At 35.2% G+C, this 72,089-nt stretch overlaps 6 protein-coding genes across 8 annotated transcripts; 3 read left to right on the top strand and 3 right to left on the bottom strand.

Annotated features, from left to right (window-relative positions):
* The first annotated feature begins 847 nt into the window (after positions 1-847).
* LOC140005650 (uncharacterized) lies at positions 848-1,207 on the top strand. The gene has a single exon (XM_072046675.1). It carries the CDS (start codon positions 848-850, stop codon positions 1,205-1,207), a length of 360 nt encoding a protein of 119 aa, XP_071902776.1.
* A 4,475-nt stretch (positions 1,208-5,682) lies between these two features.
* Positions 5,683-15,875, top strand: LOC140034961 (la-related protein 1A-like). The gene is made up of 15 exons (XM_072073896.1): positions 5,683-5,890; positions 5,985-6,281; positions 7,196-7,706; positions 7,859-8,027; positions 8,522-8,612; positions 8,729-8,800; positions 8,944-9,488; positions 10,476-10,545; positions 11,078-11,182; positions 11,260-11,600; positions 11,806-11,949; positions 12,059-12,122; positions 14,571-14,716; positions 14,898-15,002; positions 15,335-15,875. Exons 2-15 carry the CDS (start codon positions 6,021-6,023, stop codon positions 15,483-15,485), a joined length of 2,775 nt encoding a protein of 924 aa, XP_071929997.1. The 5' UTR covers positions 5,683-5,890; positions 5,985-6,020; the 3' UTR covers positions 15,486-15,875.
* Positions 15,876-21,413: 5,538 nt separating this feature from the next.
* On the bottom strand, positions 21,414-23,138 carry LOC113740720 (uncharacterized). Its single transcript, XM_072046677.1, has one exon. It carries the CDS (start codon positions 23,136-23,138, stop codon positions 21,414-21,416), a length of 1,725 nt encoding a protein of 574 aa, XP_071902778.1.
* Positions 23,139-25,168: 2,030 nt separating this feature from the next.
* Positions 25,169-26,905, bottom strand: LOC113740730 (uncharacterized). Its single transcript, XM_072046678.1, has one exon. The coding sequence runs from the start codon at positions 26,903-26,905 to the stop codon at positions 25,169-25,171; it is 1,737 nt and encodes a 578-aa protein (XP_071902779.1).
* A 19,064-nt stretch (positions 26,906-45,969) lies between these two features.
* Positions 45,970-50,360, bottom strand: LOC140034962 (UBP1-associated protein 2B-like). 2 transcript variants are annotated; one of them, XM_072073902.1, is made up of 2 exons: positions 48,675-50,360; positions 45,970-46,159 (listed from the first exon to the last, which is right to left on the bottom strand). In XM_072073902.1, exon 1 carries the CDS (start codon positions 50,193-50,195, stop codon positions 48,687-48,689), a length of 1,509 nt encoding a protein of 502 aa, XP_071930003.1. In that variant the 5' UTR covers positions 50,196-50,360; the 3' UTR covers positions 45,970-46,159; positions 48,675-48,686. The 2 variants fall into 2 exon arrangements, with proteins under 2 accessions (XP_071930003.1, XP_071929999.1); XM_072073898.1 differs by lacking the exon at positions 45,970-46,159 and adding an exon at positions 46,348-46,702 and having other exon boundaries at positions 48,675-50,359.
* A 10,080-nt stretch (positions 50,361-60,440) lies between these two features.
* Positions 60,441-69,391, top strand: LOC140034963 (ABSCISIC ACID-INSENSITIVE 5-like protein 2). 2 transcript variants are annotated; one of them, XM_072073905.1, is made up of 4 exons: positions 60,441-60,823; positions 61,272-61,949; positions 62,056-62,127; positions 69,028-69,391. In XM_072073905.1, the coding sequence occupies exons 2-4, from the start codon at positions 61,314-61,316 to the stop codon at positions 69,100-69,102; spliced, it is 783 nt and encodes a 260-aa protein (XP_071930006.1). In that variant the 5' UTR covers positions 60,441-60,823; positions 61,272-61,313; the 3' UTR covers positions 69,103-69,391. The 2 variants fall into 2 exon arrangements, 1 of the variants encoding a protein (XP_071930006.1); XR_011838849.1 differs by having other exon boundaries at positions 60,443-60,823; positions 61,277-62,127.
* Positions 69,392-72,089: the final 2,698 nt, after the last annotated feature.

A 72,089-nucleotide genomic window follows, 5' to 3' on the forward strand; every position in this document is an offset into this window, starting at 1 on the left:
ATGTTTTTTGGTTTAACTTCTTATAATTGTTTTGTTATTTAAATGTCAAGGGCCCGATATTCGAATTAACTTAATAATCTACTGCCAAATTAACCGATTAAATCTGTAATTATTTGATTGGTTAATACTAGTGGTGACTAGCGTGATTGGTCCCATGTTAGGAAAACGTATAATCTAATTTAAACAAATCTCCGTAGCGTGTTTATTGATTAAAGTTGGGCTTTTCTAATTCTTAATGCAATTGAGGAATTAAAACCTACATTCGCACCTAGGGTTATTTCTTAGTTAGGCAAATAATTAACGGTTGTACCTTGGCTATCAATAAAGTAAAGAAAAGTTGGTTGTTTATCGCGTGTATAGCAACTATAACCAATCTATTAACGAGTAATTGAATTATCTTTACATCGATGTTCAATTGAATGGACCGTGTCTAAAAAGTTGCACCTTTGCCTAGAATCGTATCTATTGTTGATTAATTCCTGTTTATTTTCGTGAGTTGCTTTTATTTAGTTAATTAGTTATTTTTATATTTTTGTACCCCATCTCTGAATTCTAAAAGAAATAAATTATCCTTAGTCCCTGTAGATTCGATACTCACCCACATATAAAATTTATATTTTTCTTGAGCAGGTAATTATTATTACACAGGCTCGACGCATATCAAATCCCTTGTGATAAGTTCAGTCTAATTTATTCCGGTAAGCCCCTTGAGGATGATCATGAAACCTTAGCCTCTCTCGATATCCAGGGTGAATCAGCTCTTCATATGGTGCTTTGGCCAAGAGATGTATTGCCAATCTCTGTGAAAATGTAAAATGGAGAGTTGTTGAAGAGGGAAGTCAAGTCGATGTACACTGTTCGCGATGTTAAAGCAATCGTGGAGAGCGTCGTTGGCTTCCCTGTGAATGAGCAGAGCCTAATGTGTGATGGACAACAACTTGATGATTCAAAGGTCCTATCTTCTTATCATATTGCTGCACAATCCATCTTAAAGATGGTAGTGCAGAATATTCAGATACTTGTTAAGGATGGTTTCAAAACAATTACTCTTGATGTGTGTCAAGATGTTATGATCAGAATTGTGAAGGACAAGATTTTTCACAAAACAGGATTGCCAGCTAATCCCCTGTTTTTGGAATCCCTGTTTTTGGAAAATGTGGGAAAACCTCTGGATAATTTTCAGAGTTTGCCTAGATATAACATTTAGAGAGTGACCACACTTCATCTAAGGAGGTTTGGGATGGTTTACTTGTATTAACCAGAAAAGAATGTGATGTTGTGCAAGAAAGATTGAGACATCCTTTGTCAAGATTTTGCTTTCTGATGCTAATGGATATAATCTTGGTGATTTGTCAAGTGGAGTTTGTTGCTTTCACTACTGTCTTGTCTTGGTGATGGACTCATTTAAGGTCATCAAAACAGTTTTGCTGTGAATAATTCAAAGCTAAAATATCCAATTTTGTCAAAAAATGCGAAAGCAATGTTTGAGTCTGGAGGGGAGAGTAATGCTTTGTTTCAGGAGCTTTTGCCTAGAGCTGGTCATAGGATTCAATTAGACTACTAAGTATGACACTAGCTAATCATAGAATTCGGAGGGATTAGTGACTTTCAAATTATCTGAAGCAGAAGATGATAATTGGCCATGGAAGGATATTTTATGGTTGATACACGAAATTTTTATGAAACCTAATCATAAGGGTGTATATTAACCAAACAACTCGACTCAGCTCGTGAATAACTCGGTCAAAGATTCGACTTCAATTTAGTGTTGATTGAGTTCAAGTAGGGTTCTGCCTACTTGATAAGAAATTTAAGCGAGTACAAATAGGAAAACCACCAAGACTCAAGTATTCGTCGAGACTTATCTTGTACAATATGATTTTTTATTATTTATTGTGAAATTACATTTATGAGTAAGATACATAGTTATGAAATTTACCAAAAAAAAAAAAAAAAAAACCGAGCCAATTCCTAAAACTTCATATTGTCAGATTTAGTCGCAAGAGAAAAGAAAATTACAAACAAGCACTATTTTAATTGTAACACGAAATCCAATTTAACACACAAAAGAGGATAAACGAATTGTACTACAATAGTGAGTAAAGAAAAAAAAAATAGTTACAGTCAAGCATAAATCTGGAGCGTGTGCAAAAAATAAAGCCCTCAGTCTTAAAGTTAAATCAGTGTTCTAATGTTCTTGATAAATCAGTGCTGGGCAACGGAGATGTTCCTTCGCTTGCAGATGTTCATAGCAAAACGCAAGAGACCATCTTGCCTATAGCCCCAGAATTCTACCACATCACCTTTCTGGAGATGATTGGCATCAACAAGCTTCATCCACCCGCCGTTGAGAGCCAACTTGTTCACGCTCGGCCACATCTTCAAATTCATGTCGAAACAGCGTTGTGAGCAATCCACCACCGTGACCTTAAGAGCCTCTTTCTGATTCAGCAGCATGACTTCTGGTTCAGTCAATACTTGCATGATTTCCTCGCCAATTTTAATGAGAAATCTGCTTTGATTTGAAGCAACATCGGACGCTTCCAATCTTTTCTCGAGTATCCAACGTGCTCCATGAGGAAGTTCTCGCTCGCGTCGAGGAGGCATTGATGCGCGGCTGCTTGAAGCAGTTTCTGTTCCTTGTTCTTGATTCACTAGATGATCGTCATCAGCCAAGCCATCCTCGACCATAACAACGACGTCGATAACCTTTCCGAACAGCTTAATTGTCTTTTCCATCTTCTTTTCCATGTTTTGAATTCGCTTGACGGTGGTCAGGAAGGATGGGAATCTGATAAACGAATGGGAAAAACAGGAGGAGGACTAATGGTAATGAGAAGAACGAAGTAACGTTGATGGGCTGTTTCTATATATCATGTTGCAGACCCTAGGGAAGGTCGGGTCTCCTAATCCGATACAGAATCAACTTTCCCGGATGATAACCTTCTCAAAAGCGTTCTTCTTGTGGCAATAGGAAACACAGTTCGAGAGACATTCTCCTTCTTCTTGTGGGATTCGGATGCTTGTTTCCTTGAAGAGGTGAACTTTCGAAATTTGCAGCACTACACTAATTGTTAAACAAGTAGGCAGTTGTATTTCATAGCAACAATATTACAACACGAAAGTCAATTTAAAGTAATTAGAAAAAAAAAAAAAAGAATAACGAATTGTACTGCAAAGCAAAGTAGAAACATTTTTAATTACACTCGAGCACAAATAATATATCAATATCAATTGAAATCAAATCTTTTTACCAAAAAAAAAAAAAACCAAGTTTTTCGAATACAATCTTACACTAATACACAATTAAAAATATCTCAAAAAACATCTCATCCATACAATATATCAAATATTTCAAAAAAAATTTTATAGTAAATATTTTTTATATACGTTATTACAGTAAAATTTTTAAAAAACACCCCCAAAAAACAGCTAATTCAAACGGAGCAAAAAGAAAAACACTACAAAACTTTTTTTAATACTTTTTAAAAAAATTTTAACACTAAATTAAGTCATCCTTGGCGAAGTTTTGACAAATTTTCGGATGAGGTATTAGTCATTTGCCCAGCCTTCCTATGTCGTGGATGATTGATACCAAAAGAAAATTTAAAGTCTTGCGTCAAGAAGCTAAATGCATAGAAATCTCTTGTGTTGCTGTAAAATCTAACGATAATTAAATTATTGTTTGGAGCTTATTAACATAATTCAATCTTTCCATCCCCTTTCCTTTTGCCAACTTATTTACGAGATGCTTTTCTTGATTTGTCTCTGCCTTTTCTCCTTGTCAAAGAGAATAAAATTTGATAACTACTAACTAGAAAAAAAAAAAAAAAAGTGGACAAATTGTTTTATAATAGTGCATTAATTCGTGTGACTGCTTTGCCCATTTCATCTTAGTGCGAAGAATTAGACTTTATTCATAATATATATATATATATATATATATATATATATATATCTCCTTTGATAAGTCGGAGATTTTAAATTCAGAACCCCCAATTTATAATCCCTCCTCACTTTTACTGTCCAACCCAACCTTTCCTCTTGTTCATTCATTACATTTGTTTCACAATTACACTACACTCCTGCAGGGTACTCATTCCATATTTCTTCTTGTTTAATTTTTTGCATGTTAATAGTTTCCTCAAAAGAAAAGATTACGATCATAGTGGAGGACATTTATGCAACCTCTCATGTGGTGATGTAAATGGATTGAATTACAAGTCAAGCAGTTAAAAGATGCAAGGAATTAATGGAAAAAATTAAAAGACGGGGCGGGTGTATGCTCCCCCGCCCCAACCCCCGTCCAATTGTTATTCCTAGAAAAGAAGGAAAAAAGGATGGAGGAAAAAAAAATTAAAAAATGAAATGTGGAATTACCCAATTATCTGTCAAGCAATGCTACCACACTCGATTGTCGAGATTGTGTCATTTATTTTCCATCAAATTAGGTGATTTCTATCCATTTTTCAAAGAAATCCAAAGGATAGCGAAATTATGTAGGTGTTTTTAAATAATGAGGAGATTTCACGGGTAACAGGCAAGTCACAAGAGGTCAGTGTATTTTATCTTCTTTTTTTTAATTTTACATTACAAACCAAAAGAATTCTAGTCTAGTATTAGCTGTAATCAACCCACAAGAAGAAAGACACATGTTCTATACCAAAATGGTCCTATCCTAAATCACAACAGTACGCAAAACCATGTTGAGTTTGACATTCAACCCCCCCCGACACTTTGGCACTTCAAGATGCGACTACAGTGCCACCGCTCCTTAGTACAGTAAAACTCCGAGTCGCCACACACACTCACACGCTTCCCACACTGAGTCACACACACTCTCACGGTCTCACCTCCCGCCCCATTCTCACAGTCACACACTCACACGCTAGCCACACTGACCGTGCCCCCTCTCGCCCCATTCTCACTCTCACCTATGGGTGCAATTCAATCGAATAGTTTGATTCGAGCTCACGAGCAATTTGATAAACTATTTCATTTGAGATTGATAGGTCGTGGTTGAACTACTCAATTGAGTATTTTGAAGCAAGTTCGAGTATGTATATTATATATTCGAAAAGTTATGGTGTTTTATGAAATACTTGATATAATGTTTAATTAATATATTATAACTATTTAAATTACTCTTTTAGGTTGATTGTTTATAATATTTTTTATCCTAATTATTTGTCAAACTCAAATAATCAAACTTGATGTCGAGCTCGACAACTTCTCGAATTTTCCGTCCTTCTTGTATTACGTTGAGTCGAGCTCAAGATTCGTTCAATCTCCTGCTCGAACTTAAAGTCTAAATAGCACCACTAGACATCAATGGACAAGGGGCACGGACAGTTGTAGGTGCAATCGTCCCCAGCGGTTTTGGTCATTTTCAACAGCACGTCACTTTGGTTGCACACGGAATAACTTTGTTTGCATAACGTGTAACTTTAGTACAAAATTTTACGGGTCTCACATACGGTATTAAAATCGATACACAATTTGTGATCTGGACTGCATAAAATTTTTTGATCAAATCATAGCCATTAACTGTTCAGATGACCGTCCCTGCCCCTTGTCCGACATCAATAGTGGAGTTCGACTCGACTCAATGTCACTCCTGTCGCACCCGCTGCCCTACTCACCCAGCAGTGATCAGTGAGCGAGTCAATTAGTCAAAATCTTCCTTTGTCCGTACCCTCCCCCAACCAACCCTAGTACAATTGCTCTCTCTTTCGTAAAACCCTGCCTTCCTTCCTTCCTTCCTTTTCTCTCTGTCTCCTCCCCCAAAAGCACCACTGCCACCCCCACCACCAGCACCACCGCCGCCAGCAGCTTGTTCTCTCTAATGGCAAGACGCACTTCAACGGCATCGTAAAACTTGTCCTTTCCTGTAATAGCATTCAAATTCTTCAGTTTCTCGAGTACAAATAATTTCGTGGAAAAAAGTTTGGTTAACTGAGTTATATCTATATATTTTTTTCTAGAGTTTATTTGTTTGTTGCTTTTTATTTTGGGGGAAAATGGCGATGGCTGAGAATGAGGGAACTGGAGGAGATGATCAAAAGGAGGTGGCCAGTGGGCCCCCCAAGTCTCCCTGGAAAACTACGGCGCCCGTTGATTCTTCCTCATCTCCGGTGACTTCCGATTCCTGGCCGGCGCTTTCCGATGCTCAGCAGCGCACTCCCAAGAGTATCTCCATTGATTCCCGCTCTCCCAAGTCTCCTCCTCCGCTGCAACAGTCAGCTCCGGCTGGAGCTGAGCCTTCCTCACCTGCTCCTCCGGTTAGTTAGAATTACTGGCTGTTCTTCTTTCTTTTATTGAATAAGTTGATTGTTTTTTTTCCTTGTTAATAGTTGCGAAAATGTAGCTTTTGTGCAGTTGGTGTAGGCTTTTGATTGGTTTTAATTGGTCGCTTCAAATGAGTTTTATATGTTTTTAAGCTGCTAAAAAGTGGTTATATTATATTTAGCGGCTTTATTGTTTACAAATCTCAACTTTTGTGTATGAACTTTTTTCCGGATTTGGCAAACAAATATTTGCCAAAATGCCACATGTATAATGAAGGAATACTGCTCCATGTATAATGAAGGAATACTGCTCCAAATGTGGAAAGGGTAATGTGCTTCGACTATCATACGACCTGAATTAAGACTTGCGAACACAGACAATGACAGTTATGTAGATATTATGCTTCAGTTTTCAAACTTCTGCACCTTATAGAAGATTGATGACTTAAGATTCAGGGAAGAATACTAAAGCTGAAGAATCCAGCTGGACAGCTGAAAATTTTGAAATTTTGTTGGGTCAAGGACAAGAATATGTACTTAAAAGCTGATTTTGATCTGTTTATGAATTTATTAGGAAGATGAGTGTGATATGTTGCAGGCTTGTTTTTGACTGTTTTATACATTTTGAAGTTCTCTTGATTTAGTTCCTTCTCAGTGGATGAAGAAATGCAAAACATAACCATCACATAGTACTAGGTGCTTTGCCTGTCAACTGCCTATGAATTCATTCAGCATCAGCTATCAGTGAAAGGATGGAGGCTTTATAGAGAAGCTATAGGAGATTTTCATGTTCTTTGATTTCAAGTGCGATGTGGTGCAAATTTACATAAAGATCCTTGTGCTTGTAGATAGTTGTATTTATTCAGCTTAAGTGACAGTGTTATCTATATATTGCTGTGGTTTTACAGGGATCAGCTGAGCAGCAAAAATCAAATGGCCGTGGAAATCCTAAGGCTTCACATAAATCCTCTGGAGTTCGCCCACAAAAAATGGGCCCCAAGCACTACCCAAATGGTGCACCCCATTTTGCTGTACCTTTACCTTATCATCAACCAGGAATGCCTCCAGTTTTTCATACTATGGTACCTATGCCACACATACCTGTTCATGGATATGTTTATCAGCCTGCCCCTGGACCTTTTCCCAGTGCAGACACTCATGTCCCAATGCAAGCTTTTACTCCAGTAGATGGTAGCTATAGACCTTCACCACGACCTGGTACTAAAGCATATGATGCCAAATCATTAAAAAGAAGACCTGAGCTACAGGACCAGAATTTCCAGTCCACTCCTAGGCAAAATCAGCAACCAGTTGCTTCTAAAGAAAATGTTCAATCCCAACAACCTATGGGACCAAGGCCTTTCATGAGGCCTCCATTTTTTCCACCTCCAGGCTTCATTGATGGGCCAGGCTTCCCGGGTAACTGTTTTGCAGCATTTTTATTACCTTGAAGAATGAGTATTCTGCCTATGGTTTCCATCAGATTTTCTCATCCTTGGTATTGGTTTGAATTTTAGGCCCTCCTTATGGGGTATTTTTTAATCAATCTGATATTATAATCCCTGATACAGGTCCTGCAGGACCCATATACTATATCCGCCCTGCTCCTCCTGGCTCTGCAAGAATGCCTTATCCACCTTTCTTTCCTCTGCATCCATTGAGCCCTGGGCCTCCTATGGTACCTTCCGCAACTGTATCACTAAGAGGCAGTATTGTAAAGCAGATTGAATATTACTTCAGGTAAATAGCATGGGATTTAACTGCTGCTGATTTTTATTTCTTTTTGAATCATGTTTGGCTCTGAATATATGTATCAACTATCTTTAAATCTACATGTTAAGCACCCTTTCCTAACTTTATAATATAATTATTTTAGAATCATGTTTGGCTCTGAATAAATGTATCAACTATCTTAATCTACATGTTAAGTATCCTTTTCTAACTTTATAGTAGAAGTCCTGTCACTGAGACTCTTCCCCCCCCCCCCCCCCCCCCGGGAAAGTGTGAATGGGCATCTGTGGATCTTCAGGGTTTTCAAAGCCTACAATTTTTCTTGGCCTCTGATTAAGTCAAAATTAGTTCTTTCTTGTTTTAGGTAAAATATGTAAGCAGTGAAATTCAAGCCTAGCCTTGGGAATTTTGATGAATAAGTTTAGGTATATTATTATCTGAAAGTTGGACTGCCTCCATTGAGGAATCTAATCTTTAATCCAACTCATTTTTCCTTCTTGTAGTGATGAGAATTTACAGAATGATCACTACTTGCTTTCCTTGATGGATGACCATGGCTGGGTTCCAATATCCATCATTGCTGACTTCAAAAGGGTATGTTTGATGGATTTATTGCATAGTTTGATGATGGTTCTTAAGGCATATATTGGTATGGTGATGATAGGACTGTTAAAACTTTGTTATTTTGAATGTTACATCTTATGTTTCAGGTTAAGAAAATGAGTACAGACATATCATTTATCTTGGATGCACTGCAGGCTTCAACTACTATAGAAATTCAGGTTGGATGTGTTTTATGTATCAACCATTTTGATTCTCTTTCTAGGTAAAATTTAGACAAAATTTCTCCTATATCTTGTATCTAACTCTCCACTTCTTTGCCCTAATAACCTGTGATGTGATGCTATCTGTGTTATTTTGATAGGGTGACAAGGTAAGAAGACGCGATGAATGGTCGAAGTGGATTAATCATAAATTGTCCCCTCTAGTTTGGTCTTCCCCTAAAACTTTGGAGAATAATGATAGTTCTCTAAGTGCTACTAATGAGATGAATCACGATAAGGACAGCTTTGACAAGGCAAATCGGATATCTATAAGAAATGAGAGGGTAGTGGATTACACATCTTCAAGAAGCAGTACTCAAGATGTGATGGTTACTGATGATGCGGAGAAGAATTATCGAGCAATTCAAATAGGAAATGTTGTTTCTGTGCCAGAATTGGTCTCTCCATCAAAAAGACAGTCCACCCGTTTTTGTCCTAATAAAGCCATGCCAGAATGTTCACAAGGACCTTCAGCAAAATCTGATGTCAATGAAGGCAATGCAAATAGATGTGCGAAGTTGCCTTCAGATGCCACTAAACAGAAAGTAGAGGACTTGTCAAATGATTTTTCAAGCACATTTATGCTTGATGAAGAGTTAGAACTTGAGCACAAGACAGACAGTAAGCATACATCTGCCACAGGAAGGTATTACATCTATTTAGATTTACTGAATGAGCTGTAGGTTTATATGCCTTTTTGATCTTGCTAATGTCCAAGGCAATTGTTCTTGGCTGACGGAATTTTGTGGATGACCATGTGTTGTGGAATGGTAGCTCTAACATTCATGTATATTCTTGATTGAACAGAGTTCATTTGCATGCATCTTCAGTGCAAGTTGGATTTACTTTATGTGATTTGATTAAGTCCTTTTGAATAAAAAAGAAACATGCAGAACTGGGAAATTCTAACACACTGAGAATTCTTATTTTATTTGGGATGGCCTAGTAGAGTTGAAAGAAAATGAGAACTGAATCAATTTTGTTTTCAATTGAGTTAGTACAGTGATTCTTCCAGGAGAGCTAGACTAAGTTTTATGATATTTCTTATCCAATCAACTCTTGGCAGTGTTATCTTTTGTCAAGGTTTAGTTAATCTCCTTTTTTTGGGTAATTGCAAGCCTATTCTTGTTTGTGTCATCCTTTCCTATTCTATCAATGTCCTGGCTGATTGATGATAATATCTAAATGGTGGTGTATGAGGTATGTAGCCAGATTTTATGTACCTAATCTGCTTGGTTTTGAATAGAAAGGACACAACAAACATGCCTGAAATAGACGATTGAAAGTTTAATAGATGTCTATGTCAGCACCTGTTGTTTTTAGTGTAATGGTTGACTAATCTGTTTCAGGCTTGAACATCGTACTGACATTAACATTATAAGATGGCCCTCATAACAAAGTTTGTCTAGTCACTGGAACTTGCATAACTCAAAGTAGTGTCATAACTTACTTTACGTGATACTGTTTTGTGTCATTTAAATTAACTACCCTTGCTGATTTTTCTTCCCACTATTTAGGAGTATAAATCTGCCAGTTTGCATGTATTTCTTAAATGCTTCTGAGAATTAAATATCGGAAATTCATGTGCTTTTTGGCTTTTATTTTTCTATTGTTGATGGAGTTGTGCCAACAGGGTTGATGATGAAGATGAAGAGATGGTTGTTAATGATCAGGCTGTTGACAGACTTGTAATTGTTACCCAGGTAAAGATATCAATCATTCCATCCCGTATCTTTGGGGGATTTGAGTTTCTTTGTTCTCAGATTTTTGCAGAAATGGGATTACTAAAGGGAAAATCGAGCTTGTCTTTTCCCTAATCTTGAGGGAATATAAATTTGCTGGAGGACGTGGTAGTTTTTGTCCATTTCTCTCTCTCTCTCTATTTTGTTCTAATTTTTATACAGTTTCTTGTGAAGGTTACCAGTCCTTTCATAGTACAAGTAGACTTAGTCTTAATGTTACACTGATCTCTCAGACTATCTGTACTTGGTCAGAGTTTTGTGAAATTCATTTCAACATCAATATTTGGACTATCATGAAATAAATTTGTTTTAGAGCTCAATCGTTAAGCTTGACTCCTGTTAACACTTAAAGCATTTGACATCATTAGTTACTGTATTAATTGAGTGTCATTCTGCCTTTACTTTCACTTAAAGCAATAGATTATATTGGTTGTAAGACATACTATGTTAGTATTGGTGGTTATTTGAATTTTTCAATTGTATACGTGTGCAGAATACTCGCATGGTTGATGAATCTGGAAGTGTTGTAAAGGGACCAAATTCCATGTCATGTGAGCTTGCTTCGGCCATAAATGATGGCCTCTTATTTTATGAGCAGGTTCGTGGAGTTACCTTTTTATGATATACTTCTCATTGAAGCCATGCTGAATTATATATGACTATATGACATCTCAGGAGCTAAAAGCTAGGCACTCTAATAATGGAAATAAAATCTCAAGCCATGAAAATAGAGATGACAGTTCCAAATCTTCTGTGGCTGCTCCAAATATGTCCAAATCAAGGGCTGTCAATACCTTGGCTGGAGGCAGTAGCAGTGAAAGTCCAGGTAGTTCCAGTTCTCGAAGGAAGCAGAATAAAGGATTTCCTAAGCAGCATTCAAATTTCATGCAGCGGCTGTTTCCCAGCACCTTTAGGAATCATGGAACTGGAAGGAACTCTTTTGGAACTATATCTGAAAGTCCTCCAAGCATGTCAGTTGGATTCTTTTTTGGTTCTACACCTCCTGATAGTCATGGGTGAGTGGTTAAAGTTTTAAATTGTTCCTTTGCATTCTGGAGCTAGTTTTATAGGTAGTGACTGCTCTTTATGGTATAAGAATTCAATTATGCATCACTTTGGCTATGGAGAGTAATTTTGTGCGCTGTTAGAATCAGATAACTCTACATTTGGGTTTTGCATAATATCTAACTGAAATTTTTTCTGAAACTGCATGAATTTCAGGATAAGGCCTTCAAAGCTGAATGCATCTCCTCGTGGCAATAGTTCTGTCGGTAGTCCACCTGTAGGTTCAGTGCCAAAGTCTTTTCCAGCTTTCCAGCATCCAAGTCATAAACTCCTGGAGGAAAACGGATTCAAGCAACAGTTGTAAGGACTTTACCCATAGGATGGGTAGTTTCTAATGTGCCAGCTAGCAATTCTGCATTCATACAGGATTCTTGGCTCACCTAAAATTATGGGTTTGTCTTTTTTGCAGGTACAAGAAGTATCACAAGCGATGCCTTGGTGAACGAAAGAAACTGGGAATTGGTTGCAGTGAGGTGTGTAATGCCTATTAACATATTCATCTTTTTTTTTCCTTTGATGTTTGAAATGCTGAAATTTTGGTTCTGGAAATTTTTTTTGGCAATCCCTTGGATTGTGGTGTTTTCTTCAGCTAGAATTGTTTAGGAATTCCCAACCATGTCAAAGACTTTTCTTCATCTCTATTTTATTCACTTTTGTTCCACATAATCTATTTTCGCATTCTGTTGTTTGTCATTTCTAACTTTCTACACTTTCTTTATCCTTCCTCCAAACATAAAACTGCCTTCCTTTAATGATACTGAAGTTTGCAAGGAAAAAATGGCTTTCGTTATGGTTCATTACTAGATTTCTGTATATTTGTGTGAGGTATCCAGGTCATGTGTAATCAAAAATATCACGTGCTCATGTAGGAGTATTTTGCTCTCTCTCTCTCTCTCTCTCTCTCTGCATAGGCCTTTGCTATGGCATGTTCTTGCATATGCTTAGGCCTCCATTTTGTTATGTTCGTGTGTTATGAATCTTATGTGATTGGATGCTCCTTCGAAGTTGAAGGGAAGGATCGGTAGAAAACTAATATATCTCCCAGTCTTTATGTTCCAGGAATTGCAACAAATATACCTGATTTTGCAAATATGAAAAAGCTTTCATCCCAGAATTTTATTCTTTTTTTCACGAACATGAATTGTCCTATTTAACTAAAAAATTCACTTGTCTTGAGATGACGTGTTGGAAAGCAAGAAATGATAGGAACATATGAATGAAAATTTTGTTTGGTGTTTGAAGACTGAAACAAAGACCAACTTTTGTTCTAGAATAAGAGAACTGACTGCTATTGCAAGTATGTTGAGAAAATGAAGGGCTCTAATTCAGGCAGCTTTCTAAAAGGACTTTTTTTGTGGAGATGGTCTGTCAAAAAAATCACATCAAGGAATTGACTCTGAAAAAATTCCAAATTTCTGATAAGGTTTTCTAATAAAGTATAATAAATATGATGTATTCTTGGTGCATGATATATACAGATTTTGCTCAATCATTTTGAGATTGAGTGTTCTTCAACTCCTGAATGGCAAAATGTAGCCAAGATATAAGTATTTGGCTATAGTGTAATGTCAATCTCCTAAAAAATAAAAGACTCAAACAGATCCCAGCTCTATACTCCTAGATGTTTGACTTTCCTGCTTGTCAGGTTGCTAAGAAATAGGATAAGAAGAATGTATGAGGCTTAAAGGAGAAATTGTTAAAATTATAGATCTGGTAATTGCTGCTAAACAGTTATAGTATACTAGATTACACAAATAATGAAATTTAATATGTTATATTTTTTGAAAGATTGTTACTCCTAGCCTTTTTTTTTCCATGTCATTCAATGATTTTTAGCTCTTCCTGAGCTTTTTATTTCCATTTCAATGATATAATGCTATAAGCTTATCTTTATTGACCATTGTAGGTGGGACATTTTGAGTCCTTGGAAGAGAACATATTAACTGATGCCCTTGTTAAAATATTTATAAAGAATACATGAGTAGCAATATTATAAATGACAATGTTCAATCTAGGTGTCATAACAAAGCAGCAGACCTTTTAAGTATATACACTTGCATCAGAAGACCTTGGTGGTGAAAGGGAAATAAATACTAATTGATGTTTCAATGTGCATGTTATGTTTGTGTATCTGCACACTTGAGTAAAGCCATCCTTTCGCCAGTTTGGTAGATGTAGACTGAGGACATAATATGACACAGTATGCACTGGTTGACATGGAACTTACATCATTTGGTGGACCGATTAAATAAATAATTGGCTGTATGGCAGAAATATCTGTATATGTGTAGGTTGGTAATATGTGTCTGTGTTGCTGTGTCATAGTTATAGATATTTATATTGTCGTGAACATTCAACACATGTTTGTATGCATTTTCATCATCTTTCATGTCTACTACTGATTGGGTAGACATACATATACTTAAGCTTGATGCATATCTCATTAAATTGTTTTTTGACAGATTCTGTGCCTCTTCATTTTAAGTGGAAATGTCTGTATTATATGATTTCTTCCATGAAATCCACCATTCTTACGACTTTACCTTTTTATTGTGTGTGCCATGTTTTTCTTCGTCATGCTGCTGACTGTTTTTTCTCATTTGAGTTACACATGGATTATCTTATGAAAGCAAGATAGTTTAAGATATTGCAGATAATGGGGCACTCTTTAAATGACCTAGAGGGAGTACAATAGTGCTTCTGATAAATTATGCTATGATATTTACAAGATGTTCAGTTGCAAGAACTACTGAGATTTTGGTACATGCTCATGATGCAGTTTCTTTGATTTGACCATTTACATCAGTTCATGTTTCACCAAGTCCATCCCTTTTTATTTATGTGATGCAAGCTCATAATATATACCATTATTTCTGTGCATGCTATGATATCTGAAGGACAGCTGCTTTCTTTTTATGCAGGAAATGAATACTCTTTATAGGTTTTGGTCATACTTTTTAAGAAGCATATTTGTAGAATCTATGTACAATGAATTCCGAAAATTGGCACTAGAAGATGCTGCTGCAAATTATAATTACGGAATGGAGTGCCTGTTCAGGTTCTACAGGTATGATTTATCAGCTACCTTTTCTGATGGACATCAAATGACATCTTCAGTCCATGCTTTCTCTCTTGGCCTTAAACCCGACGTATCTAGTTGATTCAGCATTGTATATGCTCCATCTAAACTCCGGTGGACACTTCCCTTTGCTCTCTATTTTTTTTTTTTTTTTTTTTCAAATTTGCAGTTATGGTTTGGAGAAGGAGTTTAGGGAGGACCTCTATGCAGACTTTGAACAATTGACGCTCGACTTCTACAATAAAGGCAGTCTGTACGGTCTGGAAAAGTATTGGTACGTCTTTTTGTGCTTTTGCTGTGTCTTTCTTTAATCCGCATCTCCTATGCCCCCAAACCAAAAAAGTAAGAAAAAGGTAGAGTAATGGGATTATCTACAATTTTACATGCTCCTGGAATTGAAAAAGAATGAGCAACTTTTGACTTGAAGAGCCTGCGTTGCTCTCGAATCTTACATTTATGGAGCATATAACATCTAGCATGACATAGCGATTGAATAAAATTCTGCTTGTTAGTTTCAAGAGTTTTCAGTTTGTCTGCCATGGTTAGGCAATCTTACACTGGATGTTGCAACACAGTTAATATTATTCTGCTTTTTGTCTTCTGCAGGGCACTTCACCATTACCGTGAGGAGCATGGTGAGAGATCTCCTTTAAAGAGGCACCCAGATTTGGATAGATTGCTAAGGGAAGAATATCGTAGTTTGGACGACTTCAAGCATGCCAAAGGGAAGTTTCCAGCAGTAAAAGAGGATGGCTAGTTGTCAGGCGTGACAGGTTGCAGCTTCAGTTGTCTGACATCATCAATTTTGGAAAGCCAGTTGTAACAGTTTTGCAAGCAAGTTCGTGATCCATTTTGAATGTGATAGTGATATTGTACATAGGATCTGGATAGGGTTGTCTATACCTCTGATGGCTGAATGCAGTCTTGTTTAAGATTGAAGAAGTCTGCTACCTCAGTGACGCATCCATTTTCCCTTCCAGATTATAGTTTGTAAATAGGGAGAGCAAAAATAAAAATAAAAATAAAAAAAATAATGGACATCAATTGTAATTTGCGTCTTGTGAAATTAAACATGTCCCTAACCTTAAAGAGAGAGAGAGAGAGAGAGAGAATCAATGAAATGAGAAACCTGTTTTGGAGATTACAATTGCCTTTTTTGGTTGTTAGATGATCTACTGCCTGTTTCATTTGGCAAATATTGTTGCCACCACAGAAAAAGTTAAAGTGCTGGCCGGGGAGAAGATTGGTAGCCTGATGTTGGTGAAAGTTACTTTGGCATGTGTTTGGTGGTGCAGCAAAGATGAGAAGATTTGGGATGCAAATTGCGTTTGGACAATTATGTTTATCTTTGGCTGTAGAATAAATTTCACTCATTGGTTCATTACACTTTTATTAGACAGAATGGGTAGTCTATCCTAATTAAATAAAATAATTTGTGGGTAGTAGTAGATTCATTTGCAGACAGGATTGGAGATCCAAATGGTTGTCCTGTTGCTGTTACAAGGAAGGAAGTTTGGTTCAATAATTTGACGGTCTTTTAATGTAGATCTGACAAGGGGGCGTTGAGGTGCTGGTGCAGTTGAGCTAATTTAGGGATCATCCAGTAAAAGGGTATTGGAAAAATGGAGAATTGGAATGCTTAGTTTAAAGGGTTGCGGCCAAGAGGACCGACCTAGCTATCTACACAATAATAAAGCGTCTTTGGAGTTAATTTGGTATTAACTTTATCCATTAACTTTTAGTTAATTTGGCATTAATTTTATCCATTAATTCTTAATTATCAAGATAACTAGCTTAATAATACCCATGGAAGGAGCGATTCGATTCGTGAACAACGCTAGGTATGCCTCTAGCACTAGTTACAATAGTACCCATAGAGGGAATACACATCGCATGTTGCCAAAATGGATTGAAAGTGGATGTAAAATGTTTAAATAAATGCTCGATGCAAAAATGATTTCTCCACCCTATGGTGGAAGTTGCACTAATATAATAAACTATCAATTGGTCGACAAGTTGAGTTTTGTGTTTTGATATTGTTAATTCTATTCCGGTCCATGCTGTTATTGTTGATGGCAATGTTGTAACTAAGAGCCGTGCTAATTACTCGGATTTATCCCTTAATGCAATAAGGTCATGTGGTTGGGCTTCTCAAATTTGGCAACTCCTTCTTGTTAATCAAAGATATCAACAATGGTTGGTTTGGATGGAGATATTTGAAGAAACATTTGAAATTGCCTCAAATATCTCTACATTTTTTTGGATTCTTTGAGAGGTATTCGAATTTGAGAGGCAATTGCATTGCTGAAATTTTCCAAAGGCTTAGGCTTGGTCTAAACTCAACGCAGACCCATTATCAACTGGGAAATTTTAACCAATTATGTTGTTGAGTGTAATGCTTTTTTCCTATCAATAAATCTATCTATCGTTTTTGGAACAAAAAAAAAGATATATTGATAAGTGAATATTTAACGTATATTTTGTACAAGTTTGGCATGAACTTTTGGTATGTTTTGAGAAGATTAAAGTCATATTTGAACTCTTTTGGTGCTGATTGCTTAAATGTTGTTTAAGTGTTCAAAACTTGATAAATGAGTGGATTAATTCTTTAATTTGTGATACTTTGAAGGATATTGATATATGAAATTCATGTATGAGATAAAGAATAAGTAAGGATCCTCTGGAAGATAAAGTACAAAAGAAACTATGAGCAAAAATGAAGAAAAAAGGAAGGAATTGAAAAATCTAGAAATTGAAGAGCACGGATCCATGTGGACCAAGGAAGATCCTAGTCCTCGTCTATGCTTCTGAAGCAGTGGATCCGAGGTCAGTCGATCCGAGCTCGGATCCATGTGAAAAAGGCCTCAGATCAGCTAGGATCCGAGCTCGGATCCAACTGCATTCCTCGGATCCAAGGCATTGGATCTGCATCTCTCCTCTGCAAGTGGCTCAGCCGTTTTTCTTTCTTTTCGCATAACTTTCCAGCTATCTTTGGTGAGAGAATTCGGTGGCACATGCTACTGAAGCAAAAAGAAAGACAATATGATTTATTGTCAAGTCAAAACAACAATTCTTTTGACTTTCTTAACAAATCTGAGATATTGGAATCATGAGGAGAGAAAAAAAAAAAGGGGCACTTTCTACCATCTTTTTATGCAGAAAATGAAAGGGAAGTCAGGGAGACCATACGTAGCTAGCATTATTCTTGTAAAAATTCTCTCTAGCTAGAAAATATTGCAAGGAGCACTTGGAGACTTCATCTTGTAATCATCTAGTGCAATTCATAGCAGAGTTTGGAGGGTTTCACCATTAACTTGGCTAAGCTTTTCTTTATCTTTCTTGTACTTGTACTTAAGATATTTTCTGTTAATGAAGTTATTAGTTTCATTGTTATATCATCCATGAGTAGTTAAATTTCTATATCTAAGGAGTAGATGAAACTTATCGCCAAGTGATATGAATTGAATGTGATTTACACTTGTTATATCTTGTATTAACTAGTCTACTTGTGCATGCTTGATTACTTGTTGTTGTTTGATCACCAAGAGTAGGTTTATAGTTGTATTACTCATTGAGAAATGGTAAAAACAATGGAATAACATAAGTAGAGCTTGAGTTGTAAATTCATGAAAATAGAAATACATTCAAGTGGATGAAATCTGCATTTCATGCATGAACAAGAACAGAGTTAGTTATTTACCAAGAGATTAGGAAAAACCAAACTGTTCTAGACCATTATTATCATGAAAATGAGATTTTTGTATTTTTGGAAATGAATCCCTGGTTAAACAAGAGTAGTAACAAATGTTAAATTCATTCATTTAAATCTTTTGTGTCATAAGTGGAATCTACATCCCTAGATTTAATCTTTAGTGAAATTTTTCTCCAATTGTATCTTGCATTTATTAAATCAGATTATAGACAGTAGCAAATATAATTTTTCTACTCAATCTCATTATAAGTCTAAATAATAGAGAAAATAAGGACCTAGTACTTGTAGACATTGCTCCTCGTGGGATCGACCCGATTAATGCCCTAAACTACTAATTTGGCCTGTATACTTGCAGTTAACGAGTATAAATTGGAATTAAGTTTGCACTTATAACCCAAACCCGTCATATACACTATCACCGTTTAATTCATGATATGTATGCAAATGTTGAATTTTAAATTCAAATTTTGCATAGTTGTCATTCATCCAATACTGAAAGTATATATACTGTCAATATAGGAAAGATTAATCAATTTACATATGCACTATATTTGTATGTTCTTTCTCTTGAACAACCTTATATCATACTTCCAGGAAAATAAATTTCGTATAATATGTGCATGCATCAAATTTCACGTGTCTAGTAATTTATTAACTAATGTTGGTAAGTGTCATGAGATCCATTCCTAATTTGATATTCTTAACTTAAATATGATTCATTTTTTGGCCATAAATATGATTTATACTTTATATTATTGCAAAAGGAAGTCATACAGTTATCGTTACTATTAATTGTGCATTATATTCTTCAAACTAAATTAAATGCATTCTCGAGATTTTTGTCAATGTTTGATGCAGAGGAGAAATCCTTCATGAGAATTATACGAAGCAATTGTGTCATATGTCATAATAACTTCATTCTTTTTTTTGTTTTTACCCTCCCACCCCTCTCTACCCCCTTTCTTCCCTGATTGACAAAGTATAAGATTCAAACCCTAAACCTAATATGGAAAGAACTTTACGAGCTCCTGGCCATTGGGCCAACCTTGATGATTCTTCATTTATTTATTCAGATTATGTATATGACAGAAACAAATTGAAATTGGTTTAGGGATAAGTACATATAAAAAAAAAATGAAAACATTGCAATTTTAATCCCTAGCATTTGTAAAAAGAAAATGAAAACATTGAAATTTTAATCCCTAGAGTTTGTGACTTTCTTTCCTTTCTTGATGGGCTCTATTTTGGTTTCAGATCAAAATTAAAAAATTAAGCCATTATTCAAATTATATTTTTGTCTGTTTGTTGCAATTGCAATTTTAATAACTTGAGAATCCTCCAATCGCTTTCCCGGAGATATGCCTTTTAATTTTCCATTTTTCTTTGAACAGGCATATTTTGAAAAGGAATTAATGATTTAGTAAATTTTATATTGAGGGTCTCAAGCTTCAAACTGGAGTTGCAATCAACAGGTTAATATCTTTAATTAAATCAGGTGACTTAAGAATCTTTTCAGAAATTCCGTTTGAGATAATAACTTGCCAAGACGAATATTATAAAAACCAAAAAAAAAAACCATATTTTCATTTAATAGGACTTGAATGGATCTAGAAAAAAACAAAGTGCCTAACAAGCTTCAATCTTTGCACCAATTCTTTTTTATGCTTCATCTCTTTCAAATAGTATGGTACAACTTGATCAAGTAAACTTGAGTGAAAAGCTTCTGTAGCACAACGATAGAATGTAGTTACAGCTGATCAAATAATCTGCAATTTTACTGGAACATGTTATTTGCAGGGACCAAATATTCCTCCTGAAAAGTACAAAAACTAGAATGTTAGAAATCAATATGTAATTTTCGTTTATCTTGAAATAAGATTCACGTAAATAATCCATTTGACTTTGTAAACTTGCTAACTTGACTTTCACTACATAAGCTTTCCTTGAGACATATATATATATATATATATATATATATATATATATATATGGATTAATTTTTTTTACACTATCAGCGTTAGATGATTGACAATTATGTAAAATTTGAATTTGAAATTCAACTTTAGAACACATGACAATTCTGTAGGACAAATTTCACACTTTAGGATGTAAAATGTCTAAATATCAAATTTAAAATTTAAGAACCAAAGTGAAATATATATATCATACTTTAAGAGGTAAATTGTCTAAAATTAAAACCCAAGAACTAAAATGAGAGTACATATGTAGTTTAAAGGTGCAAAGTGGAATTTAGCCTCGATCATATCAACAAGACATTGCAATATGTGGAGGTGTTAGGAATTAAACACCAACTCCCGAAAAACTCAAACAAAATAAGACTATCTCAGGATGGGACATGCGAGAGAGACTCCTGATCGGAGTCTTGAGTCTCCATCTTTTAAATGAAATTTGATACTCTCATTTATTAAAAAAGAAAGTGCTTGAGCTATTTCTACACTGTTTTTTTTTTTTTTTAAAACTATTTCAAGACAGCATTATAGATAATTCCGTACGTCTAAAGTTGGAACCTGAAATATCTCTGAGCTATTAGTGAATATTCCCTTTTGAAGCGCTATATTCATGAACCTTGTCGAATTAAATAAATATATATCAAGTTATTATCCGTATTATAGAGTTTTAACCAAATTGCACCTTTATCCTCTATTCTCCACACAAGGATAGACTTCTAACATCTGCTAATGTCTTTCTTGTACATCACCAGCTAAATACAACAATGTCATGAAACATAAATCACATTCATTTGCAGCGTCTAAAGGCTGAGGGCAAAAAAGAGCATTAATACTCTAAGAACACAAAAGATAATCAATTAATTCCAGTGTCAGCCATTGCTCTAATGTACTTAAAAAAGACAAAAAAAAAAAAAAAAAGAGAGCAAAATTAATCAAATGAAAACTAAGGCCTAGCTGAGACTGAAGAACATGGAATTGATTTAGGGTAACTAAGCACATAATGTTAGGAGCAAGAAGCATATCCACTAGAATTTCCCAAGTCACTTGCATTTGCATCTTCTTCTTCTGCTGGCTCATTCAGATCAAATTGCAAACCTTTTCTGACCAATGGGCGAGGTTCTTCTGCTTCTGGAGAAGCAACTTGGCTTGATAAACCTTGCCAATGGCACCTCTTGTGACCCCCAAGTGCTTGACCGGAAGGGAAAGTTTTCTTGCAGAGTGTGCATTCATGAATATTTTCTGCAAACTTTGAAGCATCTACCCGTTTAATTTCATCATTTTCAGCAGCAGTTTGGGAGACAGGTTTAGCACGATTTCCGTGTCCAGAAGGAAACGGAGAAGATCCATTAGCAGTGTTCTGAACCGTTGCCTTGAACTTGTTGTGACTTGACCTATGACCCCCAAGAGCTTGGTGAGACGAGAAAGTCTTGTCACAAGTGCTGCACCTAAATTTTTCTGGGGTACTCTCCTCACCATCCAGCTTCTGATTTAGAGGGGTAAGTTCCCCTTCTGTTTCTGAATTCTTGGGTGTTGTCTTTGGCCCCCTTCTCTTGTTCTTGACCCCCACATTTCCCTTCTTACAATCATTGTAGAAACAATGATTTTGCTGCCCAACTTCCATCTTATCCAATTCATGACCTGAGAAATAATTGCTCCTACCATGTATTTTACCTATTACAGTTTGCCTGGATTGACTACTTGATGATATTTCAATACCCGATTCAGGCTTCATTGGATCTTTTCTTTTACCTTTGTCCAATAGTCCATCGAGGGTTTCTTCAGAATCTGTGGCTATTTCACTAAATTGTCGTTTCTTCACAGGATAATCCCTTCTAACTCTAGCTGGATGGACTTGATCATCAACCCTTTTCTTCTTCAAGCCAGAAGCACCATTCCTAGCCTCCTTGATTTGACCTCTCCTGGTCGAGGAACCATCGTGTATGATCTGCTTATGAGCTAGGCTTATGAGCTGATCTACAGCATCAAGTATCTTCTGCTCTTCTTCCTCAGAATAAGTATCCAGAAGAACTCTAGGGCATTCACCGCCTCGCTTGCCCTTCACCGACCAGCTGCTCATAGACCTGGTTAAATCAACCACTTCTGCAACTGTGGAAATAGCTACGTTATCAGCCACCGCATCAACATGATAATCAGCGTGATTATCAGTGTCCAAGGACTCGTCTTCTTCCTCCTCCTCCTCCTCCTCATCATCATCAAGATTAGAAAAACATTGAGGATGGTCATGAGGGATCTTTCCTTGTTCTTTAGGAGGCTCCATGCCCCTCCACTCCCTATCAGGATGGCATCTCATATGTCCAAACAAAGACTTCCTTGATGGAAAATCTTTTCCACAGATTGCGCAAATAGTTTCTCTTGCAGCAGCATCTGAACTAGATCCATCTCTCTTAAACTTGATGGACTTATAGAATTTTAGCTTCTTGAGGTTCTCTCTAGCCTGAACATGAGCACTGCTCATATGACCTCCAAGAGCCTTCCCAGAGCTAAAACCTTTGTTGCATTCATGGCAGAAGTGGCTCTTCTTAACAGGGCTAACTACCACCTCAGCCCCCTCTTCAGTTTCTTCGGCGCCTTTCGGAAATTTCAGCTTCACTAGTAGCTTTCCATCAATGGAAACGGGATTAGTCTTTGATTGATGATGATTATTCTCTCCCTCCACTGATCCGGATTGCTTTTCTTTTCCAAGATTACTGTTTTTATTTTCCTCCATCGGTGAAGATTAGCAGAAGGGGAGAAGAAAATCTTGAAAAGATATTGTAGATGATTATAGTGAGATCTTGGGAGCTATCTGTATATAAGCTAGAGGTAATAGTTTGAGAGTGACAGATCAGAGGCCACTTTGAGATAAACCCTAAAGAAAGACAAAAGGGACAGTGGTTTTAGATTGACAGAAGGGCACTGCCGCAATTAAAAGGTGAGTTTTGGCAAGCCTAAAATCAGAAAATAAAAATAAAAGAGATTCATTCGCGGTGCTTCTAACTTATCTAACATGGAAACGATAGGTGGGAAGGATGTAGCTAAATACGAACGCAGGAAGAAGGGAACTTGCTTGAAATTTTAGCTAGCATGTACACATTATAATACACACACATACATGTGTGTGTTTATATAGCTAAGTACGAACCGAGAAAGAAGGGAACCTGCTTGCATATTTAGCCAGCATGTACACATTCTAATACACAAACTGTGTATAAATACATATATACATATACTATACATATGCATGCATATATACATATTCATATATATATATATATATATATATATATATATATATATATCTATCTATCTATATGCATATAATATGTGTGCATTTATGTCTGTATGTATTTGAAGAGATGTTTTCACCTTTGGCAAATCTTGAAGCTTCCTACTCTCAATCCTTTCTTCATATAATTTTGAATTATTTTATGTAAAATAAATCTCTATAAACATTTTAAATGGATACTAAATACTTAGCATTCATTACTTCTTACAATTTATCTAAAATGTGATGATTCAATAAACTAATAGACTACTTAAAATTAAAAATTTTGAAAAGCAGACAAGGAAAGATTCACTTGCCTGCTATTACAATAATGTTGATAATTCTGTAGAACGGATTTCATACTTTAGGATGTAAAGTGTCTAAATATCAAATTTAAACTTTAAGAACTAAAGTGAGATAAATTTTATCCTTCAAGAGATAAATTATCTGAAATTAAAACTCAAGGACTGAAATGAGAGTGCCTATGTAGTTTAAAGGTGCAAAGTGGAATTTAGCCTAATATCATCACAACATTTCAATATGTGTTGGTGTTATGAATTAAACCCCAACTCCAGAGAAAACTCAAACAAAATAAGACTATCTAATGATGGGACATGCGAGAGAGATTCCTGATCGGAATTTTGAGTCTCCATCTTTTAAATGAAATTTGATACTCTCATGTATTAAAAAAGAAAGTGCTTGAGCTATTTCTACAATTTTTTTTTTCATTTTTAACTATTTCAACACAGCATTCTAGATAATTCCGTCTGATGTTGGAACCGGAAATACCTCTGAGCTATTAGTGAATATTCCCTTTTGAAGCGCAATATTCATGAACCTTGTAGAAGTAAATAAGTATCAAGTTAATTATCTGTATTATAGAGTTTTAACCAAATTGCACCTTTATCCCCTTTTGTCCACACAAAAGTAGACTTCTAACATCTGCCAAAGTCTTTCTTGTACATCATCAATGACGGAACTAAGAGGGGGCTGGTGGGGCCATATTCCCTCCTAAATTTTGAAAATTTTAATTTATGATGTGTAAATATATGCGTAAAACAAAGTTGGTCCCCCTAATTTTTTTCAATTTTAGTTTTTATTATGAGAGCTTATATATATATATATATATGTATAATTAAAATTAATAGTTGATTTTTTTAGATGTCATATATTGAAATAGATGGAAATTATTTTGAATTTTGACCCCCTAGAAAAAAAATCCTGGCTCCATCACTAACATCACCAGCTAAATACAACGATGTCATGAAACATAAATCACATTCATTTGCAGCGTCTAAAGGTTGAGGGAAAAAAAAAACCTTTAATACACTAAGAACACAAAAGACAATCAATTAATTCCACTGCCAGCCATTGCTCTAATGTACTTAAAAAAAAGACCAAAAAAAAAGAGAGCAAAATTAATCAAATGAAAACTAAGGCCTAGCTGGGGCTGAAGAACATGGAATTGATTTAGGGTAACTAAGCACATAATGTTAGGAGCAAGAAGCATATCCACTAGAATTTCCCAAGTCACTTGCATTTGCATCTTCTTCTTCTGCTGGCTCATTCAGATCAAATTGCAAACCTTTTCTGACCAATGGGCGAGGTTCTTCTGCTTCTGGAGAAGCAACTTGGCTTGATAAACTTTGCCAGTGGCACCTCTTGTGACCCCCAAGTGCTTGACCGGAAGGGAAAGTTTTCTTGCAGAGTGTGCATTCATGAATATTTTCTGCAAACTTTGAAGCCTCTACCCCTTTAATTTCATCATTTTCAACAGCAGTTTGGGAGACAAGATTAGCACGATTTTCGTGTCCAAAAGGAAACGGAGAAGATCCATCAGCAGTGTTCTGAACCGTTGCCTTGAACTTGTTGTGACTTGACCTATGACCACCAAGAGCCTGGTGAGACGAGAAAGTCTTGTCACAAGTGCTGCACCTAAACTTTTCTGGGGTACTCTCTTCACCATCCAGCTTCTGATCTAGAGGGGTAAGTTCCACTTCAGTTTCTGAATTCTTGGGTGTCGTCTTTGGCCCCCTTCTCTTGTTCTTGACCCCCACATTACCCTTCTTACAATCATCATAGAAACAATGATTTTGCTTCTCAAGTTCCATCTTATCCAATTCATGAGCTGAGAAATGATTGCTCCTACCAGATATTTTACCTATTACAGTATGCCTGGATTGACTACTTGGTGATATTTCAACACTCGATTCAGGCTTCATTGGATCTTTTCTTTTACCTTTGTCCGATAGTCCATCAACGGTTTCTTCAGAATCTGTGTCTATTTCACTAAATCGTCGTTTCTTCACAGGATAATCCGTTCTAACTCTAGCTGGATGGACTGGATCATCAACCCTTTTCTTTTTCAAGCCAGAAGCACTATTCCTACCCTCCTTGATTTGACCTCTCCTGGTCGACGAACCATCATGTTTGTTCTGTTTGTAAGCTAGGCTAATTAGCTGATCTACAGCATCCTGTATCTTCTGCTCTTCTTCCTCACAATAAGGATAAGTATCCAGAAGAACTCTAGGGCATTCGCGGCCTCGCTTGCCCTTCACCGACCAGCTGCTCAAAGACCTGGTTAAATCAACCACTTCTGCTGCAACGGTGGAAATTGCTACGTTATCAGCCGCCACATGAACATGATAATCAGCCTGATTATCGGTCTCCAAGGACTCCTCTTCTTCTGCCTCCTCCTCCTCATCATCATCATCATCAAGAATAGATAAAGATTGAGGATGTTCACGAGGGATCTTTCCTTGTTCTTTGGGAGACTCCATGCCCCTCCACTCTCTATCAGGATGGCATCTCATATGTCCAAACAAAGACTTCCTTGATGGAAAATCTTTTCCACAGATTGAGCAAATAGTTTCTCTTGCAGCAGCATCAGAACTAGATCCATCTCTCTTAAACTTGACGGACTTATTGAATTTTAGCTTCTTGAGGTTCTCCCTTGCCTGAACATGAGCACTGCTCATATGACCTCCAAGAGCCTTCCCAGAGCTAAAACCTTTGTTGCATTCATGGCAGAAGTGACTCTTCTTAACAGGGCTAACTACCACCTCAGCCCCCTCTTCAGTTTCTTCGGCGCCTTTGGGAAATTTCAGCTTCACTAGCAGCTTTCCATCCATGGAAACAGGATTAGTCTTTGATTCATGATGATTCTTCTCTTCCTCGACTAATCTGGATTGCTTTTCTTTTCCAAGATTACTGTTTTTATTTTCCTCCATCGGTGAAGATTAGCAGAAGGGGAGAAGAAAATCTTGAAAAGATATTGTAGATATGTATAGTGAGATCTTGGGAGCTATCTGTATATAAGCTAGAGGTAATAGTTTGAGAGTGACAGATCAGAGGCCACTTTGAGATAAACCCTAAAGAAAGACAAAAGGGACGGTAGTTTAAGAATGACAGAAGGGCACTGCCGCAATCAAAAGGTTAGTTTTGGCCAGCCTAATTTCAAAAAAAAAAAAAAGACTAAAGAAAATAATTGGAAGTTGTGATTGGATAAAAAAGTACAAAAATGAGAAAATAAAAATAAAAGAGATTTAATCGCGGTGCTTCTTACTTATCTAACAAGGAAATTATAGGTGAGAAGGATACAGCTAGATACGAACCGAGGAAGAAGGGAACATGCTCGAAATTTTAGCTGTGGCCTGTACATATTCTAATACACGCATAGATATATATTTAACAAGGAAACTATAGGTGAGAAGGAAGTAGCTAAATACGTACCGAGGAAGAAGGGAACTTACTCGAAATTTAAGCTAGCATGTACACATTCTAATACACATACGTGTATATATATATATATATATATATACATATATATACATATACATGTACACACATATATGTACATATACACACATATATATATGTATGTATATGTATATTTGTATGTATATAATATGTATGCATTTATATATGTATGTATTATGAGAGATGTTTTCACCTATGGCAAATCTTGAAGCTTCCTATTCTCAATCCTTTCTTCTTACAATTTTGAATTTTTTTATATACAATAAATCTCTATAAACATTTTAAATGGGTACTAAATACTTAGCATTCATTACTTCTTACAATTTACCTAAAATGTGATGATTCCATAACCTAATAGACTACTTAAAATTGAAGATTTTTGAAAGCGGACAAGGAAAGATTTACTAATGAAATCCAAATGGGCCCATATTTTTCAAAATAAATAAAGGAGATTAAAGAAACCCATTCAATCAGTTACCAAATAGAATAAAAACAACATATGATTAGCTTATTGTTGAACTAACTATGATTTATATCAAATAATCGTAATTTTAGTTCGTCTTTTTGCCTAACTTTTACAAATTAAAATCTATGCTAAAAGAAATTATGAAAATGAACTGTAAAACATAATCTATAAGCTTTACCCTAGCCGTGGCCAAGTTTGGCCAGCCATAACCTAGGTGGGAAGGCCGAAGGTGAAGTTTGTTGGAAACGAGTGGATCAGTGTTTAATGATGTTTTCCTAGCCTAAGTATGGGTTGGGGAAAGTTTTAGAGATATCAGATGTCTCTAAGTTAGTTAGGGAAAAAGGGGTGCCCCTACTAATGATTGGAAGTTTTCTCTTAAGACATATATATAGAGGGATAATTGTGACTAAGTTAAGTCAAGGCCAAGGGCTAGGGACCAAGGTCTCGGAATGACTATGGCTCGGTGGGATGTTTTGGGTGGTTCCAAGTGTGGGGAACCACGGTGCCTAAGATTGCTATATATTACTGTAGCGATTTTATATATGTGAGGAAAAAATGTGATAGGAAAATGTGATCACGGAAAATGACAATATTTTCCGACGGAAACAAGCAATCCAAGCATGGCCAAGTGTTGGGGCAAGTTGGGCGCGGAACGTTGCCGATGGCGGGAAACGGGGCGCGCGGAATTGTGCGGCGATTGCCTGTGCGCGCCAAAGATGAACGTTGGGCAGTGGCTGACCGTTGCTAGCAGTTGCTGGGAGTAGCTGGCGGTTACCAGCCAACTCAGCCCTTATTCTTAGCGGGGTCCTGATTTCGTGGATGTTCTTATCAGACCAACGGTTGGGTCTTGTCAACCGTAAATGTGCCTATAAATAACGGGCTAGGCAGAGACTAAAGAGCAGGGAGTTTCAAATCTAATTTTTTTTCACTTTATTAATCTAGCTATTGAGCATAAGGAAAATTATTCCTTTTTTGTTTTGCTATACACATATAAAACAAATCCAAAAATTTTAATATCTATATTAGATCTTATATCTATTTCATTTTTTTTAGATCTACTAATGCAACCCAACTAGACTGCATATTCCATAATAAATAAGGGATTAATATTTATACATTGTCAATGTAAAGTTTTTTTTACACAAGCAAGTTTAAATGAATACCACATCATCACTGTTCAAATTTTAAATTTGCATTTTATCTATGTGTCATATATCTATTAGTATAAAAATTTTTATATTAACAGTATATATAACACTGATCGAATAAATAAAGGAGATTTAAAAAATCCATTTAATCTGTAGCATAATGAAATAGAACCAAAATGAAATTAGCTTACCTTTAAACCAAATATGGTTCGTACCAAATAAAAGTAGAACTTTAGTCTCTTTTTTAACCTAACCATTATAAATTTGAATAATTATGAAGAAAAAATAAATGCCATTTCAATGCTAAAAGAAAATATGATAATGAACTGAAACTGAAATATAACGTGTGAGTTTTTCTTTCGCTTTTCTTTCTTACATTGTTGTTGTATAGCATGTGCTCAAAATAATTTTGTTTCGGAATATGTCCAATATAATAATCTTATAACAAGGGTGATCTTTAAGGCGAATTAATTTTTTCTTATATGAACATAAATGATGATTTCATCCTTGAGTTTGTTCAAAAATGTCTCGAAAGTAACGCAGCGATTCAGGAACAGGATGAGTAATAATGGAGGTTAGGGAGGACGATTTATAATCGAGAAGGTGGTTAGCTGTAGGATTGACAGGACGGGGTGAGAGAAGAGACTGGTAAGCATATGAGGATAGGTAGGAGTATGAGACTCTTGAATAGGAAATGGAGGAGGTGGCGCTTGCAAGATAGAGGAAGGATTGCAAGGAGGGAGAAAAGTAGAGTTACAGTGTAAAAGAGGGTAATAGATGGAGGCGAATATTAGTGGCGACAGAGAATGTTGGAGGTGATGCTACAAGTTAAGGGAAGTATGGTGGAAAGAAGGAAAGAGCAGTACGAAAAATGCAATTACAAGATGGGATAGACAACAGAGAGCTAAGGAAATGGAAGGAAAGGTCATGATGTGTGTCTGTATGTGTGAAGGGAAGGGGTGGTTAGGTGGGGATACAAAGCAAGGAGAATGGAAGGGAAGGTCATGATGTGTGAAAGGAAATTGTGTATTTTTAGTTTTTTTGTGGATTTTTTAGTTTATTTTGGGTGTTTTTGGAATTTTTTTATGAAAAATGTAGTCGTTGAAAAAAATGATTTCTTTTTTTTTTCTACTATTCATAGATATTTTAAGAATATATTGGATTTTTAGGGTACAACAAGGTATTTTTCAATAATAAGAGAAACAACATGAAATTATAAAAATCAGTTGAAAACAATTTCTAGTTTTTTTTTTTCCATTGATTAGTGTAGACCTTCCATTTGTGGAGATGTTTTTTGATGCTTTTATTTATAAAAACAGATTGAGTGTACAAATTGGCTCAAAAATTAACACCACTTTGAACCTTTTGGACTTTTTCAAATAAATTGTTACGAAATTATATTATTCTTTTAGTCAAAATATAAATCCGTATATAGCATGGATCAAAATACTAGTTTAAATATATAGACATTGATGTGTTAGTGTATATATGTTATATACTTATTTCAATGTCTAGTTGGTGTGTTTGTCTACATATGTTATATATTTATTTATTTCAATGTGCACCATTGCACTATACTTTATATTTGAAATAGTTAAATAAGTCAAGGAAGAAGACAGATAAAAAAATAATCTGTAAAATGGGCACAATAAAAGGATTCCTCACGAGTGAGCTATAAAATCCTTGTAAAATCCTTGTTTTTGTTTCGGGATTCTAGTTTCAATTTTTATAAGGAAGTTACCATTCTTCTTCTGGTCTCACCTATCTTGAGCCTTAGGTGCAATTCATTGTAAAGATCTCTTTTATTATCTTTCCTTATTACTTACCATTTTTATTCATTTAGTTTGGAAAATTGTAAGTTTGAATAAGAACTATATGTATTTTCTGGAATTGGATATGGTGCTATTTTCAGAAGATTTTCTTTTTTTTTTTTAGGGCTTTTTGTTTTAGAATTTTCATAAATACTTGATTTTCCTTCCAAATTGTTCTTTAGTCATCAGAATAATATGAACTATCCAAAAAACGAAATATTGATTCCGTGTATAACAATGCATTGCATACTTGTCAGAATAATATCAACTATCCAAAAAAGAGATATCGATTCCGTATATAATAATGTATTGAATTGCAGAAGCCCCGCACCATCCCCTAAACCCCCAATTTCTAACGCCGTTCCTCCTCTAATTCCCTAAACCCTTTCAATGACTGTTAGAGACGGAGGTTGTGCTCACAACTTATCTTCGTTGTAAAATGTCCAGATACCAAAGGAGTGACGACCCATTTTCCAAGTTCCAAGTTGCCTCTGATTGGGATTTGCGAATGAATTGATTCACAAAGCTTGATTAATTTTGCATCTCTTTATTTCTAATTTTTTTGCATGTTATCAGTTTCACAATTTTTTTTTTAAAAAAATTTGTATGGAGCGCAATAGGGTTGTCTCAGAAGTTGAATGAAAGCTTTTACCAAATGCGGGGGACAATAAATGAGTGTTTTTTACTCCCTCCGTCCCGTTTTGTTAGTTTTGGTTTTTTTTTTCACACTGATTAAAAAGGTGTAATTAATTTGGTTGGAATCATAAATTTAGATTAATAATTCCCTAAAATACCCTTATGCTAATCACGAAGAGTGCCAATTAATATCAGTTACAGCTAATGGGTTAGTATTGGAAAAGGTCAATGTATTCAGTGTAGTGGGTTAGTATTTAATAATAATGTATTAATAACAAGATATTTAATAAGGGTATTTTAGACAATTTGAAATATTACTACATTTTTTAATGGAAAAATGGACTACAATTTGGGACAGACAAAAAAGAAAAACAAGACTATCAAAGTGGGACGGAGGAAGTAATAAAAAAAAGTTAGAGCAAAACCCCTGATAAACCCTATCAAGCTTTTTTCCGCGTAATTCTCATTTTTTAGTCTAAGACCCGACCCTTTTACCTATCCAAAGAGGCCCAGTTCTCACATTTAATTCTCAATTAATCGTACGTATGAGACCTGACCCATCTGACATGTACTTGAAAAACAGTAACATTAGATGACTATAGGGTGAATTGTGCTATGAAAATAGTAAGTTTGAATACTGATTTGGTCTGCATTAGTTTTGCCAAATTTACTACTTAATAGTACAAACTTGCTATTTTATGTGAAACTTACACAAAGTTGAATTAGTAAATTTAATTACAATAATAGTAAGTTTTGAAAGACAAATGGTAAGTCTTATTAATAAAAAAAAAGGTATTTTTTACAAGTGTTTAAAATTTACTACTTCATTGCACAAACTTACCAATATATTCGTGAAACTTACTTAAAGCTAGTTTAGTAAATTCTTTATAATTATAGTAAGTTTTGGAAGATAAACGGAAAGTTTGTGCATTGAAAAGGTAACTTAATTATATGGATGACTAAAACTTACTACTTTATTGTCCAAACTTACCATTTTACTTGAAAAACTTACATACAGCTAGATTAGTAAGTTTACTGAGGTCAATAGTAAGTTTTGTCAGAAAAATGGTAAATTTGGCTAATAAAAAGGTCATTTTTGAAATTTACTTTTTTATTGCACAAACTTACTATTTTACTTGAAAAACTTACATACAACTAAACTAGTAAGTTTAGTCAAAATAATAGTAAGTTTTGTTAGATAAATAGTAAGTTTTACTAATAAAAAGGCAACTTTTGAAATTTGCTACTTTATTGGACAAACTTACTGATTTACTTCAGAAACTTACCTATTGCTAAAGTGAGTAAAGTTTGACAAAAAAAATATAATAAATTTCATTACATAAATGGCAATATTCAATATTAAAAAACTAAATTTTATTGAGTACTTACTTACCATTTTGCAAGACAATCTTACCGATTTATTTGGAAAAGTTACATGTACCATTGGATGAATTATTTAATTCACAAAAAAATGGACGCAAAAGGCTGTCAACTGTCACAAAAGGAAAGAAAACCAGAATTATTTTTTTTTTTCCTCAAGGAAAACCAGATATTCATGTCAATTGCTATTATTTTATATTAAGTCACCTAGTGGCATCGGTACTGCAGCACTATCCTATAATTCAGTAGAGAACCTGCAAACGATGATAAAGATTGGTCTTTAGTGGCAAAGCAATTCTTCCCTATAATCATTTGCAGTTCAATACATTGTGCAATAATTCGAGCACCCATTACCATTTGCCTCAATGTACCTAAACCAATTCTCCAGCTAAATACATTGAAAATCATAGTACAATAATACAAGAAATAACAAATTGAATAGATTGTTTTGTTGCCAACGAGACATTGACTTGCTGGTAAAATAACTAAAATTGAAGGTCTAAAAATTAGAAGTTTTAGGTTGAAATCTCAAATTTGTTCTAATATGATGAATAACATACATAGATAGCTTTTTTTATTAAAAAAAAAAAACCAATAAGGCCTCAACATAACAATGTTAAACAACCAAAGTTAGAGCCTTAATGTTTAGAGATTCTAGGTTCAAATCTCAAAATGTATGTTTAGTTTCACTCTAGTTTAGTGTTTACATGAACCATTTATTGGTTAGTTGTAATTTTACAAGTACCAAAAAAATAGAGGCCCTAAATGTAAATCTCAAAGTTGTCAATTAAGCTAGTTATACATGTTTAGAAGTGATGTTTTTTGTAATCTATTTTTTTAGTTAAAAGCCGCAAACATTTAATTTCACCCTATATTAAAAGTTGCTAGGCGTAGGAGCAAAAGTTATGAATTATCTGAATCTTCCCCTTAGAAAGCTCATCAATATCGAACTCAACACTTGGTGAATTGACTACTGAGCTCCCTTAGGAGATGCACTTGGGTCGATGAACCTTATGAGATTTACTCCTAGGCTCGATGAATGAACCTTAAGAGATTTACTTCTAAGCTTGTTTAGGAGATGCACCTGGCTTGATGATTGGCTTGTGTTGACTGTTGAACTTCTTTAGGAGGTACACTTGCCTTGACGAACGGCTTGACTATTGAGCTTCTTCAGGAGATGCGTTAACCAAGATCAGAGATACACTTGGTTTTGATGAATGGAATTATGAGTAGTGAGGGAAATTACACGAGGAATCGGCAGTTGAGTTCAGATGCATGTTTTTTAACAAAATTTGAGGTATGCGATTATTTGATGGAATGAGTTTCTAAGGTAATAAGATGCATGTTTTTAACAAATGTGAGGCATCTAATCAAAGTTTTTAACAAATCTGAACAAATCATCTGACTAAAGTGATTAGAGAGAACTTGCACAACTTCTTTTTAGTAAAATTTACTATCATCACTAAATATTTTTCCTAGCTTTCATACAAAACTTCCTACGTTTTTCAATCAAAACGTATGACTAGATTAGATGTGAGGTAAAATCTTCCTCCATCATTGGTCATTGCTATCTTTGTCAAGTAGAAAAGCAAAATGTTACAGAAATGGGTTCCTGTTTTTTCTCTCTGTACTGCTAATTTAGATTTATGGACTCCAAATCAAAGACAGCTAATCAAATCTGGATGGTAAAGGAATGTAACTAATAGTTCCGGTTCCAATAACTCAAAACTATTTTTTTCTTTGGATAAATAAAGCGGTGGTTCTCTAATCAGAATTTCTTCAACTCTAGTTTACATAAAGAAGAAGACTGCAAGTTTTGGTTTTGAGTAAACTTATCAACTGATTATTATCGGTTTGTTTGAGTTTAGGTTATCAAAAAATTAGAGACACATGGCTGCTGTATAAAGAAGGTACAGAGGGGATAGAGACTCGTTTGGAGACAGAAGATTCGAAGCCTCTTTAAACAAGTTTGAAACCAACTTGAATTTTGGGGTTGCAAGTGAACTCTGGCTTGTGAGCAATTATATAACACAGCAAAGTTCACGTGAAAAATATACATTAGCAAACATGTTGAGTTTAGAGGAAAGAGCAAACCACATTCGAATGAGAATTAGATACCAAGGTACTAACTTGATTTCGGACAGGTGGATCAACTGCAAAGTTTATTCAGCAGTAGAGCTAAACATTGTAAGTTCATCCAGGAACCACATTGAATTTGGATAGACAGATCAACTGAAAAGTTTATTCAGCATTAAAGCTAGATATTGTAAATTGATATACAAGCAGAAACACCACTATTTGTGTCACCTAAATCATGGTCCAACAACTCAAGAACTCACTTAAATCAACCACTTCTGTGTACATAGTCGCTGCCGCTAAATCTACCAGATTATCAATCTCCAAATACTCATTATCATCATCATTATCATGATCAGCATCATCATCAGATACAATCTCCTGGAGTTGATTAGAAGGTTCTATTTGCATAGGATCTTCCCTTCCTTCCTGCTGAGACCACTCTAATTTAGAAAGGCATTTCATGTGGTAAGAAGACTTAAATAATGGAAAATCTTCCCCACAAACTCAACAAACAATATTCCTAGAATTTGTTGCAACGTCGTCAGAAGTAGATCCATCTCTTTTGCTTTCAATGAATGTATCATCACATAAAGATGCTGATTGATTGGAAGTCGCCGTGCCTTTCAATTCCCGGTTAGGAAGGCACTTCTTGATACAAAACAAAGACTTAACTCATGGAAGTTCTTTCCCACAAACTGAACTGTTAAATCTCCAAGGACTTTGTCGATCAAAATTAGAAGTAGATCCACCCCTTTTCAATTTGATGCAGTTATCATTCGATATAGATGGAGAAAAATCACAAGTCTCCTGGGGTGACTTGGGAGACTGCAGGGCTCTCCAATCCCTCGTAGGAGGGCATACCATGTGGTATGACAAGGACTTCATAAACGGAAAATCCTTGCCACAAATTAAACAAAAATTTGTGCAAGTTTGCTTCTAACTGGATCATAACCAAATCCATCTCTTTTGAAATTGTTAAGATTATTGAGTTTTAGCTTCTTGGGATGATCTCCAGCCTGAACATGTCCTTCGTTGTATCTATACCTATATTTATGTACCATTTACTAGTTGATATGTTCTAGAAACTATGTTTTCAAACTTGGAGTGGGTATCGACTCGGCCAAACTCAGGGATCAGTAATCAATAGGTTCGATCAAGACTCGAACCAAATAATGTCATTATGATATCATAAATATATAATTAATATATAAAACCTGAAATACCATAACAAATAGATACATTTTGGTGTTTTTCTTTTTCTTACACATTTCTTACCTACATACCCACGAAGTAAAACCAACTTTGAAACTCAAATACATACAATCCAGCCAATAACTTCACAAATGAAGAACAACAACCTCTATATCCATCCAAACTAACAAACTAATCTGCATAGAAATCTAATACATATGAAAAGTACACCTCTTTATGTATAATAATCAACTCCCTCAAATTGAAATACTGTAATAACTTGTTTCAATCTAAAACTTTGAGGCAGCAACATCATCTGAAAGAAAAATAGAACAAATTGAAGTATAATAAGTTTAGTTTAGTTGAAAACATAACAAAGTATTTATTTAGATATTCACATATTAAGTTTCTATACATTGAGTTATTCAAAAATTTTCTAGGCCCAATATATATATTTTAGTTCTTTTTCTTAGAATTCATATGTCACAAATTATTGCAAAATATAATCTCTGGCAAGTTCTTACTTCTTACATGCGAAGCTTAATCTGAAATAGGAATGCCAAAAATGAAAAAACACTAATACAAAACTTGATTCCCAAATAGTAGTATCAATTAGTACTATTCTGGCTCTTATATCAAAGCACTTTTTAATCTACTACTGTATGAAAACAAACAATATGAGTGCACAGAGGACTTTGCAAAGGATTTCGAAGGTCATGGAAGTGATTAACTAAAATTTCACCTAGAGATAGCTGTTTGTTGAAGATAAGTCATCTCATATATTAACGCACTTTTTTAACTATTACTGGTACCATCTTTCAACGTTAGGCCTATGTTACTGTGGAATCATTCCACACATCCAAGTGCTTAGTCAAACATCAATTTGGTGTCCTTTTCACATACAATTCCCAAGAGCAAAGCAGATGCCAATTAACACTTTTATACTTGCAATAAATAAAAATTTTTAAAAAAAAAAAGAACAAATGAAGAGAAAGAAACTTACCTTAGCGAGATGAAGTCACCGGCGTCAGTATTGAGGGAGATGAGGCTACCGCCCTGCCTCTGAGGAGGGAGGAGGCAAAGTGGGAGAGGAGGAAGAAGGGAAGTGGGGTGTGACTTTTGGTGGTGACGCTTGAGTGCGAATACGACAGGAATTAGGGCTTGGTCAGTAGGCAAGTCAAGCAAAACGAGAAAAACGAAACCCAGTTTTTGAGTAGAAGATTTTCAATAATATGGCATGTGTCATTTTTCAAGATTTTTTAATTATTTATTCTTTAATAGTTCAATTAATGTTATCTAATTATGATTAATGTTATCTAATGCTTATCTATTAGTTTAGTTCAAATGTTTAGCTCGGCAAAACTAACTTAATAACAAAAAACTATCGAAGTAAAAATTCTTTACTTTAACGATTCCAATAGGTAGTAAAAGTCATAGTTAAATCAAATTATCAATAAGCCTCCCTTATCTAGATGTTCTAGAAGTTTTTTAATAGTAACAGTTTAGCATGTGTTTTATAATCTTTTTTGAATGCTCCAAAAATTTCAAACTCATCACTTAAAGGTCTCCAATGCCAAGCATGTTATGCTATATAAGGCTAACATGTCCAATTTATAATTCAATTGTCTAAATTCTAATCTAATAATTTTCACTATCTGAATTCTGCCAATTAAAGTCTATCCAAACTTTGTTATAGTATTATCTTCTGTTTAAATAGTACAATGGATAGATTTAATACTTAACACTCATTTGTATGTATTTCAAATACCACTGCCAAATTAAATGTAATCTACTTGCAAATTTAACAAATACTAGTAGGTTGGGGACACGCTATGTGTGTGCATACTTTAGAAAAAAGTAAATAATATAAAAAAATATGGAATAAAAAATTAGTTAGAGAGATTTTTGAGAGGTGATGCAATATTCATTAATGGACTAGTTAATCAGTTAATCAGAAAGTGTAGTGATAGTTATGTAATGATAGTTATGTAAGAGTGGGAGGTTTTCCAAATAAGATGTGAATAGATGGTAAATGTTGGAAGGGTAAATGTTAACACTTTTTGTTAACACCAAACTCCACGTTTATTATATAGTAAGATAGTAAGGTAATCTATTTCCAAATTCAACAAAGTAGCTAAATTTTATCCAAATTTTATTACTTTAAATGCTAAGTTAAGTTCAAACAATTGGTTGAGCTCTTCCCTTTCTTGATTTCTCTATTTAACTAATCTATCATCTTTTTTTTTCACCTCCTATCCATAACTCAAGGACAACTATGGTAAGTTTTATTATATTAACACTTATGCAAAAATTTAATTTTTTTTTCTTTTTTTTTTGTTATGGACATTTTCTATCTATTACTTGATGCACAATATTTAACAATCATATATTTCAATACAACTTTTATTATTCACATATTCAAAATGACCAAAAAAAAGCCTTCAATATTCTTTTTTGTGTTTTTTTATATTCATCTTTTATGGGTGATTGGGTATTCAAATGCCTTTTAAAGATAAGATAAAGTAATTTTAGCACTACGTTTAGGTAAGCGTCCATATACATTAAGGTAAAATACAAGGAACCTCTTTGTGGTTTCGCGAAAAAAATACCTTACCCCCTATTATTTAGAAACCTCCACATAAATACTCTAAACTTCATAACTAAAGTGAAAATTATCTTCTGAATCGACTGAGTTACCGGCAACAAATCGAATATCCAAAATACCCTCATTTATAATCGAATACCCTCCCAGATAGATCTTTTTTTGAGGGTATCTGTAACCATATCACCACTATCCGATTCCAAAGGGGTAAAACGAGATCCAGAAATCTGTTTCTCCCTTTATCAGCACTAAAAACAAAAGCACTATTCCCTTTATCCCTCCCCAGAATTTTGGGATCAACATCTCCCAATGAACTCTTCTAAATATTTTCATTTTGATTAGGTTCCAACTTTATCGCTCCCTTAGTCTCTTGTTTTTTCGGCAATGTCGACTCCATAGCCACCCCCGCAAAGCTCTTCTTGGACTGCGGCTTCCTATTTGACGATGAAGCCATCATCCAAGGATTAAAATGAACCTCGCGTACTATATGGTGCGAAGTTTAATTACCCGTCTCTGATGATCATATCCATTTGTAACCAGCTGCTAGGTGCTGAGCTTTTCCACATGATGATGAGTGGGGATGCTTGAAATGGCACGACGTCCGATACTTTGAGTTTTTGGGGCAGGGCGACTAGTAGTAGTGATCAGGGCGGTGGACCGGTGGTAGTGGACGACTTTGTGCCCCGGCTACTGAAAACAAGTGATCCTACCAGGGGGCTGGCAACACATAGCAAATGGATGGCTTTCCTAGAAAGTACTGATGATTTCCTAGCCCGCATTCTCTTAATTTTTTTTTCGAAGAGAGGAGAGAAGGGGGGGGAGGTCAAGTTGCCAGGCTCGTGGCCCTGAGCTCAACAGCAAATGCCACCACAATCCAACAACGGTTGGCCTCTTTTCTGTCAGCACTCAGCTGCAGCTTTACCTCATGTGTTGTGGGCTGTAGCTGCCGAGCGCTTTGTTGCAGAAATTCTTGAACATGCATGGACCAAAACGCAGATGTCTGGATGGACGAAGTTGCAGTGGATGGACTTGGGAAAGTGGAAAAATTTGATAATAATGATTATCAATATATATATAAAAGAAATGGTCGGAGCTTGAATTGTTTTATGGAAGAGATAATTTGTTAGAGACGCATGTAGCTAGCTAGCTAGTGTACCCATTTGGCTTGGAAGCTAATCGATATTTATTGAGGGTTAATTGGTGTATGTGCTGTTCCATCATGCATGGGAGGCAGCCAGTAGCTGGAGAGGGAGCGGGGGAAAAGGGACTAATTATGGGAGGGCAGTTTAATCATGTGATTTTCATGTTTCAACAAACCCACTGATATCCTAGCTTCTGCCAATACTTCTTGGACTGAAGGGTAGCTTGGGAATGAAACTCAAGGTCTTTGAAAAGGAACCTCGCATACCTGATCGTCACTAGGTCGTACACCCGGTTACAAGTCAATTTCCATTTTAGTTATGAAATTTAGGGTGTTTATGTGCAGATTTCTAAACGATAGGGGAGTAAGGTGTCTTTTTGCGAAGCCACAAGGGGGTTTCTTGTATTTTACTCTATACATTACTATCAATGTTTTTCTTTTGTATTTTTAAGTTTAAGAAAAACTTCCATATTCCTTTTATTTCTTTTTTCAAAGTCCACACATATTTCAAAGAAGTTATAACATCATAAGATGAAGGTACAATCATTAGTATTTTAAGTATGAATTTTGGGATGTTAATTATTTTTCCTAACTTAATTGTGCCATAGTCATTTAAGAGTATCATATAGTGAAAATTTAAAATATGTTGTTTCTTTTTCTTTTGGTAAATTTGTAAGGTTATATTTTTTGATGCTATAATTTTTAATGGGCAGCTTTAGTTTTGGTTGAAGAAAGTGAAGAATGATAATCTCTTTGTGAGTTCAAGCTGTGAAAAAAGAAAATATTATTCAATGGTTATTAAAGTTAAGCATGATTTGCAAAGGATACTATCAGATTATGGGGGCAAGCAAGTGCATTTCATGTTATAAACTGTTAAGTATTTACATAAGTATATTTACAAACACCTTGGTCTCATGGCTAAGGTAGAGGTTTTAAGATTTAGAGTTTTTAGCTTCAAATATGACTTTCCTTCTACTTCTTAAACTCCACCCCTTCCCTAAACATATAAGATTGTTATAACAATTTAACGTTTCAAATATTCATCTTATTCTTGACTTCTTATTTTCTAATGAATTAAAAATAATATAAACAAAGTTACATTAGGTACCTTTTATAGAAAGTTTCAATAAATTACAATAGATTGCATCCCCATGTTTAAATACAGAAATAAAGCAAATATGCATATTTTTAAGTATATATGCAAGAGTTTTCAGTCATAGCAAACAATTATTTAAAACAATTTTGAAACTTAAATGTTAGAGAAAAATATGCCTGCATCTTTTGAGCATAATCATAAATTTAGATAATAATTAATATTTATAATTGTACAAAAATGTCATGCATTCTTAGCTTGAATTTTATCTCATTTTAAAGTTTTTTGATAATTTTTTATCAGCTATTATATATTTATTTTAAATTTTAATTATTTTTAAAATTTATAATTCTTATTCATAGCACCGGTTATAAAGTTAGTTTATTGACTAAATGATTCTTCCAAGCAAAGGTAACAATCTCACCTTCTTTGGGTTTTTGGGTCGATTTTCCAACTGCATTATCAACCTTTCAAGATTGAAAGTAGGAGTAGGAGTCCAGGATAATGAAGATATCTCTGATTCATGATGGGCTTTTTTCCGTCCATAGATCCTAATTGTTTTCCACTGTCAAGATATTTGCTTCATTGTGGATCTTGAAAGCTTTATCTAAAAGTGAGTAAGAGACTGTAAGAGACACTTTTTTTTTTTTTTTTTTTTGTCAGCAACGATACATTTGTATAACCCAGCTACACCAGGGAGTGTTATGGCACAATCCTTAGATTTTTTTCATTGCTGGTGAGATTTGAACCCTCACCAACAGCCCAAGAAGGGACTTAAGTCCCTCCCTCGTGGCCACTGAGCCAATGGCCCAGTGGTTAAGAGACTGTAAGAGACACGCTAAGGGCTTTTTCTGGAAAACCCCTAGAAAAGACTAAAGTCTGGTATTAGTTGGGCACTAATAAAATTCTATAGATAATGATAATAAATGAAAATTATTAAGATAAACCAGAAAATAGAGGAAAAAATGGGGAAAAAAAAAAAAGAAACATGAAGATGCATTTCTTGGGAGGGGCCATGTTGAACGAGTAAACTACAAGTTATAAGAAAACAGGAATCAGAGATGCTACAAGGTCACACAAAGCTAAAAAGAAGGAAATCTAGATTGTAGAGAAAGAAAAAGGCAAAAAAAAAAATAGCAAGCAATAGATTTCTTTTTAATAGTAAAATATCAAATAACCAAGTAACATGATATTGATTCTCAAATTAATTGAGATTTGTCCACCTTTAAACATTAAAATGTTAGCTAATAAAGGAAATCAATCAAGCAAGGAGGTAGTAAAGGAACCTTTCAATCAAGCCACTAATCTTAAACTTCGTCAAAATGTTATGGTTCAATCCTCTTGGAAAATTCTACCAATGATTGTAATCTAATAGACTCTTGTGATATTATTTAATAATTTAAACTGTTAAAATTAATTAATGGATGATTTTTCTTTTATGCATTTAAAGGTGAATCGATACTCATCGATATACGGTATTCAAAAAGTATTAGAAAACACTCCCTCAACGTTTTTTTCTTTGATTTTGAAGGGGTGGAACCATAGAAGGTTTCGAAATGCAACTAGGTACAGTCAATTGGTCAAGGCTCATCCAATTTGTTTTCTTCAATTCTTTTTTGAGAAAAAGTGGAGGCAACTAATACATAATAATATAAGGATTAACTTTTTATATACTGACAGTGTAATGATTTTTTTTTTTTTTACTAACAGTTGTGGATATATACTATATGTACATGATTTGAATTAAAATTTTGAATTTATGCTATATGGCAATGATCTAAATATATTAGTGTAAAAAAACTGTGCATTAACAATCAATAAAAAACTTACTCATAATACAAAAACAAAATCTACGCTTCTTAACATCTTATGATGCAAAAACAGGATTTATGCACCTCGTACTTTACCACAGTTGTTAGGACCTCAACTGAAGTCTCAAATAATCAGAAAATCAATTTAGTTAATGCCAACTCTTTGATTGATGTATCAAGAGACAATTGAATATTCATGAACTAGGATTGACTTTTCTTTTCCTTCTATCTAATCAAGAAAGCTAAACCTCTTCATTCTTTTCTCAAAACTAATTTAAATTCTATAAGGTTGAATAAAAATTCGATTGATCATTTGATAAAATTGCTATGTTTAATGTATGACTCGTTGATCTTTTGCAGGTTAGAAATAAAAAAAATCGGCCCCCTTATAACCAATCTAGTTTGTTTCTCTTCTATTTTTCTATCTTCCCTCCATTCATTTTCTTTAGTTATTCACTAGAACAATTATTATCTACAAGTTAATCCGAGGCAACTGTTCTGATGTATTATGACAATAGAAAAAGATTTTAAGACCATCCAATATTCCATATTTTTCCAAATATTTTTACGAATATGTTTTTTTGATGGAGAACTATTAATGCTTTTTTGGAAATGCCATTTAATTTAAGGGGAATTACTTATTGTTCTAACTGGATATAAATAGAGGTTATTTTCAAGGGACTCAATTGGAGTCTTCAATGACAACACTATATTAAGGAAATTCATGTTTGCTCAGCTGAGCTTGTCAATGATTTCAACAAAATGATGGCTTTCCTTCTTAAACCTAACATATTTGCAGGTTGGGATTAGGGGCCTTTACAATTGAGGTTCTATCCAATTCCGTCCAGTTGTATGAGCTAGCACAATTTTGGAGTATATGTTTTGTTTAATCGTGAGTTTTACACCAACTTAATTATAACTCACCATACTAAAATTATATCAATGTATACCGTGTATACAACTAAACAATTTTGGAACAGAGAGGCCCCATTTCCATTCGGAGGATATCCTATCTTGGATTATAAATTCAAGTAGGACTGTAACCAAGTCAAGTAAAATCAAATTTTAATCTAATTGAGTCGAGTCTCAATTCAATTTTACCAAACTCGATCTCAACGAACTCTCAATATAATGATCGAACCCGAATTTGACCTTAACCTCAAATTCGTATCGAAGCAATCTCGAACTCAAGCCTACTCCTCGAGCTTTAACAAATTAAAAATAATTATTTTATTTTTTAAAAATGAATAAATCAATAATTTTTTCTTAACAAATAATAAAATATTAAAGATATATTTATAATTTCACCACACACACATATAATCAAGTAGCTTACAAGCTAACAAATTAATTTTCTCTATGCTCGAATTCGAGTCGAGTTTTAATCGAATCGACTCAAACATTTGCAAGCGATTTGATTCATTCGTAGCCCTAAGCTCAGGGGCGCAGAAATTGCAATGCAGCCTGTTGTTTTATGCTGCACTTTTTGGTCCACCCTATCAAATTTATACACTTTAACCGTTATACTCATTAAACTGCATACTTTCATTTTTTTTTTTTTAAATTAGAACATGCAGTGCGGGGCCAAATAACTAATAACAAAAAAAAAAAAAAAAACGACCAGAGCAACTCTACAATTTTTAGACCATAATTATCTCAATAAGCGACGGACATGTTCACGGCAAAATGTGCAAAACAATTTTAACCAATACAATTAGTAATCCCTTCGTCCCATATATTTATTTATGTTTGAAAATATGTGCTTTTATGCATAATACAATCCACTAAAAAAATTTTCTTTTATTTCACTTTTACTCTTAATCATGTGCTAGTCAAAATAATAAGTGAAAAACAATCCCATCACATTTGTCTTTATGCATTATTAACGAAGGATATAGGGAAAATTCCAAAGTATAAAATGATTAGAAATGTTAAACATGACAAATATTTTAAAACAGCCCAAATAATATATATATATAACACTTTCAATGAGAGGAGAGCGTATTAAAGAACATATTTTTTTTTATTTTAATGTTGAAATACCATAGAATCAAGTGGCATGATATTACTGCTAGCATTAACTGAGGCCTTTCAATTTTTAATGATTAACAAAAATCCAAAATCCTCAAGGTGGCAAAGGAACCCTTTCATTTTGTATTTTACACAAAATCTTACAGTTCATTTTGTATTTTAGCTTTTACGGGTACACTGATTTTGAAATGCTACCCCGTTTAAATAAACCTCGACAAAATGACGTACTATATTTCTTTGTCCATTTTAGGTTAATCAAAACAAGGATTAATTTTTTTCCTTCTTTTTTACCAAATTACTAAATATTGAATTTGGCAGTGGACTAGGCTCATCATTTACTAAGTAAGATACCTATTTGGCTATTGTCGAAGACAACAAATCTTGTCCCCATTTTTTTCGCAAGAAGATAAGGCCTAAAAAGTGCAATAGTCGGATAAAACATAAAAGATCAGATGTGCAGGGGGCAGATGAAATGACTGCTATAACCACGCTTGATTGGAAAACCTAATCCACAAGCATGCACCGCTCAAGATCCATTCACCAAACACAAAAAAGATCAAAATAGCCACTCAAATAGACTGTCACTTTCTGTGAGAAAGAAGTCAGTCTCCAGAAATGATGGGAGAAATGAGTGGAACAGCATTCCAGCGCCAAACATATCTTGGTGCAGATCACAGTAGCATTGCCACCATTGCGAGCACCTGTCGATGCAGAACACAAAAAAAAAAGAAAAACTAGAAGCTCTCACAGCATCAATAGATTCTTAGGATTCCTATGGTTTGAAAGCTTCAGTAAACCAAGTCACTCAGAACCCTTGTCCGGTTTAAAGGGTACTAGGAAGGCAAGATTCAGGAGGAATAGAAAAGTAATTCTGACTGGGACAAAAACCAAAAATCTAGAAATGGAGGTAACGGTACCTCACAGGACAGTCTCAGAAGGAAAAGAAAAACTTTTTTGCACTTGAAGCTTGGACAACCTTAAGTTCCCATTCTCCAAGTTTGAAATCACTAGTTATTTGGATATATAATACTCTGATTCTTACTATCATGGTAAGGCTTCTATATTTAAGCAGAGACACTTCAGACAGAACTACGTACGTCAAGATCCAGTCTCAGAAGGCTCACAAATTCCACTCTAAAAAGCAAGTTGAAGAAAAATAGCAACAAATAACATTTCTGTAACGAAGCCTCAAGTTTCAGTTTTTTACAAAATAGCATCTCTGTAAACAAGCTTCAGTTTTGGAAACCAGTGAGAAAGAAACCAAAAAACAAAATCAAACAGTAACTTGACCCCTGATGTTTAAGACACTATAATCTGTCTTCCCAGTATAAAGCACCTGCAACAGCATTCGTCATACAAAAACATAAAATCTATACCATATTACAATTTACCAAAAAAAAAAAAAAGACGCCTACTAGAACATTTGGTAAAAGAAGCAGAATCATGCATTTCATTGAAAGCCTGATGCACGTAGCATCTTAAAAAATCTAAAAAAATGAATGAAAAATGTACAAGAGGAAGATGTTGAGCAACGTGAAAGGAGAATTACAAATGAATTAACATCGGATTCAGATCTAAAGGTACATAGTCCTCAAATAGAGCTAAAACTTTTGATAAGAACCATCCATCAAAGTTAGAGATACTGACCTGCTTCTCAATATATTTTTGAAAAAGAAAATTATTGGAAACAAAGTACTACATAATTTTGAAAAGCAGTCAACAAAAGCGAAATACTTGGCTAGGAAAATACATGTTTAAATCTGGTCTTTAAGCAAACAATAACTTTTGCAACGTTATAAAGACTTCATTTGCAAGAGAGCCTGGAACTTCAGAAGAATCACCAGTCCAAAATAAAAGATTGGTGCATTTATGAAGGAATCTGCACAATGAATATTAGTGTGTGAAAACCCCGCTTTGAAGGGAAAAAACCAATTTTTAGAGAAAAGACAAGATAACTGCTCATAGCTCAAACCAATACCTTGCAAAACATAATGTTGAAAAGAACAATAATTAATATTTTGCTTTCATTAATTCCAGAAGTTACCTTTTGAAATTTCACCTCAAATATAAACAAATAGTGGAACAGGAAAGGTTGTATGTGAACATGAAAATTGTGCTTGTAAATGCAAAGGAATGCACCCTCTATGATAATACAGGACAAGATTTCACAAGTTCCATTCCCTTAAAATGATGGTTTGGAAATATTTCAAGTACATCACAGGTTATAGGGACAGAGTGTCGAATTTGCTGTCTCATTAATGAATATGCATATGGAGGAGAAAAAATTGACACTGAATAAGTTTGAAAGTAAAAGCTAATCCAAATAATTGGCATCAAGAGCAGTCAAATACACTTATTTCGCACTTGCAAATAACAATCAGAAACCACTAAAGCAATTCCACTGCTTCTAAACCATAATTATCTCGATAACCAATATGTTTACCTTACAACATGCAAAACAACATGATACAGTGTACCTGGTAAATGTCATTGAGGACCTCCAAAAAGAGATGTCATGTAAGAAAACCAAACCAGTGACATAATGGTAAAAACAATAAACATCAAAAGCCAACAGAGAGAGTAAATGCTACACATGGCACTCCAAATCAACAAATGGCTTATAAATCCAACCCTCCTCCCCCCCCCCAAACAAAAAAAAAACCCCAAACTTAGACCCAAATTAACTATTTACATTTTTAATCAATAACCCATTAGTAAAACAGTTACACCAACCAATATGAATTGACATGTTGAAAGCAGACCTAGGCCTCAGTTGATCTAGACAATGCTAAATGCATTACAACTGGCTGTGGTAACACCAATATCAGAATTCTGCACTGCTAGACTTTTTGTTAAAACTCTTGTGCACTTTGATTGTATGCCTTAATCTTCAAGAAAAATTATATTGGCCATATTTTTGCCACGAGCTATGGATCAAGTCAAAATCATTTATTATTTAATAAAATCTTAGATTGAGTTAAAACCTTATTGCCCTACCAAAATCATGCTTCTAGCATTTCTTGTCCTATAACAGTTCTGCAATTAAGGTCCAATTTCAACAAGTAAAAAAGAGAAGACAATGGTCTTCAAGGCCCAGCTTTGTCCTCTGAACTCACAAAGTTACATGCATCAACCTACATATTCATATGGATAAAAAGGTCGATGCTAAAAACTGCAGAAAAAAATTTGCTACAGAACATGCTTCTCAATCCCCAAAAATGCAAGTACAAGGTGTGACTGTGATGAACTCAATGGTTCCCTAACCTGTCAAAGACCCCTTTTCTGATCCAGGAAGAATCAAATGAAGGGACCACAAAAAAATGAAGGTGCTATAACCTTCCAAATTCAGGAAAAAGTTAGGAAAAAGTCAAGTCCTCATAATAAAAGTAATAATCATTCTTAGACACCCAAAAAAAAAGAACCATGAGAACAAGAAATTTCTAATTTCTTTTCTATCCAACTCCCAAAAAAGAGGATAATCTAAGGCCTTTTCCTCTCCAAAATCTCAAGCAAGCAAACAAAGCTCTCTTTTATTTTTTCTCTTGTTTACTGTCCTTTCTTCACTTCAGCATAAAAGCATAGCATCCTAATCATCTTAAATTACAAGTTCCAATCAGATACAAATACCTCCACAATAAAAGCATATCTCTACAAGCTGGACATAAACAGACAAGATTCCAACTAAAACAGACAACTTATGTATATCTACTTTCACTTGATTTTATGAACGTATTCCATTTTGTTCCAAGCAATTTCTTTTTCAGCATATTAAGATTAAAAATCTAGAAATATATTTATCTAACCACAAATAGAAGCATTACAAAGCACGAGATCAGTTAAACATGACATACCTTCCAACTGACCTAGTGTCCATGTCCCATATAAGGTGCACCACCTTGTGGTGGCCGAACGCCCTGTGACCCCATCTGTGGGTTCTGGTACCCTCCCTGCATACCAGGCGGAGTCCCGTAGCCACCAACACCCTGTCCTCCATACCCAGCATTATTCATAACAGGTGGCACACCTTGGTTCACTGGCGCCCCAAGTCCTCCAAGCAAATTCCCAATACCCAAACCAGCACCCTGAGTGGCCAGCAAGGCTGTTAGCGCCTGCCCAAGAGCCGGGTTCAATGCAGACGCAGCCCCGGCAACAGCAGGATTAAAACCCACAGCTGGGCCAGAAGTAGGAGCCATCAAATGTCCAGCAGACCCTGCACCACCGCTACTACTCGAATACTTCCCTTTCTTTGAAGGATGCCCATAATACTGCTGCTGATGGTGCTGACCACCAGCATAATGCTGCTGATGCTGCTGCTGTTGCTGCTGAGGAAACTGTTTGCTTGGCTTAGGCCCATCAATCGCCTTCTGACAATGCAAGGTATGCCCTTCAAAATTCTTATGTGGCTCCTCTAACGCCTTCCTAGAACTCTCAACAGTCTTATACACAAACAAACAAAACCCTTTTGGCTTCCCAGTCTGCTTATCCAACCCCAAAGGCCCATCCTCAATCTCCCCGAACTTCGAAAAGAACTCCAACAACTTCTGCGGATCAAGGTCTGCTGCCACATTACTCACAAATATCTTCCTCTGAGTATACTCAGACACCGGAGGTGGCGCAGTAGGAGGTGGGGCAGGGACAGGGCCAGTAGAAGCTAGCTGGCAAGAAGTCATCCTATTCCCAATTTTCTTCTGTGGCTCAAGCAATGCTTTTCGCGCCCCACTCCTCCTCTTAAACAGTATAAAACCGTAACCTTTCGACTTCCCTGAAACCTTATCCGTAACCGCCTTGCAATCCTCAATCTCCCCATACTTCCCAAACACACTAGTTAGGGTTTCCGCAGTAGTATCCCATCCAAGACCGTGAACAAAGATCTTCCGGTGAGCTGGGTCTGCATCCGCTAGCTTTCTAACACTCGCCATCAAATCAGGGTGCTTGGAAACCGCTTCTTTTATCAAAACCACCATCTGGTCCTTCGAAAACGGCTCCAGCAGCTTCTCGAACGGCTCGTCATCCAAATCCTCATCCATACTGTTCAGTTGCTCTTCAGCTCCGCCATTGGATTGTTTAATTTCGGTAGTCTCCGTCTTAATTAGGGTTTCCTCTTCTTGTTGTTCCTCAACTCCATCATCTTCCTCCTCCTCTTCTACTTCTTCTTCGACTTCTTCCTCGACTTCTTCCTCGACTTCTTCTTCTTGATCTGCCTCCATTTCTTCTTGTTTGACCTGAACTGGCTCATTCTCGGGTTGGGGCTCAGGTTCTGGCTCAGGCTGGGGTTCCGGTTCTGGTTCTGGTTCTGGTTCGGGTTTGACTTGTACGGGTTCTGGCTGGGGTTGGGTGGCTTCAGAGGTTCGAGACTTTCTCTTCTTCGCCATGGGGGAAGATCGAAGAGAGAACAATAAAGCTAGGGTTTTTTCCGCGGCGGAGGCTAGGGTTTGGAGACGAAGAATTGGGGGAAATGGAAGATGAGGAATTTTCGAGAGGCGAATATTTATGTGGGCCTGATTATTATAAGAAAATGAAATTCACGATGGCTTGGGTGGAAGCTGCTACGCCGCTATTAACAAACTTTTGGGCCTAATAAAATGTTTTGGGGTCAGACCTTTCGGGAGGGCAAGTACTTTGAGGAGATTCGTGGATTTAGGGCTGCGTTTGTACAACCTTGTGTGAAGATTTAGACCGAACATCATGCTTTAATTGGGCATGCAAATGATGCAATCCACGATTTGTACTATATTATTGTTAGGGGCATTTATTGGCCGGTGGTCAGTCATTTGGTAAAAAGAAAAAAAAATTTTCGGGAATTCCGTAATTGGCGTATCAAGGCTAATATTTGATTACTGTCCAAATTTTAGTTTGATAAATTGGATATTGTATTGTAAAACTAATAAACTATTATAGTATGAACGGAGATATTAGAGAAAGAAATAGAGAAATAGAGGATGATATTCTTATATTCCAACAAGTACAAAAGTCTTTCCAAAGGGTGTCAATGTACCCTATATATAGGTACTACAAGATTAAAGATACATCAATTCTATTAAACATCCACTACTATAAGAATATGAAGAAAGCTACTAAACGGTTTCTCCACTACATGAATAGATTTATGGATTGTAACTTCTATACATAATGTAGCCATAAATCATGAATTAATCCTCTTGGAAATATAAAGGGACATCCATACTTTTAGTTGTTTCATAACACTCCCCCCTTGGATGTCCATTACACAAAGAATATGCCTCATTAAAACCTTACAATGGAAAAACCCATCCGGACAAAAACCCTAGTGAAGGACAAAGAGTACACTATTCCTGTGTATTAATTTCTCCCCCTGATGCAAACATCATTTGAGATCTTTTAATCATTGCATTCTAATATTTGTCACCAATTTCTCAAAAGTTGCAGTTGACAATGCCTTGGTAAAAAAATCTGCCAAATTATTATCTGATCGGATTTGTTGCACATCAATTTCACCATTCTTTTGCAAATCATGAGTAAAAAAGAATTTTCGTGAAATGTGTTTCGTCCTATCTCCTTTAATATATCCTCCTTTCAATTGGACTATACAAGCTGCATTATCTTCATATAATATAGGGCCTGTTTGGAAGCTCAATTTTTTCACAAGTTTGTATGCTATTAGTTTTTTAACAACTTTTACTACAGAAATCCCAAAAACTTATCAAAATTTTTAACCTACACATTTCAAAATACCCAAAATTTACAAAAAAAAAAAATTCACAACCCTTTTCTTTTTCTTCTTCTTTCTCCCCCATCCCAACCCACCACCACTTCCGTTGTCGACCACCACCTCCGGTGCCTAGGTCTTTTTTTCTTTGCCTTTCCCCCTCTCCCCCTCATCCTCCCTCACCATCCTCCCCCTTTACCCAGTTTGTATGACCCTTTTTTTTTCCTGCCTCTCCGTTTCCCCCACCCCTCCCCCACCACCCACAAATGAAACTCTCAAGTGCTATTCTGTGAAAACCCACAAATGAAACACCGACGTCTGTGAAAAGCCACAGATGAAACTCTCAAGTGTTATTCTGACCCAAGTCATTTCTGGAACGCCTTGTTGTGATAACCATGGAATATGCAGAATGCCTTCCCCCCACTCCTCCCCCACCATCCATTTGCACTAGATTATGGGGAGAGAAAGGGTGGCGGGGGAGGGGGAGGAGAGGGAAAGACTGAAAATTGCAAAAAAAAATTTCTACTGGGCATTGACTGCGCCTTGACTGCCGGGCGAGGGAAGAAGGAGAGGGAAGGGCAGAGGGGAGGAGAGGGGGAAAGGGAAGAGAGGGGTGGCGGGTAGGAGATGGGAAAGAAAATGCCAAAAAAAAAAATTCTGCTGTAAATTGCTTGATGCAGTTTAGGGAGAGGAACAAGGGAGGGAAGGGGCAGGGGCAGGGGCAGGGGCAGGGGAAGGGGAAGGGAGAAGAAGCGGGGAAGGAGGAAAGAAAAGAAAAAAGAAAGAAAAAAAGAAAAAAGAAAATGATAGACAGAAAATGAAAAGGAAAAAAAGTTTTTCATCTTACAAAAGTTTTTCTACAACTTCTACAGTAATCTACAGTAAAGTTTTAGACAAACTTTCAAAAAACTTAGGTCCCAAATTGGGCCATAGTTGGGAGATTTTCTTTTTCAGAGGAAAACCCACAATTCTTCCCGATATAGTGGGTCATTGATTTTAACAAAACACATTCCCGACTGGTTTCATGAATTGCTATTATTTCAGCATAATTCGATGAAGTGGTGGCTAGTGATTGCTTTGTAGACCGCCAAGAAATGGTTGTACCTCTATATGTAAATAGATAACCAGTTTGAGATCTTGCTTTATGCGGGTCAGATAAATACCCAGTATCAGCATAACCAACCAATTCAGATTTAAATTTATTTGAATAAAATAACCCAAAATCAATTGTTTCTTGGAGATAGCCAAAGATATGTTTAATACCATTCCAATGTCGTCTTGTGGGCGAAGAACTAAATCTTGCTAATAAATTTACTGCAAATGATATATCAGGTCTTGTACAATTAGCAAGATACATTAGTGCACCAATTGCACTGAGATATGATACTTCAGGATCAAGTATCTCTTCATTTTTCTCTTGTGGTCTAAAAAGATCCTTATTAGGATCTAGTGATCTGATGACCATTGGGATACTTAATATATGTGCCTTAACCATATAAAATCGGTTTAATACCTTCCGGGTATAAGCAGTTTGGTGGACAAAAATTTCACCTTTCAAATGCTCAATTTGTAAATCAAGGCAGAATTTTATCTTTCCAAAATCTTTGATCGCAAATTCTTTCTTCAAATATTCAACACAATTTTGAATTTCTTCAAGAGTTCCAATCAAATTTAGATCATCGACATATACAGCAATTATCACAAAATTTGATCCATTTTTCTTGATAAAAATACATAGACATATTGGATCATTTGTATAACTTTCTTTAGTTAGACATTCATTGAGACGGTTATACCACATACATCCAAATTGTTTGAATCCATACAAAGACCTTTGTAATTTAATAGAATAAATATCTTTAAAATTTGATTTGCATGCTTCAGGCATGTTGAATCTTTCGGGGATTCTCATATAAATATCATTTTCAAAATTTTCATATAAATATGCAGTAACAACGTCCATTAGACGCATATCTAGTTTTTCATGTACTGCAAAACTCACAAGATATCTAAATGTGGTAACATCCACTACAGGTGAATACGTTTCATCATAATCAAATTCAGGCCTTTGTGAAAATATTTGAATTACAAGTCCTGCTTTATATCTTACAATTTCATTTTTCTTACAAATATCCATTTATATCCTACTGGCTTTACACCTTCAGGTGTTTTGACTACAAGCCCAAAAACTTTTCTTTTAGCCAGTGAGTCCAATTCAGATTGGATTGCATCTTTCTATTTTGGCCAATCATTTCTACGTCGACATTCATCAACCGATCTAAACTCATGATTCTCGTCCTCTGCCATAATATCAAGTGCTACATTATATACAAAAATACTATCAATAATTATTTCTTTTAGGTTCCAATTTTTTCTTGAAGTGACAAAATTTATTGAATTTCCTATAATTTCATTCTCTTCAAGAATTGATTCTTTAGGAGAGATCTCTTCAGGAGGTTGAATTTTATCACTAATTATTGATTCATCTACTCCTCTTTTCTTTCGAGAATTTTTATCCTTGGAACTAAGAGGTCTCCCATGCTTCAGGCGTGTTTGAGACTCATTAGCACTTGTAATTTGTTTTTCAGGGACATCAATTTTAATCGGAGCATTTTCAGCAGGAATATGTGATTTAGTAACTCTTCTGGAGTCATTAAATGCATCCAATAATTGATTTTCAATTTTTTGCAAATGTATAATCTTTTGAATTTCTAGTTCACATTCTTTAGTACGAGAATCAAGGAAATTCAATGATATTTTTCAAGTAATTTCCTTTTTTGGTTGATTTTTATCTCCCTCTAATGTCAGAAAATGTGATTCATCAAAATGATAATCTGCAAATCTTACAGTAAATAAATCACTTGTCAATGGTTCCATATACTTAATGGTTGAAGGTGATTCATAACCGACATTATCCCTAATCTTCTTTAGGGGCTCAATTTACGACGTTGGGGTGGTGCAATTGGGACATACACCGCACAACCAAATATTCGTAAATGAGAAATATTATACTCATAATCAAAAGTTAATTATATGGAAGAATAAGTATGATAACTTGTCGGCCCAATTCTCACAAGTGTTGATGCATGTAAAATGGCATGTCCCCAAGCAGATGAAGGAAGTTTAGACCTCATCAACAATGGTCTAACAATTAATTGTAGCTGTTTGATAAATGATTCAGCTAGACCATCTTGTGTGTGAACATAAGCTACAAGATGTTCAACAATTATTCCAATGGACATACAATAATCGTCAAAAGCATGTGACGAATATTCACCAGCATTATCTAGACGAATTTTCTTTATTGGATAATCTGGAAATTGTGCTCGTAATTTAATTATTTGAGTAAGGAATCTCGTAAACGCTAGGTTACGAGTAGATAATAAACATACATGTGACCATCTAGTTGATGCATCAATTAGCACCATAAAATATTGAAATGGTCCACATGGTGGATCTACAGGCCCACATATATCACCATGCATTGGTTTTAAAAATATAGGGGATTCAGTTCCAACTTTAACTTGTGATGGTCTAATAATTAATTTTCCTTGAGAACAAGCAACACAACAGAATTCATTGACTTTTAATACTTTTTTATTTTTCAATGCGTGGCTATGTGAATTCTCAATTATTCGTCACATCATTATAGATCCGGGATGTTCGAGACGATCATGCAAAACCATAAAATCATTAGGAAGAGTAGACTTCTGGTCTACTAGGTGATGAATTTCAATTGCACTAATTTGTGCATAATATAAGTCAGAAGAAAAAGAAGGTAATTTTTCTTCTACGCATTTTTGCCCAGAAATGATACTTGTGATTAATAAAAATTTACCATTTGTTTCAGTCATTGTTTCGATATGATATCCATTTTCGCGGATATCTTTAAAACTGAATAAGTTTCTCTGAGACTTGAGAGAGAATAGTGCATTATTTACGATAATTTTAGTCCCTTCAGGGAGAAATATAATGGCTCTTTCGGAGCTTTCAATCAATTTTGCACTATCACTGATGATATTAACATTTGTTTCTCCCATTTTCAAACAAGAAAAATATTTTTTATTTTTCAATATGGTGTGCGTAGTAGCACTATCAATGAGACAAATGTCATCATCACCATTATTTAATTCCAAATATTTGGCATTCATTTCTTCTTCAGGAAGAAAATTTCAAACAAAAATAAATATTAATAAATATGCGGAAATAAATATTCAATGGAAAGAAAATTACATGAAAGATATAAAACATTATAAAATATCTAAATAATCATGGGGTATTTGTTGATATCTTCAGAATGCTCAAAAAAATTAGCTACATCAAAGTGTGTCATATCAGCATCATCGCCATCATTATAATCATTCTTTTGATCAATGAAATTTGTCTCAATACCTTTGTCTTTCTTTTTTAATGATGCTTAATAGAGGTCAACAAGATATTCAACCGTACGACAGGTACGGGACCAATGACCTTTCATACCACATCGGTAGCATTTTTCTTCATAAACTTTCTTTTCTCCATTTTTCTGATCGTAGTTATTTTTCCTCTTTTGAGAAATATTTTGTTATTTGCCACAATTATAATTTTCACAGGGCACAAATCTACTACAATCACGTCCACAGCCACGTCCACGTCCATGGCCACCTCCACGGCCACCTCTACGGCCACGTCCATAACTTCGACCATAATTTTGAAATTGAGTCGCATTCGATTCAGGAAATAGACTTGCACTAGTTGGTCGGGACTCATGATTTTTCAGCAATAATTCATTATTTTGTTCAATCAAAAGAAGACATGCGATAAGTTCAGAATATTTTTTAAATCTCTTCTCTCGATATTGCTGCTGCAGGAGCATGTTAGAGGCATGAAAAGTAGAAAACGTCTTCTCTAACATATCTTCATCAGTGACTTTTTCACTACATAATGATAATTGAGAAGTGATTCTGAACATGGCTGAATTATATTCGTTGAGAGATTTAAAATCTTGCAGCCGTAAGTGAAACCAATCATATCGGGTTTTTAGAAGAACGACCAACTTCAGGTGATCGAATCTTTCTTTCAAATTTTGCCAAAGGACAAGAGGATCTTTTACAGTAAGATACTCTATTTTTAATCCTTCATCTAAATGATGACAAAAGAAAATCATAGCTTTGGCATGGTCTTGGTTTGAGAATTCATTTTTCTCAACAATAGTGTTACCAAGACCCATTGTCTCAGAAGTCACTTGAAGAAATACGGGCCGAATTTCAGCAAAATCTTGTATTTCACTTTTGTTCAAGGTAGAGTCTTCGTTTTCACCTTTTGCTAAAAAGTAGAGACTCGTACTGATAACGTATTGTAAAACTAATAAACTACTATAATGTGAATGGAGATATTAGAGAAAAAAGTAGAGAAATAGAGGATGATATTCTTATATTCCAACAAGTACAAAAGCCTTCCCAAAGGGTGTCAATGTACCTCTATATATAGGTACTACAAGATTAAAGGTACATCAATTCTATTAAACACCTACTACTACAAGAATATGAAGAAACCTATCAAACGGTTTCTTCACTACATGAATAGATTTATGGATTGTAATTTCTATACATAATGTAGGCATAAATCATGAATTAATCCTCTTGGGAATACAAAGGGACATCCATACTTTTAGTTGTTTCATAACATATTGGTAAAATTCTCTAACAACGTTATTGCACCAAAATAATATTTCATATGTTTTTTCCTACAAAATTCAATAAAAAAGAACATTAGAACATATCATCACATTAAATAAATAAAAAATAACAAGTCAACATTGCATCTTGCCTTTCCACTACTCCAACTCCAACTAGTACTAAAATGTCAAATAGTTAGTAGTTAGTACACAATATTAGAATAGTTAATAGTTAAACTAATCAATAAATTTGTCAGTAGTAATATGTAGTTACAGTAATTAGTTAAGTAATTATTAGTTACTTTTACTAATTAGTATTTAGTAATATGTATGGATAAAACTCCCTCTCTCTCACTCACACACACACACATACAGAGACACATACATATATATAGATGAGTGTGTGTGTGTGTCTATATATATATAGTAAAAATTTTGGAAATTCGGCTAGTAATCGGTAATTCGATAATGTATTTTTAATATCCGTTCTTGAATGCTTTTTACCAAATATTGAAATAAGATATATTTCATTTTTACAGAATTCTGTTTTACCGAAATTTGGAATCCAATCTAGATTGGATTCGCTGGTTTTTTTTTTTCAAAATTTGAACACCCCTATGTATGGTGGTGCAATTCAATCGAGTTGAATTGACTAATTCACATTCATAATCCTAAATAATTGAGTTGAAACTCAAGTTGATCAAGTGTGAATTGATCTTGAGCATTTTGAATAGATTGACAAGTTTGAGGTTGTATATATTTGGAGTTTGAAATCTCATTGTGTTAAATCAAACCACTAAGGCATCGTTTTGATTGAAAGAAAGGAAGGGAAAGGAAAGAAAATGATACTAATGGAAAAGAAAGGAAGAAAAAGTAGAGAAAAGTGATTTCCGTCCATCCTATTTGGATTAAATATGAAAGGAAAAGAAATAAAATTCTGAATTTTTGTTTGGATTGAAAAAAGAAAAGAAAAGAAAGGAGAGGAAAGGAAAATGTCAAGTGCTAATTTATTGAAAAATATAGGAAAAATTTAATCTTTAAAAATTTTAGAATTATTTAAATTAATTCTGTTTCATTTCCCTCTTTTTCTGCCCATTTTTTACTGAAAAACATAACTCAACAAAATAAGTAAACCTTTTCCCTCAGAAATCAATCCAAATATCAAAAACCAAATCTCTTCAATTTCACTCTTTTCCTTTTCCTTCCATTTCCTCATTCCAAACAGTGCCTAAGTCAAACACAGTATGCCTATGTGTAAAATTATATATTTATTAGTGTGAATTGACTGTATATATCTTTCATGTAAACAATAGTCTAGTATTACTCAAATTCAATTAAGCTTAAACCTGATTTCAAGTAAGATTAAATTTGAGCCTTAGTAAGATTGACAAAACATACGAGTCACGAGTAAAGAGTCAACCTCAAGCTTATCCTAAGATATTCTTTGAATAATAGCTCATATTCAAGCACATTTTTTTCTTTTTTCTTTGAATTTGAGCTTAAATATGATAATTTTTGAATTGGATTTGGCTCAAAAATTTCTCCAACCATATGTTCATTCACAACTTTTACATTTCCCATTTAATTCCCACATTTTTCTTATTTGAAGTCATTAAAATAAGATGTGTATCAGGAGAGGATTGGATTGAGTGGTAAGTTGAATTCAAGACCTCCCACTTATTTCAAAAATAAAAAAAGATGTGTATAAATAGAGAGAGTCAAGTGTCTCTCTTTCTCTTCCTTTTGTACATTCTATATATGTCATTGATCAGTAGGAAAGTGTAAACAAAGTAGGGGGACACCCCCATTGGTTATGCATCAAGAATCACCTACAATACAATATACTAGCCATGCAACTAGGACATAACCAAAGCTCATATCAAAAAACAGGTAGGGATACACCTAGTTCCAAGCACAACTTCAGCACCTGTCTAGGTCTTGCATATGGTCTGCCTCTTAACTCTATTCTTTGCAGGTCACGTATTGTCTGAGAGCTAGCGCTAGAAAGAGAGACAACAATATTCCTATATAGCTGCTGACTTCTGCATCTCCAAACGAAGTTTGTCATTGGTCATTGCAACCATATATAATTTGGGGTATGCTTGATGTTACATGTACATCAAATATATGCTTGATATTACACATAAATCAATAGAAGATTATTTATGCTTGGGAGAGGGTAGGATTTGATAGTAGAGTGGAATGAATTGTAAGTAGAAGATCTTGAGTTTAAAACCTCTCAGAGTCTCAGTTACCAAAAAAAAATTATTTATACTCGTAAATTTAAAATGCATGTTGCATTAACGCTTCTAACATGTATCTAAAAGACTAATCTTTATTAACAACTATTATCTAAGCCTATATATGTTTCAATTAGAAGAAAAGAAAAGATCTAAGCCTATATATGTCACTATTTTCTTTTCTTTTCTTTTTCTTTTATTGGGAACCGCACTATGTCTCCTGGGGTTTCTTTGGATTGAAGATTATTTGAATTTTTTAAAAAAAAATATGCAATTTGATGTTTGTGAGACAAAGATGGTTGGAAAAAAAATAAAAGATGATTGGAAAACGTATTTATGATGCAAATTTTTTTTTAAAGATGGTTGGAAAAAAAATAAAAGATGATTGGAAAACGTATTTATGATGCAAATTTTTTTTTTAAAAAAAATTAGCAATCCAAATAAATTTTAATAGCATCTAAGTATAGTATAGTAAAAGAATAATCATGAAAACTTTGAAAGTGGAATCAACCATGTATCTCTTTTTTTAAGTATTAAACAAAAAAATGTGTACTTCTGTATAAAGAAATATCTAGCTATTAAAATTAAAGCTTAGCGATACGCACATTTGCAATAAGAAATTGACAATATCCCGCCCATTTTTGGACTTTTAAATATATTTCACATTCTAATTTTTCAATAACAATTTTCCCACTATTATGTCAAAATAGAAAGATATTCCCCTTAATAAAAAAATTGTGATTATGGAATGAAATTTAACCAGAACCATATCTATACAAATATTATTTTTCATATTTATGTAATAAGAAATATTAACTTTTTAGACATTATTTGTGTTGGGTGTTATCAAATATTGGATTTCATTAATGATTTTAATAACAAATAAACAAATTGAGGGGAAAAAATGATGTTAGAGGATAAAACGCAAGTTATGTATTAAGGGGATTTGTGTAGTTAACTCTTTGGGTATAAATATATTTTTGACATTATCATTGTACAACGTTAGACTTGACTAACGGTTTAGGGGATAAAATACAAAAATGACTCAGGGGGAGTTTTTGAAGCCCCAGCAGGGAGTTCAGCTAGTAACCACGTCCGGTAGTATCCCGTAGGTTACCAGTTCAAACCTTACTGTGCTAAATTGCTGTGCATCCTTGGGCGGGCTCCGTACAGCCTCAGAAAATGCTGGGATACTCCTGTGTGACCGAAAAAAAAAAAACTTAGGGGGAGTTTTTGTGATTAATCATTTGTCTAGAGAATCTATAAAAATACTAAAAACTAATAAGTACAAGAGAGAATTTTGGTCCATTTCTCACCTCGTACGTGGATCCACATACGGAGGAAAAAAGGCTCTTTTTGCTACTCTCACACACACTCTCTCTGTGAAATTCAGATCAGAAGATCCTCTGCTGCTGCCAGGTAATAATTTCACTGTTAGTCCAATATTTCATAATTTTACTGTTATTCTTTCCTTTTTGCTAATGCTGCTGCAAATTATTGTTCAAGTTTTCTCTCTTTTTTTCTTCCCTTCCTTTTCTTGCATATGTATTTGTTGGTTCGTCTTGTTTTTACTTCCCTTTGATTCTAATTCAAAGAGATTGTGAGAAATGATATTTATTTTCTTGAACTTGGATTTAAAAATCTTTTCCTTCATATGTGATGTCTATGTTCAATAGGAGCATTTGTGTGCAATTTGGGGAGTCTAATTGGAGATTCCAGAGCTGACCTTTTTTCCAATTATATCTATATATGTGTAAAAACTGCAACTTTTTGACATCAATTTTAGGTTTTTATGCTTTGATGTGGAAACGGCCATTTTTTATTTCACTTTGCTTTTTGTCTTGATGATGGAAGTTATGTTGTTCAGAGTAGGTTCTTTGTTGGTTGTTGAGGTTGGAAGTGTTGGTGGATGGGGTTTCAGACAATGGGTTCTCATGGAAGCGGGCAACAATCACACTTACAACCACCATTGGCCAGGCAGAATTCTTGGTTTAGTTTGACACTTGATGAAGTAGAGAATCAATTGGGTAACTTAGGTAAACCACTTGGTAGCATGAACCTTGATGAATTGCTTAAAAATGTGTGCACTGCAGAGGCAAATACAGGGTTGGACATCAGTAATTCCTCGCCAGCAGCTGCTCTTCAGCGACAGGCTAGCCTCACCCTAGCCAGGGCTTTTAGCGGGAAGACAGTTGATGAGGTGTGGAGAGCTATCCAGTTAGGCCAGAAGATGAAGAGCCTTGAGGATATTGATAGTCAGTCAACTCTTGGGGAAACGACTTTGGAGGATTTCTTGGTGAAAGCAGGGCTTTTTGTCGCTGATGCTTCTTTGGCACCTGAAATGGTGTTGGATAGCACGTTGACTGCACAGAATTTTACTCCACAAATTGGTTTGTCACCAACTGTTTCACTTGATGCTCTATCAGACAGCCCTTTGCCTGGAAGGAAGAGGAATTCTGCAGATGTAGAGAAAACAATTGAACGGAGGCTAAGAAGAAAAATCAAGAATAGGGAATCTGCTGCACGGTCGCGAGCAAGAAAACAGGCAAGGCTGCTGCTTTGGTTTGCCATTTTCGGCTAGGTTTTCCATTCAGCCTTTTTTTGGCCCTTTAAGATGGATTGATCCTAGAAGATTTTTTGGTCATTTACAGGCATACCACAATGAGCTGGTGACCAAGGTTTCACGTCTTGAAGAGGAAAATATAAAGCTGAAGAAAGAGAAGGTAAAACCTCTGATCTCTGTTCTTTTGCATCACCTATCTGTTCTTGTCGTACTTCTATCTTGAATTTAGTTGAAAATATTGGAGGCAGTATCTGATCATGAATTGACGTAACTATTGAGAATCTGATTGGAACAATATTGAGAATTATGTAAAAGATGGTGTCTGAACATGACTTGAGATCAGTGTTCAGAATCTGATTGGAGCAATCCTGAAAATTATGTAAAAGAATTGTCCCATAGATTTATATTGGCATTGGGTTTAGGATTAGGTGATGATAGTTGTTCCTTATTACTACTTTTGTCAGGCAATGCCTACTAAGGATGAACCATTTCATTGTTTTTGAGTTAGCAGGGGTGACAGTTGAAATACACTATTTACTTATTTGTGCAAAGTTCTTGCAGTCTAATTTCATTATTAGTTACAAATCTGTGGTCCTGGCTAACACTTCTCTTTTGAGTAGAATCTTGTTTTCTTGAGAAGGTTTTGATTAGAAAGTCTTAGCAAACATTAGAGGGGGAAGGGTGGACTCTTTAATTGTGGGAGGTTTCTTAGTTTCAAGTATAATAGTTGTAGTGGTATACTCTACTGCATGAATGTCAGGGAAATACCTTGTATTCTGCAAATTTCTTACCTAAGCATGTTGAGAATACTTGTGAGTTCATTCTCTGCTAATGCTTATCTTTTCTGACAATAAAGACATGCTGTATGGTCTTTGCAGAGTTTAGAATCTCCTATTCAGGATAGATTTCTAAACTTCATCTTGATAGTGTATTAATCCTTGCTCAATTTAGTTTTTTCAAATGTTCCACGTTGTGTTATACCTCATTCCCAAATAAAGGTATCTTTCTTACCCTTATATTCAGGTGCAGGAATCTTTAGTCTGATGCTATACAGGAAGAAAAAGGACGTGGTGTCATATGTTTCCTGCTGTCCTTAATTCTTAATTTACTAATTTGATTTGCCCCATGTCTTTGTCGCTTTCAACTATTAAAAACTTTTTGCTATAAAACTAACTGATGCTATTTAGTTTATTATTATTCAGGCTGCTTATGTTTTAGATGCAACATTTGCGCTCAAAGATGTTTCTTTATGAAAAAATTCTAGATCTGACCAGGAAAGGCTTTAGTCAGATACAAAGGACAAATTTGTTGACCTTGCTCAAATTAATTTCATGACGCTTGCCTTAGTCGATAGGTCATATTTGCTTGTTGATGTTATTTTAGCCTTGGTTACTTAAGTATGGAATGTTGTCTGACATTGCAACTTTATTCTGTATGACATTCACACGAGTCATTGTGAGAATGGTTAAACATGTCAGTATTGTGATGATATGACTTGACCTGGTCTGTCTGGTTTTATTGCTGTTGTCGTCAAATTTATTATGGCTATTGAGCTGCTGTTGCTACTTTTTTAGCAGTCCTTTATTTCCTGCATCTTTTCTTCTGGAGAAACCTCTATGTAGGGGTTCTGTGGAGTTAGCTTGTTTTGGTGAACTGCATGCATTGGAAGGTAATATCTGTCTGGCACTAGTGCATATTGACAAGTCTCCGGCCCACTTTGTTAATTGTTAAAACAGCTTTAAGGCCCCAACAAATGCTGAACTTTTCATGTATGGCTAACATCAGTAATTAGTGATGCACATGAATGGAATAACTATATTCCCACTGTCACTGTCTACTATCCAGCTAAACCACAGCCAAGGGAATGGGCTTGGCGAGAGGATGTTGAGCTTGACACTAGCTCGACTAATGTGAGATGACTTGGGAGGTGTAGGATAAGTGGGAGCTCAAAGGCAGAAGTGAAGCACCTCAACTTTTAACGTTATTTTACTTATTCCATGAATTGGAGGTTGGGCTTTGTTCCTTCTTTTGGACCTCAAGCTTGCCTAGGCGGGCCAATCTGGTGAAGACATTTAGCAACTTTCTCAAACTCCTGTCAAATCAGACTGCAACCCTTGTAGAAGTCGGCAAATATCTGCTGTCATGACTTGGTGACCAAGTCCACAGGCTGAACAAAGTCTGGAAGATGTTCTTCACCTCTTTACCCTTTGTTAATATAATGGGTGTAGTTCTGAATCAGCCCCATCCTCTTCAAGTGCTCTACTAGCATTCCTAGGAAATGATATCTTGATCTGGTTTCATCCTAGTAGCTCTGAAAAGGACAAGGCACTCCTTTAAGCTTGTTTAGTACCAACAATACAATTACCTTTGCTTTTGGTTTGCATCAGAGCCTTTATACTAAAACTTGTGCACCCCCAATTCAAACAGTAGGAGTAAGCCTGCCATTGACCCTATCTCTTTACTCCATAGGAGCTTACTCCTAGCCTGCGAGTCGCTTACCCCTGCCATTTTTCATCATCCTAATTTTTCATTCTGTTGAGCTTCCAATCTTGGGGTAACTAATTGATGAGACATCTGAGAACCATAAACTTGATGAGAGATAACTTCAACTACAGAGGTCTAATTTCTGTAACTGGTACAACATTGCAATCCATACCTTGGGAAGTTACATCCAATCATGAAGTTGGTTGATCACTCTATTAAAGTCTTCTGGAAAACTTGATACTTATTTTGGATCTCTTTTAAAGCAGTACAACTGCCAAATGTTTGTAACTATTTATCAGCTTGTACATTGCTTTTTAGGTTGGGCCAACAGTGGCCTCCCCAAACTCCATGTGCAACTTGTTGAATGCAAATGTGAGTATATGATTGAGTTATATTGCTTATGTCTTCAATATACAAGCATTACTATGAACTAAATAGGATATCTAACAATTCCAAAGTGTTATGATCACGGAACAACTGAGTATCATATACTTGATACAACCTACTCCCGTATTTTAATTTGTGAAGAGAATTATGGGAGTGGGGGAGAATAAGTGCTCGATTTTCTATAGTTCAGTTAATTCAGACAGAAAGAATTGTTTTTAACTCTTTCATGCTCAGGCCTCAGGTACACATCAGCAGTTTAAGTGCACGATTTTCTATAGTCCAGTTAATTCAGACAGAAAGAATTGTTTTTTAACTTTTTAATGCTCAGACCTCATGTAGACATCAGTAGTTTGGGTCTAAAATTGATTTTGTGCTTCCTTCTGATTGAGACATTTAATGTTTTCCATACATGAAATGTAATATTTTTGAGGACTCCTATACTGGAAATTCTCTGATGCCTCTTTTAGTTCTTAGAATGATCTTCAATCAATGTATCCACTTGCATCCAACAGAATTTCTAGAAAGATAACTGGTTCAAAATGTTTGCTGAATAAAATAGAGAGGCATAGTAGCAAATGACAAGCGCTGGCATTGTCCTGTCAACTTTTTGCCAACCAACGGTTCTAGTTTCTGAAAATGGATGAGTATTTGCAATGTTGCAATTCCAGGCTTCCAGAGGATGGACAAGGAACTAACCTTTTGAAGTGGTGAAATGATTAAATTGCAGCAACACAGAGTTATTGCTGAGTCAGAGACTGAAATTCTTACAGTATGGAAAACATAGAAGATAAAAGTGCACATCTAAGTGACAATGAAAAAAAAAATGACGCAACCTTGAGAAAGCACATGAAGCACATTTAAAAGAAAAAAACACACTTCTTGAATTTTTTTTCCTGTGTTGGCATTTCTTTTCTTTAAGCTATTTTTGCTCTTTTTGTCTTCTCTTGACAATTGACTAGTGAAGTGCATAATTACTTTATGGGGTCAAAAGCATAGTTTAATGGATAATAAGTTGGGTAAACCGTCCATTTTTATCAACTTGATTGATTAAGATCATTAAGAGTTGAATAGGCATTCATTTTGAATTGCTTTAAGTGCTTCGATCTTGAGATTTAGTTATCTGCTTCCACTGTTTTGACTATATCTTTCTTTAATGGTCCCTATGTTGTTTGTTATGGGGTCTTAGTTTGTACTTCTAGTCTTTGATGCTATTATTACCTCTATGCTACTCCATAATATATCATATACACATCAATTGTTATTTATTAATATTTATGTATGTTATCATTGCTTAAGCATATCTCTACATGAAATAATACCATATACAGAAGAATGCATTGGCTTCAATTATGTGTTCGCTTCACTTTGGTTCTTTCCTATTAAGCCCAAGAAAGGCCTTATGGTCTGTGATTTTAAATAGTATCGCGGCGCATGTGTGTAATGAAGTAGCTGTCCCGTTTGGATGGTGAGTTTTTTGGGTGTTTGTATAAGACTTTACTATAGCTTACTATAGAAATTGTAGAAAAACTTTAGTAGATTTGAGGGTTTGGAGAAAAAATTTCTTTTTTTTTTCTTTTTCCCTTTTCCTTTTTCTTTTTCTTTTTCGTTTTCTTTCTTTTTCATTTTCTTTTCCCTTTCTTCTTCTTCCTCCCTTCCTCCCACCACCGGCTGCCGGCAACTGCCACCACCTCACCCCTCTTTTTTTCACCCTCTCTCCTCCTCCCTTCCTTCTCCGTCTCCTTCTCTTCCTCTCCCCCCCCCCCCCAACAAAAACACTCCGCGCGATCAGAGGGGAGCGGGGGAGGGGGAGGGTAAGGGGGGCCGGGGGAAGGGAGAAAGGGAGGAGGAGGGGAAAGAGGAGAGGGAGAGAGGGAGGAGGACAAGAAAGGGAGGAGGAGAGGGGGAAAAAAAGAAAGAAAAAGGGAGATGCTGGCATTGGCGTCGGACGGCGCTGGCCGGTGGCGGAGCTGGTGGTGGGGGAAGAAAAAGAAAGGAAAGAAAGGAAATTTTTTTGTGCATTTTTTGGGTATTTTGAGGTGTATATTTTAAAATCTTTGAGAACTTTTTTGAGTTTCTTGTAGGTAAAGTTGTTAAAAAACTCATAGAAGAAAGACAGGCAAAAAATTCGTGAGCCAAACAGGCATAGAACATCATGATTTCTGGGTGTGATCATGTTGGGTTTTTCCTTGATTGAACAATTCATGAGATGTTTTGCTACATTTTGGACTTTAGCTCATTATGTAATGGTTATTGTTTGAATGTAAAAGAAGGATATATAGCTGGCTATGGAAGTTAATGGAGTTTTAACCAATTTTAGAAGTAAATGGTTACTATATCTGTCTCTAAAGCATTATGATTTTCAGTGGCGAAAGGTTCTGTTGAAGCTAGAGCTTTAAGCTTTCTATCGGATCCTATATTTACTTGAGTTGTGGTAGGAATGTTGCAAGTCTTCAAGTCTTTAGTAATTTAAAGTTGGGAGATGTCATTTGTTCTTTTAGATTATGGATATTCACTTTGAAGGAATATGTTATGAACAGTAATCATTTCATGTAAATTTATTCATGCTCCAACAGGTCAAAGGATTCACCTCTTGGGTTTTGAGGCATGAGTCATGACCGGATGGTATAGGAGCCATGGCCAAGCAAATAATTTGCAAATTTAATGGAGAATAAGAGTATCAGGAAGAAAGGATCTAGACTAGTGGTTTATAATTCAGCTTAAGTGCCTACGTACAATTTGAGATGAAAATTTTGCTTATATTGCTTTCTCTGGAGTTGTATCCACGATGAACTGGGATGAAGTCATGGGTGCTTTTGTCTGTCTCATGCTTTTCTGATCAGAAATTGTGCATATTTTAACTTCAAAATAGATAGATTGATCGTCTGAAATATGAAGGATAATTTTGCACTTAGTGTGAAGAAAGTATGCTTCATATGACCCATCTGCAACTTAGCCAAGTATTAGGAACCGTGGTAGTATTAAAAACGTGACCCAGGAATCCTTTTCAGGTTGACATTCCAAGAGAGGTACTTGACCCATCTGCATATGCTTACCTGAGTATCATGTGTTTGGTCACTGCAGAGGAGTCGTGTTGAACCTGAGCTATAGCTTTTTGAGCTTTGTTTGTTAAGTAGGTCAAGTCAAATTAGAGATAGCCTCAAATTTTAAAACTTGAATTCAGTTCTAGCCTGTTATCTTAGTGTGGCGTTTACTATATACATGAATCCTTTTATTTTTTCCCCACAATTCTTCTCAGGATTTGGAATGAATAAAACGAGGTAATGCCCCAATCACATGTTTGACAAAGCCATGCACTTTACTGCTTCTAGTTTGCTCATGGTTGTATTGGTGTCTGTCACTGTCCAATGACTTTAGAGATACAGGACGTGCTTGAAAATTGATGTGATTAGAGTTCATTGGAACCCTAAACTAAATTTTGCTTGCATTAATTGCCATGTTTACCACATATATCCTCTTCTTGGGTCTAGTCATAGCATTTATTGCGATCAATGAAGTTAATACTGAAGAATGCTGAATCCATCAGCTTATTACTTGACGCAATTTGGTCCTTTGTAAAATAACAATGATAGGATCAAATAAATGACATTGCTAGTGCTCTTATCGTGCACATGGTACTTTGTATCTAAGACAGCCATAATGAAAGATTACCTCTTAAAGGCAGCTCAGGAGAATGGGTTTCTTCTCGTGTATAAATGGAAACTGTTTTCCTTTAATGTTCTTGTCTGTGGAAGGGAGGCAGAAAAGAGGGCCCTGGGGGGGGGGGTTGGTGGTGTGGTTTTGTAAATGCACTTTAGAAGTGCTTGGCTAAAATCAGCACGAGATTTAATACCTTACAGGCCTGGTGAACCTTCACCAGATTGATAACTGCTGTAGATGTGCAAGATTACATCATAAATTCAGGATTGATGGATTAAAAACAAAGAGATGACAAAAAAGGGAAAATGGAAACCATCTAGAATGTCAAGGCTGTAATCTTCTGTGCATATTTTTTTAATAATAGAGCATATAATTTATATCAAATTCTTTTGCAAGTTTGGTGGAACCTTTTCAGTGTCTCTTTTGACAGATCCTTGTTTGTGATTGTTATTTGCATATATTCAAAATGATGTAGTGCAAGCAGTTCTTATTGTGGTGATGTCAGCTCATGCTAAATGTACCTTTTGTGCAGGAATTGGAAAAGATGCTGCCACTAGATTCCTCTTCTGAACCAAGATATCAGCTTCGAAGAACAAGCTCATTTTAATATGTTAAAAAGTTAATTGTAGTTCTCCCTAGCATAGGCGCTTTCTTTGTGGGTTTTCCAGGGAGAGCGTTTAAGAATTGAAAGTTTTTGTTAATATGCTTTGCTTCCCTGCCCATATACTTAGCATGGTTAAGATATATTATGTGTAAATATTAGTATACTCCTAACTGGAACTTTTAAGTGAAACTTTGTTATGATAGGAACCTGTAAGTCTGGTTATTTGAACAAGAATTATGGATTACATGAGAGGATGTTTCCTATATATGGTCACTCAGTGGATTATCTTGTAGTGGCTGCAAAAATTGCTGTGTTTGTGAAAGTTAGGCTTGGATATTGCATTGAATGAGAGGAGGGTAAAGCTGAAACTTAGACCAATGTATGACTGTCTTCTGAAGAAAAATAATCCATTTTCACCCACCTTTAAGCAAAAGTGTTTTTCTTAAAGGTTTACTGGATTTTGAGCTGGTTTTAGAGAGACTCTTTTCTCCTTTGTTCAAGTAATGGCTGTAAATTCATTGGGCATGCGGAGTGCATTCAGCTTCTTTAGCAACAAATTACTGCTTCAGATTAAGCAGAATTATGGTTCAGAAGTGTCCAACGTCTCCAACTCCAGGATGTATTTATAAATAAAAATCAGCTTCTGGGCGCATCCCTGTGGCATATTCACTTCATCTCCAGGAAGCATTTGAAGGAATAGATAAATTTCTTGGCATAAATTTCTATTGTTTTCATCCCCTGAATTTAGTACATCTATGTACGATTATCTGAGATAAAACATAACAGTAATATGGTTTATTATTTCATGCAGGGACCTCAAATTAATAAGCATCTTTTAAACAAGCTAACATAATTTATTCTCCAATGAACCAACACAAGGTTAATAAAAAAAAGTTGGCAGATTTCAAGTCACATCTGCAATTCTTTTAACAGCTGGTTTCATTTCCTTTTTTCCCCTTGAGTGGTTTGGGTTTTTGTGGTAAATGGACTTTACCCTTTTCACCTGTTGAATTTTCTCTTCTTAGTCAGCCTTTCCAGGAATAGAATTGGTGCAGTTTTTAAACCACACAATAATGCTTGGTTTCAACAAGTTATACATTGACAACTAAGTGTGATCTAGTTGGCAAGAACCTTCATCTGTAAATCAAGAGATCACGGCTTCGAATTATTAAAGGATTAGTGGATAATCACTATTTATCCTCCTTAAAGAAAAAGAGGGAAAAAAAAGAGTCTCTGCTTGCTTCTATTAAATTTAAAAATTGCGTCTGGATTGTATCAAAACAGATTCTGAATTACCTATCTAATATCCTTGTCTTGAGTTTACTACTTAGTTTATCTATGTATTAATTTGTCAAAATTTGATTTGTATCTTCATACATGTGGATCTAAGCAAACAAGAATTTGAATCAGTCTTCCAACTTCCTTCAAATTGATAATTCCTCGCAGGTTAAACAATCAAATTTTCTAGAGTCACCATCTACTAATTTGACAAAACAATTACTTTGAATGCTGGCTAACTGAGATTTGGACAATATGCATCAATCAACAGGCATCATAAATCATGTCTTCATTCCTGAAATACACCAGCTCCATGTGTATTCATTGGGTGAAAAATTATGGACCAGTGAACCGAGAGATAAGGTATAATGCTATGTATAGGTTAGTAATATATGATGTGAGTGGGTATGCATAGTACTATATATATATATATATATAGTACTAGTTAGATGATAGACACTACTGTCATCTTGTAAATTACACGCACCTGCTATTGCCTGATGCTTTGTTAAACCTTAATATTACAAAGAACAGATTCCAATATTTTAATTTACAACTAAACACCACCTTTCCCTAGAATTCTATTTTAGACCTACTTTTATTCTACACTAAAGAGAAGGGGTGGATCCAAGGGGGTTAATGGAGAATTCGAAGGGGATTGAACCGTCACTGAGCCAAACGAGTGCTCCCAATATTTTAATTTACAATTAAACATCACTTTTCCCTAAAATTTTATCCTAGACCTACTCCTATGCTACACTAAAGGAAAGGAATGGACCAAGGGAATTAATGAAAAATTCGAAGGGAACTGAACCGCCACTGAACCAAACGAGGCCTCCTTTGCATCCGTTAGTGAAATTTTCAAAAAATTCTGGATAAAAATGCAGGTCAAGGAATTCAGTTTTAAAACCCTCTTGGCAGCGAACTACTCTACTCTACTCCACAGTTGTTGGCTACCCAACATCTCCTCTTCTCCTTTGTGCCTTTCTCCCCAACCCCAACCCCAACCGACTCTTCTCGCCCGTGCTCGATTGTTCGGATGGTGGAGGCGGGGTCTTTACTCCAAGTCCACTTGGATTCGATTCCAGTCCGCAACCCAATTGTTTACGTCGTAGGTATCGGTCAGGCCCGCTCTAACCTATGTTTTCAGAACCGGACCGGATATCGACTCGGCCGAGGTCAGGGGTCAGGGGTCAATGGGTTCGACCGGGGGTCGATAGGGGTCGAACCGGATGACGTCATAAATAAAAATTATTTAAAAATTAAATTATTGTATATAAAATATCCAATAACATATTGATATTAATAAAGGTATATTCATATATATTTGATGTTTCAAATATATTTAACAAGAAAATACAAAGAAATTAGAACAATCAAGTAACAATTTATATTATTTAATAAACATTAACAAGATTAGAATTAAAATTATGGATTTAATTGAAAAATAACATCAAATTTTAGGACAATATTTATAAAGTATGAAATATTTGAGGTATATTAATAAGTTTTCACAATTTAGGGGGCCAAAATATAATATTAAAAAAGTTTGAACTTTTTTTGCAAAAGTTCCTGTTGGACCGGTTTTTCCGGTTCTGTACCGGTCAAACCCGGTCAAACCCGAGTTTTGACCGGAATTGACCGGATTTTGAATTTCTCGGTTTTGATGATCAACTCGGACCGGACACACCACTGGTTTTCGATTCAACCGG

This window comes from Coffea arabica, chromosome 1c (genome assembly GCF_036785885.1).
Source record: "Coffea arabica cultivar ET-39 chromosome 1c, Coffea Arabica ET-39 HiFi, whole genome shotgun sequence".
Classification (NCBI taxonomy): domain Eukaryota; kingdom Viridiplantae; phylum Streptophyta; class Magnoliopsida; order Gentianales; family Rubiaceae; genus Coffea; species Coffea arabica.

What these genes read in the sequence shown, in the direction of transcription:
- LOC140005650 (XM_072046675.1), top strand. Translation starts at nt 848, where the DNA reads ATGTACACTGTTCGCGATGTTAAAGCAATCGTGGAGAGCGTCGTTGGC.
- LOC140034961 (XM_072073896.1), top strand. Translation starts at nt 6,021, where the DNA reads ATGGCGATGGCTGAGAATGAGGGAACTGGAGGAGATGATCAAAAGGAG. An exon ending in TGATGGGCCAGGCTTCCCGG is followed by an intron (nt 7,707 to 7,858) that starts GTAACTGTTTTG and finishes TCCCTGATACAG; the next exon opens with GTCCTGCAGGACCCATATAC. An exon ending in GCCTCTTATTTTATGAGCAG is followed by an intron (nt 11,183 to 11,259) that starts GTTCGTGGAGTT and finishes ATGACATCTCAG; the next exon opens with GAGCTAAAAGCTAGGCACTC.
- LOC113740720 (XM_072046677.1), bottom strand. Translation starts at nt 23,138, where the DNA reads ATGGAGGAAAATAAAAACAGTAATCTTGGAAAAGAAAAGCAATCCGGA.
- LOC113740730 (XM_072046678.1), bottom strand. Translation starts at nt 26,905, where the DNA reads ATGGAGGAAAATAAAAACAGTAATCTTGGAAAAGAAAAGCAATCCAGA.
- LOC140034962 (XM_072073902.1), bottom strand. Translation starts at nt 50,195, where the DNA reads ATGGCGAAGAAGAGAAAGTCTCGAACCTCTGAAGCCACCCAACCCCAG.
- LOC140034963 (XM_072073905.1), top strand. Translation starts at nt 61,314, where the DNA reads ATGGGGTTTCAGACAATGGGTTCTCATGGAAGCGGGCAACAATCACAC. An exon ending in GGTCGCGAGCAAGAAAACAG is followed by an intron (nt 61,950 to 62,055) that starts GCAAGGCTGCTG and finishes GGTCATTTACAG; the next exon opens with GCATACCACAATGAGCTGGT. An exon ending in TAAAGCTGAAGAAAGAGAAG is followed by an intron (nt 62,128 to 69,027) that starts GTAAAACCTCTG and finishes CCTTTTGTGCAG; the next exon opens with GAATTGGAAAAGATGCTGCC.